The 54,979-nt window shown below is 45.9% G+C and overlaps 2 protein-coding genes and 2 long non-coding RNA genes across 5 annotated transcripts; 2 read left to right on the forward strand and 2 right to left on the reverse strand.

The window, feature by feature from the left end:
• The first annotated feature begins 16,806 nt into the window (after positions 1-16,806).
• On the forward strand, positions 16,807-19,929 carry LOC120320114. The gene is made up of 2 exons (XR_005559908.1): positions 16,807-16,947; positions 17,885-19,929. It is a non-coding gene; the product is annotated as an uncharacterized LOC120320114 (long non-coding RNA).
• On the reverse strand, positions 19,248-23,404 carry LOC120320111 (vesicle-associated membrane protein 8-like). Its single transcript, XM_039369566.1, has 3 exons — positions 23,212-23,404; positions 21,444-21,611; positions 19,248-20,117 (listed from the first exon to the last, which is right to left on the reverse strand). The coding sequence occupies exons 1-3, from the start codon at positions 23,212-23,214 to the stop codon at positions 19,974-19,976; spliced, it is 315 nt and encodes a 104-aa protein (XP_039225500.1). The 5' UTR covers positions 23,215-23,404; the 3' UTR covers positions 19,248-19,973.
• A 2,764-nt stretch (positions 23,405-26,168) lies between these two features.
• Positions 26,169-48,423, forward strand: LOC120320110 (vitamin K-dependent gamma-carboxylase-like). 2 transcript variants are annotated; one of them, XM_039369564.1, is made up of 15 exons: positions 26,169-26,313; positions 26,824-27,027; positions 29,694-29,852; positions 31,431-31,596; positions 34,680-34,758; positions 35,400-35,506; positions 35,618-35,781; positions 36,460-36,737; positions 37,153-37,284; positions 40,857-41,008; positions 41,711-41,880; positions 45,370-45,500; positions 46,225-46,372; positions 46,514-46,709; positions 47,139-48,423. In XM_039369564.1, the coding sequence occupies exons 1-15, from the start codon at positions 26,280-26,282 to the stop codon at positions 47,296-47,298; spliced, it is 2,280 nt and encodes a 759-aa protein (XP_039225498.1). In that variant the 5' UTR covers positions 26,169-26,279; the 3' UTR covers positions 47,299-48,423. The 2 variants fall into 2 exon arrangements, with proteins under 2 accessions (XP_039225498.1, XP_039225499.1); XM_039369565.1 differs by lacking the exons at positions 26,169-26,313; positions 26,824-27,027 and adding an exon at positions 28,721-28,867.
• On the reverse strand, positions 44,613-46,234 carry LOC120320112. Its single transcript, XR_005559907.1, has 2 exons — positions 46,095-46,234; positions 44,613-45,425 (listed from the first exon to the last, which is right to left on the reverse strand). It is a non-coding gene; the product is annotated as an uncharacterized LOC120320112 (long non-coding RNA).
• Positions 48,424-54,979: the final 6,556 nt, after the last annotated feature.

Genomic DNA, 54,979 nt, shown 5'->3' on the forward strand with positions numbered 1-54,979 from the left:
GACGAATCAATGGACAGACGGATAGGTGATAGACTAGATAGATAGATAAACAGATAGTAGATAGATGATAGACGAATAGATAGATGTATAGGAGATAGATAGATAGATAGATAGATAGATAGATAGATAGATAGATAGATAATAGAGAGTGACAGATAGGAGAGATATAGATGGATAGATGGATAAACAGATAGATGAATCAATGGATAGATGGATAGGCAGATAGATAATAGTGACGGATAGATAGGAGGGATAGATGGATAGACAGATAGGCGATAGATAAGAGAGATAGATAATAGGAGAGATGGATAGATAGATGGATAGATGGATAAACAGATATGATGGATCGATGGATAGGAGATAGACGGATAGATAGATAATAGGAGAGAGAGACGGATAGATATGAGAGATAGACGGATAGATGGATAAACAGATAGATGAATCAATGGACAGACGGATAGGCGATAGACAGCTAGATAGATAAAAAGATAGTAGATAGATGATAGACGAATAGATAGATGTATAGGAGATAGATAGATAGATAGATAGATAGATAGATAGATAGATAGATAGATAGATAGATAATAGTGACAGATAGGAGAGATATAGATGGATAGATGGATAAACAGATAGATGAATCAATGGATAGACGGATAGGCAGATAGATAATAGAGTGACGGATAGATAGGAGAGATAGACAGATAGATGGATAGACAGATAGGCGATAGATAAGATATAGATAAGAGATGGATAGACACGGATAGATGGATGGATAGATAGATAGATAGACGTATAGTAAATAGATAGATAATAGGAGAGAGAGATGGATAGATAGGAGAGATAGATAGACGGACCGATGGATAGACGGATAGGCAATAGATAAATAAATAAGATAGATAGATAGATAGATAGATAGATAGATAGATAGATAGATAGATAGATAGGTAGGTAGGTAGAGATAGGTACGTAGGTAGATAGGTAGATACATACGTAGATAGGTAGGTAGGTAGGTAGATGGGTAGATAGATAGATAGATAGATAGATAGATAGATAGATAGATAGATAGATAGATAGATAGGTAGGTAGAGATTGAAACATTTTATGAAAATGAAAAGTGAAAAAAGAATTTCATGGGAGGCTTATTTTGATAGGAGAGGACATTTCTGAATACACCACCAAACCTCAAATCCTCGCAAAAGAAGATCCTCAGTGACTTTGGCAAAGAGCAGGAGCGCACGGTGCCCAACAGGTCCAAGCTGCTGACTCAGGATCACAAATATAGTCAAGCAAGCCTTGGAAGTAGTAGTTTCAAATACTTTTGTGTTTTTTTAACACAATAAGTGTCACATCTTCCAAGCATAGCCCAGCTGCAGCAGTTTGTACAATTCAAATCATAATACAGTTCTAAAGACACAATACATAAAAGCATCATCCAATATTTTAAGGATGATAAAAAGTCACATAATCACAAAAATTGCAAAAAGCAACCATACAATACCATGATGGGTTAAGTGGTTCGGTAATTTAAAATGACATTTTTGATTTAAAAAAAAGGTGAGGTGTAAAAGTTGACATCGAAAGTAAATACAACTTCAGTGTTCAAATAAATGAATATCACAACAAGTTTCTCTTGGTGAAGAGATGGTGATAAGAAAGGATACATAAAAACAGGCAAAAGACAAAATACTTTGTCTACCATAAGCATCACAACTATTTAACAATAGTAAATCAGGAGTAAAACTCAGTTGTATTACAAAAAATACACGTCAAACAGAATGTTACCAAGCGGGAATCCCATTTAGAGATATTTCAGGAACAAAAAGACAAATGTGTGCGACAAAAGAAATCAAAATTCTTGAGATGATCGCCACATACTGTGTGTCATGATTAACACTGATCAGTCAAAATATAACTTACACATTTTAAACAACAGCAGAGGATAAAATTATTCCAAATAGAAATCCTTTATCAATCACTGGCCACACCAGACATTAAAAAGGGCCGTTGAGATGCTTTCTGGTTCTAAGAACCAACATCGTGCCTAAGTTAAGCCAGGCGAGAAATCTCCTCTGGGTTTCAATGGCCACATCTGGAATTTAAAAGGGTCACACAGATTTATTTTCCAGTTCCAGCACATAATGTCTCACCCTAGTAAAAAACTAGTTATTAATTGATTGAGATGGCAATACCTGGTATTAAAGTGCATCACCAGGTTTACTTTTGGCTCCAAGAGATCTGGCTGCAGCTGACATTATTTCTCAGGGTATGAAGTTGGGAGGGAGGCGATCCAAAAGGATTCCCTTCCAGGTTGAGACTCAGCTGGGGCACTGGAGGAGGCTGGTAGTTGAGCGCTGTTGACTCCTCCCGTGTGACTCGCCCCGGCTGCTCACTCAGGGACTGAAAGGGTCCCCCTCCCAGGGTGGGGCTCACAGAGTGTGCGCTCAGAGATGGAAGGAACCTGGGTGCTGACTGGCGGCCTATTCAGTCAGGGTGAGTTGCACAGAGTGGTAACTCAGGGGCCGGAAGACCCCCGTCAGGAGTGCCTCGGCATCACCTCTGTGAGTCAGGGTGGCCTCAGCAGCAGGGCAGCCTTTCGCCCAAGAAATGCACCCCACCAACTCAACCGTGCTCGCGCCACAGGGGTTCCCCTCCAGTACGAGGGTCAGGTGGGGATCCTCAGCGACTGGGAGAGGCTTCCAGAGGGGGGGGCTGCGGTCTCCCCCAGTGTGATTCGCCCTGGCTGCTCCCTTAGGGACCGAAGGGTCACCCAGGGGGATCCCGGAGAGTCTTCCAGCCCTCCCGTCCCTCCCACGACGGCGCACGCAGTCCCATCAGCCCCAGCCCTTGCCATTTGCCCTCCCTTCCCTCCCACGACGGCGCACGCAGTCCCATCAGCCCCAGCCCTTCCCATTTGACCTCCCTTCCCTCCCACGACGGCGCACGCAGTCCCATCAGCCCCAGCCCTTCCCATTTGCCCTCCCTTCCCTCCCACGACGGCGCACGCAGTCCCATCAGCCCCAGCCCTTCCCATTTGCCTTCCCATCCCTCCCACGACGGCGCACGCAGTCCCATCAGCCCCAGCCCTTCCCATTTGCCCTCCCTTCCCTCCCACGACGGCGCACGCAGCCCAATCAGCCCCAGCCCTTGCCATTTGCCCTCCCTCCCTTCCCTCCCACGACGGCGCACGCAGTCCCATCAGCCCCAGCCCTTCCCATGTGCCCTCCCTTCCCTCCCACGACGGCGCACGCAGTCCCATCAGCCCCAGCCCTTGCCATTTGCCCCCCCTTCCCTCCCACGATGGCACGCAGTCCCATCAGCCCCAGCCCTTGCCATTTGCCCGCCCTTCCCTCCCACGATGGCGCACGCAGTCCCATCAGCCCCAGCCCTTGCCATTTGCCCCCCCTTCCCTCCCACGACGGCGCACGCAGTCCCATCAGCCCCAGCCCTTGCCATTTGCCCCCCCTTCCCTCCCACGACGGCGCACGCAGTCCCATCAGCCCCAGCCCTTGCCATTTGCCCCCCCTTCCCTCCCACGACGGTGCACGCAGCCCATCATCCCCAGCCCTTCCATTTGCCCTCCCTTCCCTCCCACGACGGCGCACGCAGTCCCATCAGCCCCAGCCCTTCCCATTGCCCTTGCCCTCCCTTCCCTCCACGACGGCTCACGCAGTCCATCAGCCCCAGCCCTGCCATTTGCCCTCCCATCCCATCCCCGCCCTTGCGCACGCAGTCCCATCCGCCCCAGCCCTTGCCATTTGCCCTCCCTTCCCTCCCACGACGGCGCACGCAGTCCCATCAGCCCCAGCCCTTGCCATTTGCCCTCCCTTCCCTCCCACGACGGCGCACGCAGTCCCATCATCCCCAGCCCTTGCCAGTTGCCCTCCCTTCCCTCCCACGCACGGCGCCCTTGCCATTTGCCCTCCCTGACCTCCCACGATGGCGCACGCAGTCCCATCATCCCCAGCCCTTGCCATTTGCCCTCCCTTCCCTCCCACGACGGCGCACGCAGTCCCATCAGCCCCAGCCCTTGCCATTTGCCCTCCCTTCCCTCCCACCACGGCTCACGCAGTCCCATCATCCCCAGCCCTTGCCATTTCCCAGCGCTTCCCTTGCTGTTTGCCTGTGCGTCCCCCCCAGCCCACCCCTGGCAATGGCAGAAGCTGTTCCGGCCTTGCTCCTTCTCTTTTGTTTGAGTTGCGAGTCAAGCTGTCTTTGTGAAGCCCCCTTGTGGCGCCCCTCCCTCCCTCGTCCCCCCAACATACTCTTGCCTGACTGCCCCCCCCCCCAGTGGCACCGGGGCTGCTACTCCTGCTCCCATTCCTCCTCCTTCTGATTCTGGTGACAGAGCTGCAAGGCCCCAAAACCTGCAGGGCAGGCACAGCACTGTAAAAAAATCTTGCCTCACAGCTGCCCCCCAGCCTCTGGGATTGCCCCTCACACTGGCCGTGGAGAATGGCTGGGGGAGGGCAGCGGAGGAGGAAAGCGGGCTGTACGTGGGCTGAGCCGAGTGGCAGGGGGCGAAGGAGGCGTGACCAAGGGTCCATGCCTAAAGATGCGGATCTGCACAGATGGAATCAGGAATAGTGCATCTCTTTTGTCTCTCTGGTTTCACCGACTGCACTGATCATGATCATCATTGGCCAGTGAGGGAAGCGATCCAAAAGGATTCCCTTCCAGTTTGAGAGTCAGTTGGGGAGCCTCAGGGACCGGGACAGGCTTCCAGCCGAGGGCTGATGACGCCTCCAGTGTGATTCGCCCTCGCTGCTCACTCAGGGACCTAGTGTGAATCTCACAGAGTATCTGCTCATGGACTGAGTGAGTCTGGGAGCCGATAATTATCCACATCCATTCAGTGTGCGTGTCACACAGGAGAAGCTCAGGGACCGAAAGACCCCTAAAAATGAGTCATCACCATTATTTACAGGATGGGTTGACATGTGGAATGCTTGTGTGGCCCTTCTCAAGTTCTAAGAAGTACAGCTATGGCTAACATTACACCAGGCCAGAATACTAATTACTGTTTTAATAATCAGCGACCAAGCCTAGCAATAGAAAGGGCCGTAGACATTTTCTTTTGGGTTTTAAAAACCATTGCCAGGTCTAATAGCAAGGAGGCAAGAAAAGTATGGCATCTTATGTACATCATGGAACACACCTAGAATGGGCTAAAAATACAACAGGCAAGAAAACTAGAATCTCTATTATGTATCAACGGCCACAGATAGGATTAAAATGTGTAGTGTGGTGTGTTCATGAAAGTGACTACATTTTCAGCGATTGTTCTAAAGGTCAGTTTTGACATACTTGGTGAAGTAGCATTCTTCATGGAGATCATGTACATTCTTGCATTCCATTCCTTCTTCCTCCATTTTCACCATCAACACTGCAGGCTGACAACGGTGTCTTCTGTCTTCTAAGAGGGTGTAGAGTTACATGCCTTTGAAATTTAAAAACAAATAAACATTACTTCAGCTGCCACTGAGGTTTTACACCTAAGAGTGCAAAATACACAATGGTTACTATTACCACGGATGCAGGTGTTACCCCTACTTACCTAGGAAGAATGGACCATCAAATAGTGGAAAACCAAACCCCCCCCCCGCCGCCCATATCCTAAAGCTTTGAAGGAAACAAGACTCAACTAAACTTACCTCACAACGTAGGAGGCGCCATCACAGCCAAAGGCTAACAGGGCTTGAGCTGCAGACATTTTCTTGCTGTCTTCGTTCTTTTTTTTTCTTTCTTCGCCTTTGTTTCTTCCTCCGCCCGTGTCTCTTCTGAGGAACATTTGGCAACAGGTGTGCAAATGTTCCTCCCCTCAACCTCAGGGTCTCTAAAGCTATAAATTCTTTTATAGATCAACGGCCACACCTAGCATTAAAAAGGGCCATTGAGGCTTTCTTTCTGGTTCTAAGAACCATCGCCATGGCTAGAATTATGCCAGGAAAGAAAGGTATAATATCTATTATCCATCAATGGCCACACTTAGAATTAAAAAGGTCCACTGACAGGTTTTTTTATGGTTCTAAGAACCATTGCCATAGCTAAAATTATGCCAGGCAGAAAACTATAAAATCTATGATTACTCACCGGCCATGTTGGTCATTTAAATGGGCCACTGAGAGGTTTTCTTTCTGGTTCTAAGAACCATCGCCATGGGTAAAATTACACCAGGCAGAAAACTATAAAATCTATTATTGATCAACAGCCATGCCTAGCATTAAAAAAGGCTGTTGAGATTTCCTTTTTGGTTCTAAGAACCGTTGCCAGGACTTAATTTATGCCAGGCAAGAAAGATATAAAATCTATTATCTACAAGATCATATTCATTCTTGATTTCCATTCCTTCTTCTTGTACTTTTACCATCAAAGCTGAATCTTCTGTCTTCTAAGATGCTGTAGTACATACCTTTGAGATAAAAAAAAAATCAACGTTACTTCAGCTGCCACTGGAGTTTTACTCCTATGAATGCACAATACACTGTGGTTACTATTACCTCACATACAGGTGTTGCCCCTACTTACCTAGGAAGAATGGACCATCAAATAGTGGAAAACCAACCTCGCCGCCACCCATATCCTAAAGCTTTGAAGGAAACAAAACTCAACTAAACTTACCTCACAGTGTAGTAGGCGCCATCACAGCCAAAGGCTAATAGGGCTTGAGTTGCAGACATTTTCTTGCTGTCTTCGTTCTTCTTTTTTCTTTCTTCACTTTTGTTTCTTCCTCCGCCGTGTCTCTTCTGAGGAACATTTGGCAACAGGTGTGCAAATGTTCCTCCCCTCAATCTCAGGGTCTCTAAAGCTATAAATTCTTTTCTAAATCAACGGCCACACCTAGCATTAAAAAGGGCCATTGAGTTTTCTTTCTGGTTCTAAGAACCATCGCCATGGCTAGAATTATGCCAGGAAAGAAAGGTATAATATCTATTATCCATCAATGGCCACACTTAGAATTAAAAAGGTCCACTGACAGGTTTTTTTATGGTTCTAAGAACCATTGCCATGGCTAAAATTATGTCAGGCAGAAAACTATAAAATCTATGATTACTCACCGGCCATGTTGGTCATTTAAATGGGCCACTGAGAGGTTTTCTTTCTGGTTCTAAGAACCATCACCATGGCTAGAATTATGCCAGGCAGAAAACTATAAAATCTATTATCCATCAATAGCCACACTTAGAATTAAAAAGGTCCATTGAAACTTTCTTTCTGGTTCTAAGAACCATCGCCATGGCTAAAATTATGCCAGGCAGAAAACTATAAAATCTATGAGAGATCAACAGCCATGCCTAGCATTAAAAAAGGCTGTTGAGATTTCCTTTCTGGTTCCAAGAACCGTTGCCAGGGCTTAATTTATGCCAGGCAAGAAAGATATAAAATCTATTATCTACAAGATGATATTCATTCTTGGTTTCCATTCCTTCTTCTTGTACTTTTACCATCAACACTGAGTCTTCTGTCTTCTAAGATGCTGTAGTACACGCCTTTGAGATAAAAAAAAAATCAACATTACTTCAGCTGCCACTGGAGTTTTCCTCCTATGAATGCACAATACACTGTGGTTACTATTACCTCAGATGCAGGTGTTACCCCTACTTACCTAGGAAGAATGGACCATCAAATAGTGGAAAACCAACCCCCCCGCCGCCCATATCCTAAAGCTTTGAAGGAAACAAGACTCAAGTAAACTTACCTCACAGCGTAGGAGGAGCCATCATAGCCAAAGGCTAATAGGGCTTGAGTTGCAGACATTTTCTTGCTGTCTTCGTTCTTCTTTTTTCTTTCTTCTCCTTTGTTTCTTCCTCCGCCGTGTCTCTTCTGAGGAACATTTGGCAACAGGTGCGCAAATGTTCCTCCCCTCAATCTCAGGGACTCTAAAGCTATAAATTCTTTTCTAGATCAACCGCCACACTTAGCATTAAAAAGGGCCGTTGAGGCTTTCTTTCTGGTTCTAAGAACCATCACTCTGGCTAGAATTATGCCAGGCAAGAAAGGTATAATATCTATTATCCATCAATGGCTACACTTAGAATTAAAAAGGTCCATTGAGAGGTTTCCTTTCTGGTTCTAAAAACCATCGTCATGGCTAAAATTACGCCAGGCAGAAAACTATAAAATCTATTATCCATCAATGGCCACACTTAGAATTAAAAAGGTCCATTGAAACTTTCTTTCTGGTTCTAAGAACCATCGCCATGGGTAAAATTACGCCAGGCAGAAAACTATAAAATCTATTATTGATCAACAGCCATGCCTAGCATTTAAAAAGGCTGTTGAGATTTCCTTTCTGGTTCCAAGAACCGTTGCCAGGGCTTAATTTATGCCAGGCAAGAAAGATATAAAATCTATTATCTACAAGATCATATTCATTCTTGATTTCCATTCCTTCTTCTTGTACTTTTACCATCAACACTGAGTCTTCTGTCTTCTAAGATGCTGTAGTACACGCCTTTGAGATAAAAAAAAAATCAACATTACTTCAGCTGCCACTGGAGTTTTACTTCTATGAATGCACAATACACTGTGGTTACTATTACCTCACATACAGGTGTTGCCCCTACTTACCTAGGAAGAATGGACCATCAAATAGTGGAAAACCAACCCCGCCGCCCATATCCTAAAGCTTTGAAGGAAACAAGACTCAACTAAACTTACCTCACAGTGTAGTAGGCGCCATCACAGCCAAAGGCTAATAGGGCTTGAGCTGGAGACAATTTCTTGCTGTCTTGTTCCTTCTTTTTCCTTTCCTCGCTTTTGTTTCTTCTTCCGCCGTGTCTCTTCTGAGGAACATTTGGCAATAGGCGTGCAAATGTTCCTCCCCTCAATCTCAGGGACTCTAAAGCTATAAATTCTTTTCTAGATCAACGGCCACACCTAGCATTAAAAAGGGCCATTGAGTTTTCTTTCTGGTTCTAAGAACCATCGCCATGGCTAGAATTATGCCAGGAAAGAAAGGTATAATATCTATTATCCATCAATGGCCACACTTAGAATTAAAAAGGTCCATTGACAGGTTTTTTTTTATGGTTCTAAGAACCATTGCCATGGCTAAAATTATGCCAGGCAGAAAACTATAAAATCTATGATTACTCACCGGCCACGTTGGTCATTTAAATGGGCCACTGAGAGGTTTTCTTTCTGGTTCTAAGAACCATCACCATGGCTAGAATTATGCCAGGCAGAAAACTATAAAATCTATTATCCATCAATGGCCACACCTAGAATTAAATGGTCCATTGAAACTTTCTTTCTGGTTCTAAGAACCATCGCCATGGCTAAAATTATGCCCGGCAGAAAACTATAAAATCTATGAGAGATCAACAGTCATGCCTAGCATTAAAAAAGGCTGTTGAGATTTCCTTTCTGGTTCCAAGAACCGTTGCCAGGGCTTAATTTATGTCAGGCAAGAAAGATATAAAATCTATTATCTACAAGATCATATTCATTCTTGATTTCCATTCCTTCTTCTTGTACTTTTACCATCAACACTGAGTCTTCTGTCTTCTAAGATGCTGTAGTACACGCCTTTGAGATAAAAAAAAAATCAACATTACTTCAGCTGCCACTGGAGTTTTACTTCTATGAATGCACAATACACTGTGGTTACTATTACCTCAGATGCAGGTGTTACCCCTACTTATCTAGGAAGAATGGACCATCAAATAGTGGAAAACCAACCCCCCCCCGCCGCCCATATCCTAAAGCTTTGAAGGAAACAAGACTCAACTAAACTTACCTCACAGTGTAGGAGGCGCCATCACAGCCAAAGGCTAATAGGGCTTGAGTTGCAGACATTTTCTTGCTGTCTTCGTTCTTCTTTTTTCTTTCTTCCCCTTTGTTTCTTCCTCCGCCGTGTCTCTTCTGAGGAACATTTGGCAACAGGTGCGCAAATGTTCCTCCCCTCAATCTCAGAGTCTCTAAAGCTATAAATTCTTTTATAGATCAACGGCCACACCTAGCATTAAAAAGGGCCATTGAGGTTTTCTTTCTGGTTCTAAGAACCGTCCCTATGGCTAGAATTATGCCAGGAAAGAAAGGTATAATATCTATTATCCATCAATGGCCACACTTAGAATTAAAAAGGTCCATTGAGAAGTTTCCCTTCTGGTTCTAAAAACCATCGCCATGGCTAAAACTACGCCAGGCAGAAAACTATAAAATCTATTTTGATCAACAGCCATGCCTAGTATTAAAAAAGGCTGTTGAGGTTTTCTTTCTGGTTCTAAGAACCATCGCCATAGCTAAAATTATGCCCGGCAGAAATCTATGATAGATCAACAGCCATGCCGAGCATTAAAAAGGGCTGTTTGAAGGTTCTTTTCTGGTTCTAAGAACCATCGCCATGGCTAAATTTACAAGCAGGCAAAAATGGTATTAAATCTATTATCTACAGCTCAGTTGTGATTGACTTGGTGAAGTAGTATTCTTAATGGAGAACCATATTCATTCTTGCTTTCCATTCCTTTTTGTTCTTTTACCATCAACACTGAGTCTTCTGTCTTCTAAGATGGTGTAGTAGACGCCTTTGAGATTAAAAAAAAATACCAATGTTACATCAGCTGCCACTGGAGTTTTACTCGTAAGAATGCACAATACACAATGGTTACTATTAGCTCAGATGCAGGTGCTACCATTCCTTATCTAGGCATAATGCAGAGGTTCCCAACCTTTTGGGCACCAAGGACCAGTGCCGTGGAAAAAGGTTTTCCGTGGACCAGAGGGGGTGTGGTTTTGAATACTGCCTGCATCCTAAGGATGTAATTTTGCTTGTTTGTGTGGCCCACTTGCTGGCATGTAGCGAACTGGTGCTGGTCCACCGACCGGGGGTTGGGGACCCCTGGCATAACGGATCATCTGCCTCCCTCCATACCCTAACAGTTTGAAGAATACAACACTCAACTAAATTTACCTCACAGGGTAGGAGGCGCCATCATAGCCAAAGGCTAATAGGGCTTGAGCTGGAGACATTTTCTTGCTGTCTTGTTTCTTTCTTCTTTCTTTCTTCTTCTTTCTCTTTGGCTTCTTCCTCTGCCGTGCCCAGCATGCATCGTCTCTTTCGAGGAACATTTGGCCCTTGTTCCTCCGCTCAATCTGCAAAGCTAGGAAACTATAAAATCTTTTATAGATCAACGGCCACACCTAGCATTAGAAAGGGGCCGTTGAGGTTTCCTTTCTGGTTCTAAGAACCATTGCCATGGCTAAAATAATGCCAGGCAGAAAACTATAAAATCTATAATTAATTACCGGCCACGCTGGTCATATAAATGGGCCGTTGAGGTTTACTTTCTGGTTCTAAGAACCATTGCCATGGCTAAAATAATGCCAGGCAGAAAACTATAAAATCTATAATTAATCACTGGCTACGTTGGTCATTTAAATGGGCCGTTGAGGTTTCCTTTCTGGTTCTAAGAACCATTGCCATGGCTAAAATAATGCCACGCAGATAACTATAAAATCTATGATTAATTACCGGCCATGCTGGTCATTTAAATGGGCCGTTGAGGTTTCCTTTCTGGTTCTAAGAACCATTGCCATGGCTAAAATAATGCCAGGAGGAAACTATAAAATCTATAATTAATTACTGGCCACATTGATCATTTAAATGGGCCATTGAGGTTTCCTTTCTGGTTCTAAAAACCATTGCAATGGCTAAAATTATGCTAGGGAAGAAAGGTATGAAATCTATAATTAATCACCGGCCACCTGGTCATTTAAATGGGCCGTTGAGGTTTCCTTCCTGGTACTAAGAACCATTGCCATGGCTAAAATAATGCCAGGCAGAAAACTATAAAATCTATTATAGATCAACAGCCACACCTAGCATTAAGAAGGGCCATTGATGTTTTCTTTTTGGTTCTAAGAACCATCACCATGGCTAGAATTATGCCAGGAATAAATCTATAAAATCTATTATTAATCACCGGCCACACTGATCATTTAAATGGGCCGCTGAGGTTTCCTTTCTGGTTCTAAGAACCATCACCATGGCTAAAAGTATGCTAGGGAAGAAAGGTATGAAATCAAACATCAATCATAATACCAGGGAGCAGCCAGAATATATAATGAAAACTCTTTAATTTCACAACAAATTCAAAGACCTAACCATAGTTCCAGTTGGAAAACTGACTATCCTAGACCAGGGGTAGGCAACCTTGTCTCTTTTATGACTCGTGGACTTCAACTCCCAGAATTCTGGGAGTTAAAGTCCACAAGTCATAAAAGAGCCACTGTTGCCTACCCATCCTAGACCAAGCAATGTCCAAAAACAGTAATAAATTTCTAGGAGCCTGTCCATTCTGACAAATTAGCCATCAATAGACAGACAGAAACAATATGTACCCACTTTGCAAAAAAAAAACACCTCTTCACCAGCAATCCACACTGAGATATGCATAGATTAACACTATGATTAACATCAGACCAACAGTCAAGAAGTAAACAATGTCCTAATCAAGGAACTGCCAAAGAAGCTAACAACAAAGACCATTTTTTTAAACTGCTAAAGCAAGCCTTAGGGCAGTGATGGCAAACTTTTTATATCTTTTAGAGTGTCCAAAAAGCGCCCTGCCCCTGCTCCCGCCCGCCTGCTTCCCCATCCCGCTTTGCCATCCCGCAGGGCCACCTACCGCCTCCATGGCCCGTCGCAGATCTCCCAGGCGGCCCTGCAGTGCCATGGCAGCCACACCTTCCGCCTGCGCCCCACAGCATCATCTGCACGCGACAGGGTGCAAGGGCGGAGTCTTGTCCCCACTGCCCAGCTGCTATGTCCTTGTCTGGGCTGCTGCGCACGGGCCATGCCCAGGGGTGATTCTCCTCCGGGGGTCTGCTGGTGAAGAGGGGGCTGCGGGGGGAGGTGGGGCTGGGGCGATGGCGCGCGTGCCCATAGAGAGGGCTCAGAGTGCCACCTCTGTCTCACGTGCCATAGGTTTGTCACCACTGCCTTAGGGTAAATTTCAGCAAGGCCCAAACAGTACTGGCCAGGCTTCCTCACTTTCATGATACACCGAAGAGTGAATTAAACCATCTGTCTTACTGTTGATGTCTTCTTCTTCGTCTACAGGTCATTTTGGATTCGTGCCTTTGAAATAAAAAAAGTCAACATTACTTCAGTTGGAATTGGGGTTTTACTCCTAAGAATGCACAGTACACAGTGCTTACTATTACCCAGACACAGGTGTTACCCTTGCTTACCTAGGCATAATTAGTGGAAGACCATCCACCTCTCTCCATATCCTAAAGCCGGGGTCTCCAAACCTGACCCTTTTATGACTTGTGGACTTCAACTCCCAGCACGCTGGCTGAGGAATTCTGGGAGTTGAAGTCCACAAGTCATAAAAGGGCCACGTTTGAAAACCCCTGTCCTAAAGCTTTAAAGAATACAAGACTCAACGTACCTTTCAGCGTTGAGGGCGCCATCACAGCCGAAGACTAAGAGGGCTTGAGCTGGAGACATTTTCTTGCTCTCTTTTTCTTCTTTTTTCTTCTTTGTTTCTTCCTCAGTCGTGCCCAGCAACGTTGTCTCTTTCGAAGAATATTCGCAGAAGAATGCACTTCGTCTGCTCAGTCTGCAAAGCTAGAAAACTATAACATCTTTTACAGCTCAATGGCCGCACCTAACATTAAAAAGGGCCATTGAAGTTTTCCTTTTAGTTCTATGAACCATTGCCAGGGCTAAATTTCCAGACCAACAAACAAGAAGTAAACAATACCCTAATCAAGGAGCTGCCAAAGAAGCTAACAACACATAGCACAACAAAGAACCTCCAAGACCATTTTCACCAACACTGAGCCACTAGAACCTAAACTGAGAGTAAACTGCATTCCCTTCAAGCACTGATGTTCCCTAGTTTGGTAAAGAAATGTCTACAACAGGGGTGTCAAACTGCTGGCCCACGGGCCAGACGTGTCATGTGGAAGCCACGCCCACCCCATTGCCGGCAAGGGCAAAACCAGCCCGATACATTGCACAAATGACGTCATGTGACGTTGCGAGTTTGGACATGCCTGGTCTACAAGAAAACCGCCAAGCTCAGAGAGCAGCAAGGATGCCTCATTTCAATCTTGAGCCACAAATATTCTCCTTTATTGGTATTCCTCATATTAAATTGCATCATCAAGTTTACTTTTGGTTCTAAGAAGTCTGGCTGGTACTAACAGTAAATAATAATAAGAAACCCTTTATTATCAAAGTATAACATGTATACAGTGAAATTGGCTGAGCCAACTCAGGCACTGGAGGAGGCTGGTTAGCTGTCTGGTTCTAAGATCCACAGCCAATAGCTAAAATTTTCTTGAGTCAATTTTTTTGCTACTTTTTAGGCATGTTTGTCAAACTTGTGACTGTTCTTTTTAGCCTTGATACTTTGTAATGTTTTTTTTAAAACTGCTAAAGCAAGCCTTAAGGTAAACTTTAGCAAGGCCCAAAGATTTTTGCAGTAGTTAACATGTTGCAAACAGTACTTGCCAGGCTTCCACACTTTCATGATATACTGGGGAGTGAATTAAACCATCTGTCTTACTGTTGATGTCTTCTTCTTCGTCTACATGGATTCATGCCTTTGAAATAAAAAAAAAAAAATCAACATCACCAAATGACCAGTGGATGGATGTTCAGAGGCTAGAAAAGCTATCAGTAGTCAAAGGGGCTTTTATGTGTTTTATCCTACTGTGAAAGAAGGCAAGATACAACGAATTGTAACATTGTTCTCTCGAGCAATTAGTGGTCTTCTACATGTTTTGCTTCTTTTAGAGCAGAGGTGTCAAACTTGCCACGTCCCGTGACGTCGCAACGTGTTTTTTTTGCATTGCCGGAGCTGGGTGGGCGTGGCCTCCGTATGACGCAACCGTCTTGTGGGCCGGCAGTTTAGACACCCCCGTTTTAAGGATTTGAGCCTCGACTACCATTTCCTCAGGTCCCGAAAGTTGCGTGTATTCAAGAAAGTCAAGGCTCAAATCTTTAAAACGGGGGTGTCAAACTGCCGGCCCACAAGCCGGTGGCGTCATACGGAGGCCACGCCCACCCAGCTCCGCCAATGCAAAAAAAAAAAAGTCGCGGCTCCCGTTTTAAGGATTTGAGCCTCGACCGCCGTTTCCTCAGGTCCCGAGAGTTGCGTGTATTCAAGAAAGAAAGGGCAACTCCAGATAACTGGAGCAATTTTGCCTTTAAGCTAAATTTTGCCTTTAGCCCTTTTCACTGCACCTGGCTAAAGTTGCCTCGTCTTTATTCCCGAGAGTCAGATCAGCTCCTGGCCCCGAAGTAATTTTAATTAACTTTCACCTTTTCTTCCTTGAAGTGCTTTTAGCCTGCAAAGACGTGGCTGAGATTACCTCTGACTTTATTCTGAAGCTAATTTTAACTTATTCGCCTTTGCTGGTTTGCTCCTTTTTAAAGGGGCATGGCTGAAATTATTATTATTATTATTATTATTATTATTATTATTATTATTATTATTATTATTATTATTATTATTATTATTAATAATAATAATAATAATAATAATAAAGTTGGAAGGGACCTTGGAGGTCATCTAGTCCAACCTCAGGCTCCGCCAAAGTTTTACTCTGCGAACCCGAGTCTTGGCTAAAATTACCTCAGGCGCTTTATTCCCGAGAGCAAGGTCAGCTCCTGAGTCCATTTTACCTTTAAAACTAATTTTAATTCTTATCCACCTAGGGTAGTTTGAAGCTAATTTTAACTCTTATTCAGCTGCGCTGGCTTGCTCCTTTTTCAAGGGACATGGCTAAAATTACCTCAGGTGCCAAGAATTTGCTGTATTCCCGAGAGCAAGGTCAGCCCCGGAGTCAATTTTACCTTTAAAACGAAATTTATTTATCCACCTGTTGGTAGTTTGAAGCTAATTTTAACTCTTATTCGGCTGTGGTGGCTTGCTCTTTTTTAAAGAGACATTGTTGAAATTACCTCTGGTTCCACCAAAACTTTACTATAAGAACTCGAGTCTTGGCTAAACTTACCCCGGACGCCAAGAATTTGCTTTATTCCCGAGAGCCAGGTCAGCTCTCGAGGCAATTTTACCTTTAAAACTAATTTTAAAATTACCCCAGACGCCAAGAATTTGCTTTATTCCCGAGAGCCAGGTCAGCTCTCGAGGCAATTTTACCTTTAAAACTAATTTTAATTCTTATTCACCTGGACTAGAATTACGTTATTCCCTAAAGGAAAGACTATCTTTAGTGACCTGTGGTATCGGCGTCCTTTTAAATAACACACCGTTGATATTACCTCAGCCACCGCTGGCCGTTTTACTCCGAAGAATACACGCCGCGGTTAAAATTACCACAGGTGCTCCCCTTACTCCGCGAGAACAGGCTATTCATTAGCTAAAGAACTCCCGCTCCCCCCGTATCTTACAACGTAGAAAAGTCTCAGAATTACCTCAAAAGCTCAAAAGGCCCTGCCCGGCCTCGAGCTCGAGGACTTGGGCCGCGGGAGCGCCGGAGAGAGAGACATTTTTGCCCCCGGCGCCCCGCAGCATCGTCTCTTTTGAGGAAAAAGAGACGCGGTAGCGGCGTCTGCAGCCTCTGCAGCGCGCTCGCTTTTCTTTTTTGCACTCAGCCTGAGGGAGCCCGCCGTCATTTTAAATGCCCCCGCCTCTCGGAGAGGAGAGAGGCCTCTTAGCCAATCCGAGCGACGGGTTTTCGGAGCAGCCAATCGCGGCCGAAGTGGCCGCGCGAGAAGAAACTCGCCAGGAGGTCCTTGGGTGGCGCTGGGCGGGGGAAGGGAGCGCGCTCGCGCTCGTGCGCTCGCGCACACAGTGGGCGCGCTCGCGCTCGTGCGCACGCGCACAGTGGGCGCGCGCGGCTGTTTCCCCCCCCCCCCAACCTCGCAATCCGGTCCCGGCCGCAGCTCCCGGAGCGGTTGCCATGGAGACGGCGGGAAGCAACGCGCGGCGCTTCATCCCGGCCAGGTGGGCCGAAGCTGCGCAGGTGAGGGGAGATTGGGCAGTTGCGACATTGTGCGTCAGCGTGTAATGCCTTCTCCTGGAGGCTTCGCCCCATCTGGGGGAGCCTTCGTCTCACCGGAGAGGGGGGTGGGGGGTGGGAGCCTTTGAACTACAAATCCCATCCCTTAGGCAGTCAGCGGATCTCCCGTGGTGCGTGAGAGGCCGGAGTAAGGTTGGAGGCTGCACGGCCCCTCCCGCAAAGGCCCAGTTTAAAAAAAAAATCTGAAAATTTAATACAAGAAAATAATAAAAAAAATAAAATTATGATTATATGTAGAGAATAGGAGATGCGTTGGACTACAGTTCCCATTAGCCAGTGTGTTGCAAGATGGGCAATCCCCATCAGCCCTCACCCCAAGGCTGGCTAATGGGAACTGTAGTCCAAAGCATCTCCTATGCTCTACCTATACCCATTATTTTATTTTAATTTTTTGTATTTACTGTATTAAATTTTCTGGTTGCAGTTCCTTCCCACCTAAAATTCAAAGTCCCTTTTTCTTTTTTTGTTTGCATCTTCTCCACCATGTTACAATCTTGCCAGGTAGCCCATGGTTTTATTTTGTTGTGCAAATATTGAATTTATTTTTTCCAGGTTTTTTTTAAGAAAAAAATCTAGGATTGATTTGTTTTGCTTTGCTTAAAAGTTATAATAGAGTTTTTGATACATGGTGTCTTGCCCTGTGAAAGAAATTGACCCAAGTTTGAAACTGTTTCTCCCTTTTTCTGTTATAGGAATTTTTATTATTAGGTGGCACCGAGAGTGTTACGGAGTCGGCAGCTTATAAGTTTAATACAGCCATTTTAAGATGTCTGAACTTCAACTCCCATAATTTACCTCTATGGCTTTGATAATGTTTAGATTGTTCCTTGTTCTGTTTCTGTATCACTCACTACCTCAAAAACCTTGCTGTTGATTTCAGATGGCAGCCCAGGTATCCGGTATATAACAGAGCCTCTTATTAAGAAGCTGGCCAAGCAAGAGAATCTGGCGCGCGTAACTGCTCTGAACCTTTCTCTCGGTAAAGATGGAGGGAAAAAATTTAAGGTATATGTCTGGTGCTTTGTACTTTAACAACCATCAACTACAGACAAATAATTCTTAGATAACAATTAAGCATTTCTTCCCAGGGCAGGAAGTCTTGTCAGGTGCCTGTTTGAGATACACGTATCATTTCCTGCGCTGCTGGATTTTGTACCAGTTGCAGCTTCTGTATGCTTTTCAAAGGGCAGCCCCATACAGAGTGCATTAGAGCAGTGCAGGAGGGGAGTGACTGAGAGGTGAGTGACTCTGCGCAAGGCTTCCTAAGTGAGCAGGGTTGCAATTGGCACACAAGATAGAATTGTGCAAATGGCCTGCTGGCCACAGCTGTCACTTGCTTATCAAGAAGTTGAAGGTCCGGAAATTGTGCACCATTGCCAAATGAGGGAACACAACCTTATTCAGAGTGAAAGATGGAACTATCCTGGAATTGTTTAGGGCACAAATCCAGAGCCAACCCATCTTGGGGGAGATTCTATTTTTCCTCCTCATCCAGACACTGATGGCCTCCAGCAATTTTACTGCATCACCTGCTTGGCCTGGGGACAAGATCTAGAACAGGTTATCACCAGCATATTGATGATAGCAGGACTCGTGTTGACAAATTACGTTCCCCGGTGGTTTCATTTAGATGTAAAAAGAAGCAGGAAAAAGAGACTTGGAATCTCTGGGAAGGTCTCTCCTCCTCCACCAGCACTGACTGTAATCATGCCCGAAGGAAGGAGGTGAACCACTAAAGACTTGCGTCCCCCACCCCAGTCCCACAGAGGCAGTGAGGAGGCTGCCTTGGCTGAGAGATCAAGGACCAGGAAGGTTGCACTCCTCAAATTTGGTGTCATCCACAAATTCCTCCAATGCAGTTTCCATGCTGCACCTCCACTGGAAGACTGAGCACTATGGATCCCAGGCAGCAACATGCTCCCAAAATATACTCCTTCAATACTTTTTTAAGTTTTCATAAAGAACAAGGATACATTGTCTTAATTTTGCAGGATTGTGGCATGTGATAGTCTAAGAGAAAGGTGTTTATAATTGCTATTACGTCAGATAATTGCTAACCTACTTTGCAAGTGGATTACTAAGGTGGAAAATTCTGAGGCACCATCTAGATGCTAAGTATTCTTAGATACTTTCAACAATTGGTGGCCTGTGGCAAAATATTTACAATAGTGTGTGTGAAATGCAGCTGAACCCAATGAGTCACCAAGGCAAGTTTCTTCTAAACAGCTCTGTGTAGTAGCCAGTGATTTATAAATACTTTTATTACTGTTAATAAATCAAATGCAAAAGTGAACAAACATCTCCTAGAGATTCCTCAAAGATCAGAGGCACTGGATTGGAAAGGCCGTAGCTGAAAGAAGACTACGTGCCAGAGGAGGAGCCGCCTCTCTCCATGCCACTCAGGGGTCCCAATTGAAGGAGTCAGGACCTCAGAATTGACATCTTAAAGAGCTAACTTTCCCGAGAGAGAAATAAAAATTTAGAGAACCTGAACTGGCCACCCTTCTTCATTTAAACAGTATTTCAAAAACATCTCTCCTTTATATTGCCAGGTGAATTTCAGTAAATCACTTCTTCTCCATCCGGGATGATGTAATGGCAAGGTGGGTGAGCTCTGCTCCAAGCAGCAGCTGAGGCACTGGCAGAATCAGAATTTTAGCATGCTCTGCTGGGTGGGGATCATCTAACAGAAACAGTCTCTGCTTCCTCTTGCTACATTCACACGTACAGCTGAGGGCCCCTACGTAGACCCAAGAGAGAGTGCGACTCCTGGAGCTGGGATGCTTTTGGTCCTGACATGGGAGGGAGGTTGGGGAGACTGGCAGATCCTACAGTGAGGCAACCTGGGCCTCTTGATCTGGCAAAGGATCTTACGAATTTCAGTTGTTAAGAGAGGGGATGATGGGGGCAAAATAAAAAAAAAAACATGGGAATGAAGACCAGGAAAAGTCCAGTGGGAGGAAGGAAACTTAAGACGGAATGACGCCGGTGGCAAGCAGGATGATGAGAATAAGGATGATGACAGCAATGATGCAGATTATGGCAATCATCTTGATATTCTTCCACCAGTACTTTCGGGCCACTTTTTGTGAGGTTGTCTTGAAGTGTTCTGACTGTAGAAAAAGATGCACATCACTTACAAAGAGTGAAGAGAAGCTTCCCTCCCTGAACCTGGGGAGGTGGGGGGGGAGGGGGGGAGGGAGGCTTCATTTGCAAATATATTGGCAGATGCCTACTCTGACTGACCAAAACTTTTTCTTAATAGCAATTTTATTAAAATTACAACTATCGTAGTAAAAAAATGCAAACTAAAAAGAATATAAAACTAGAAGGTGCAGAGAAAAAAAAAGAATATCAACTCTTACCCAAGCAAAGCAAGTGCTCCTTTATACGCTTGGTGAGCATGCAGGGTGACTTCTGCATGCACACCAGGCCACTGTAAGAAGTTACCATCTTTAAAAAGAAAATTTTATTAGCCCAGAAGCAAAACAGGGTCTGTGTTCATGAAACACAGTCAACCATGTCAATTAAAGATCTACTGCCTGCATTTATGCAAGATACTAATCTTGATTACCTCTGTCTTAGTATATTGCGCAGATATGGCTTTTTCAATATAATATGTGAACCCACAAAATGGTTCGATGAAATAATGAAGCTTAAATATAGTGTGCAAACATAGTGAGTTTGTTCAAACGGGAATTCCATCCAACTTTAGCCCAACAAACAAGGTTTAGGAGTGATGTGATAACTGTTTTCCAGTACTTGAGGGGCTGTCACAGAGATGAGGCAGTCGTCTGATTCTCTGCATATTGAACAAAGATGTTTGGTTTCTCTTCAGCTCATTAACTAATTTTCATTTCTCCACAGAGGTAATCTGAGCTGCAGGGAGAACCTACCCTTCTCCCTCTAGGTTATTTCACCTACCTTGCCAAATGTCTATCACAAACCCCACATGGCTTATGCCAGAGGCACTTTAGACCTCAACTACTCATTTCAGAGAATAATAAATAGCCCCAAATAAGACAAGGGGCTCTTCTGGCTTCACGGATGCCTCTCTCCTCTCCGCATGCCTTCTCCTGGATCGCTTTCCTCCCCTCAAGCCAGATGAGCTAATACAGCCCAAATGGCACAGCAAAGCCTAGGAATGCTGGCTTGCCTTTGACTCGGTTTAAGTAACTTCCTTCCTCCCTCATCTGGCTTGTCTTAACACTGCCATTCCCTATTGATACATGATCCTTTGTGAATCAACAATTGTATAAAAAGCAAAACAGACAAGGTTATGTTGCATAATCAACATTTTGCTCTTTTCTCACCCCTGGCTGCTGGACTTATACTCGGGAAGAAGTTTAAGGGTTCCCCCTCACTCTTGTCCTGGACCTCGAAGTGAAACTTGGGTGCATGTTTATTTCTACCACACAACACAGAGTAAGAAAGCCCACCGTTGCTTCCAGGTCTTCCGTCTTGTTGCGCAGATGGTCAAGGTTCTCACCCCTTGCTAGAATCCGCTCCACATTCTGTGTCATGATGTTCTTGACACCCTCAACTTCATTCTGGAGATTCTTCACCCGGTCATTGGCCATCCCTGGGCCACTTCCATTGCCTCCCTCCTGGTGAGAAAAAGAACAAGATTTTGGCAGGCAGAAGGAAGAGAAAGATCCTACCTACTCCTTTCCTTTCTCCTTCCCGTGCTATCTCTACATTGGAATGCCATAACCGAGATGGTCTGTTATCAAAGTTTCAGGCAAAGAGGGAAAGGTACCATTGTCCAACAATAACAAAATCTTCCAATGACTAGGTGTCAGAACCCTCAATGATTAATCATGCATATTCTCTGGGCTTAGGTTATTCGGGTTTTGCCATTCTATGGGGGAGGGGGTAGCTGGGGGCTTGTAGTGCCTCCATCTGCTTTGATGTATCCTCTATGGGGTGTGAAAGGAATGCCTGGGGCCATCAGCGAGCAGGGAAGAACTTGAGAAGACCTAACAACCTTAAGAGAGGCACCCTATCAGTTGCTTTCCCACAGCTCAATGTCACCTGTGGATTGGCTTGTTTGAACCCCGGATGGACAGTTGGGGTGGGGTTATTGTTTTGCAGGTTTAACTTATTGATTTGGGTGGGAAGCCCTCAGATCCTGCCTACTTTCCTGCTTTCTGTACCTGCCAATAAAAGTTCCTTTTGAAATGATGCAAGTTTTAAGTACTGCTTTTTTGTTAGAGAAACGGAGGCAGGTCCTTACACTAGGTGCAGTTTCCAAAGACTTCTAAAAATTGCTGACATACAAATTACCTCCTGGTATGAAAAGTATGCCAGGCATCTCCCAGGACCAGCAGAATAACTCCCTGCAGCCACCAGCAGGACAAGCAATACAGGCAGAACCAGAACAAGGTGTCCGCATCATCACAAAGGAGCTGCAATGGAGCCCTTTGCTGAATGGAATGGACATAAGCTAAGCATGTGAGGAGAGAAAAATCCTCTAGAAGATAAAGCTGTTCTGCATTTCTCCGAAATTTAATGGAATGACTGCTTCTATATAAAACAGATCCTGGAATCAATTCCATTAGATCAGAGGTAGGCAACCTCGGCTCTTTTATGACTCGTGGACTTCCAGAATAGCTGACTCAGGAATTCTGGGAGTTGAAGTTCACAAGTCATAAAAGAGCCGAGGTTGCCTACCCCTGCACTAGATAAACCAGACCAAGAGGTCAATTCATACCATCGTAGAATCATAGGGCTGAAAGAGACCTGGAGGTCCTTTGGTCCAACTTGTGAACTAGGGTGCTCAAGGCAGGAGTCTTATACCAGCCCAGTCAAATGGTTGTTCAGTCTATTTTTGAAAAACTCCAGTGATGAAGCACCCACAAACCTAGGAGGCGCGGGCAGAGCGCGAAGACGGAGCTTTTTCCGGAAGCCGTTCTGAGGCGAAGCACTCAGCCCTCTGATTCCTCCACCTGGGCCGCCCCGCCCTTCTCGTCCCTGCCCCTGGCCGGCTCGAGGCGGCCTTCCGGGCGTCCCGGAGCCCCAGGCTGGAAAGGCGCCCGGCTTCCGCGCCCCCGGGCGGCGGGCAGCGACACCCCCAGCCGGCGGCGGCCGCCCCGCCCGGGTCGCGTCGGGCCCAATAGCGGCGCCCCTCCCCGTCCCGGAGGCAGGTGCGATCGCCGGCAGCCCGCCCGGACAGCGCCCTTCCCCCCCTCCGAGAACGGGGCTTACCATGGCCGTGGCGTCCCGTTCAAGCCTCGAGAGTCGAGGCCACTTCCCGATACTCGGCGGTCCCCCCGGACGTCCTACTTGCTCCTCCGGCCGCGCCGTCACCTCCTCGCAGGTAGTCTTGGGCGGATCCAACCGCGGTTCCGCCCTCCCCGGGCGAGAGAGGGCTGCCCCGGTCCCGTGGACCGAGACGAGTGCGGGCGGCAAATGGGCCGAGCAGAAGCGGACGGGAGCGGCTGCCCTCTTCCGCCCCGGCTTCAGGCAAACGCCTCCCTTCACGGGCTGGACTAGAAGACCTTTAAGGTTCCTTCCAGCTCTATTCTATTCTTATCTGACTCCCGGAAGGTTCCCGCGGGATTCGAGCCGCCTGGAGAGCGAGGGGGGACGAAAGGTGGAGCAGGCAAAGTCTCTGTGCCACAACGCTGAGGCCCTCGCCTCAGGACAATTGCAGATTTTTAAAAATTAATTTAACGTTTAATGCTGTAGTTCATCCTGATCTGACTTGGCCAGGAGTGCTGAGTGCGAGCAGTGGGGTACCTGAAGGTTCTGCCTAAGGCAGATGGTTCAAATAGCTTGCATAAGTAACTGGAAAAGCTTGCCTGGTTTAAGTATGGCTATCACACCAGCCTTCCTCCATGTGTTGGATATCTGAACAGTGTTTAAGCATCTGTTATAGAGGTTGGATTCTTTTGTTTTAGGTCCAAAATGTGTAATCTGCTGGAGCTGAATCTTGTCAATGGCAGCTGCTTTGCCATTCTTACACCTGCCTATTGGCTCCTGTTGTAAAGGAACATGTCAAATTGCTCTTCTTCCATTTCTTGTTCCTGACTATCCTCTATTTATGTTTTTGTAGACTGGAATAGTAGCTGGTGGGCAATTTGGCTAGCTGAGATTTTGGCATATAATGATAATTTGTTTGTATCATTGTTGAGATGGTTAAGTAAACTCCATTGTTTTTGGCTGCTACAACTCATATCCATCTCCATAAGCTTAATCCATCATTCCCTTTTGTGCTCTGAAATGGCTGGGTATTCAGTTCTTCTGCCAGAAATGATAGTGAGATCACCATTTTTGACCTTGGAAACAAAACAATTCCAACATGGTTAAAGCCCTGTTAACATACATTGTGTCTTTCATGACTGGAGTAGCTGGTCTTGAGGGTCCCAAAGCTTGAGATTTGCCTATTCCACAGCTATTTCTGAGCCATGAGTGGCCTAATACTGCTTAACTTTGGCAGAAACATGCCCTGGTGACCTTTTTTTGGCTTTTATCTCATGGTCAATCCATGTCAGGCAGCATTTTTATTTTCCAGGAGTGCTGGGGAATAAGCCACCCAGGGGAAGTACACAATACATCAAGGGGACCTGAGAGCTCAAATCAGCTGGTGTGGGTGCACCCTTAATGCAGCATGATGCCCGAATTGGTCCTAGATTCTGCCTTGGCTCTCTCCTACCAATAAGCAACTGAATTGAAGATCATTTCTTTGATTTATTAGGATACTCTAGGAAAAAATATTCCAAATATCCTCTCTATATGAAAAGAGGGAACCTAGAACAAAGTCTCAGATTTCCTTTTATATTCAGTACAGCAGAAAAAAGTACAAAATAGTTGATTGGGTGGAAGAAATCATATATGTGGAAAACAACTGGCTCATCTTATGAAAAGGGCTTTAAACCAAAATTGAGGGGGCCAATTTTCACGACCTTTAGAACCTGATTCCAAACAAAAACCACTAGATAACCAATCAACTAAGGAGGTAGGGAGTAAAGAGAAAAAAGAAAGAAAAGAAAGAAAAACATAATGAAGTAGAGAGTGATGGATAAAAGGAAACAAACAGGGTGAACTTGAAGTATTAGTACATGCAGGCAGATATGATGTAGTTTCCATTACTGAAACTTGGTGGGATGAAACTCATGACTGGAATGTAATAATGGAAGGATACAAACTATTGAAAAGAAACAGACCTAACAAAAGAGGAGGTGGAGATGCATTATATGTAAAAGATCACTACATCTCTACAGAAATACACAAAACCAAGGATGAAAACCTCCTAGAATCCATATGGGTCAATATAAAAAGAATGACATTGCTATAGGCATATACTAAGGCCACCCAACCAAGCAGAAGAAATAGATACACTCTTTGCTAACCAAACAGTTAGCTAACCAAAGCAGCAGCCAAAAAAGCTAATACAATCCTGGGTTGTATAAACAGAGGCATAGAATCAAGATCACACGAAGTATTAGTACTGCTTTATAGAACCTAGTAAGACCACACCTGGAATACTGCAGCCAATTTTGGTCACCCTATTACAAAAAAGATGTTGAGAGTTTGGAAAAAATTCAGAGAGCAACTGACGATTAAAAGCCTGGAGACTAAACATATGAAGAACGGCTGCAGGACTTGGATTTGGCTAGTCTAAAGAAAAGAAGAAACGGGAGACATGATAACAATATTCCAGTATTTGAGGGGCTGCCATCAAGAAGAGGGGGTCATGTTATTCACCAAAGCACCAGAGGGCAAGACAAAAGTCAAGGCTAAAAAAAAGTTTCTTTCAACATATAAATAACAAGAAAAAAGTCAAGGAAACAGTCCACTAAAGGGAGAAGTCTGTTTTGACTAGCGAAATACCTGCAACCCGCTCCTCCCTCCGTGCCGAGTGTGTCAACTAAAAATGAGAAAGGAAAATGGCCCCAGCCATGCTCATTCAAAGTTGACACGAATAATCCTTTGCTATCCATCCCGAGAAAGTCCTTTATCTTGCAGTTAAAAAGTTACGGAGATCCGGTTGCTCCGGCAGACTCTCCCTGGGCCGCTCTCAGCCCTTCAAGGGCCCGGAGAGCGCCGCGTTCACCGCCTGCTCGGGCTCGGAGCGGGGCCTCCCCCCACTCGGAGCTGAATCCGGAGCGCCTTCTCGACCGGCGCCTCCCTCGGCCGAAGTCCACGGCCCGTTGGCTGAGCCTCCGGCCGGAAGTGCGTACTGGGCGGCGGCCTCGCTGGAGCCGCTCCTCCCCGAGCTCCGCTGGGAACAGAGGACGCGCCGCCGCCGCCGCCCCGCTGCCGCCGCCGGAATGAAGCCGAGCCGCGCTGCTGCGCTCGCCGCAGGTGGAGGGGGACCCGGGGGACGCCTGGCTCGCCAACACGCGGGCGGCCCGAGGGCGCCGGGAGGGCTGCTGGGCGGGGGCGCGGCGAGGGGCTGTTCGCGCCCCCCCTTTCGCGTCGCCGCCGCCGCGTCATTCGGGGGCCGCGCAAGTCCCCACATTCCCCGGGGCGGCCGGCGATGCTTCGTGTAATTTGCTCGAGCAGCCGCATCGCGCGGACCAGGCTGGTTAGTCCGGGCTCCACACCCTGCCCGGGCTCCTCTGGGTCCGCCTTGGTTTGGGCTCCCGAACGGGGCTGCTCTCCTTTGCCTGGGAAACCCTCCGCGCCCCGGGATGCAGTTGGTAGCGCGGAGGCCCCCAACCCTCCGCCGGCTGGCAGGGAACCATCCCCTCTCCGCCCTCCGGTCCGCACAGCCGGAGAGGTTGGGGACCCCCGCCGTGGAGGCCCGGGGCCCAGGGCGGTTCTTCCCCTTCCGCAGGACTCATTTGCTCTCTTTTTCCTCTGGTTCTGCAGAAGCCGAGACGCCGGCGCCTCCCGTGCCCCCGCAGAGGCCGAGGAAGGCCAAGGGAGCCCAGGCCCCGGTCCCGGCTTCCCCCAGCTGGGCCAGGCGCCTCCTGGGCCTTGAGTGGGCAGACCTGGCCAGCTGGCCCCGGATGGTCTGCTTGCTCAACAGGCCAGCTGATCCCGCGGCGCTGGGGGTCTTCCGCTTCCTCTTTGGTGAGTTCGGCTCTGTTCAGAACCCTGCCTGGCCCAGAGAATCCAGCGGCAGAAGGGCTGCCCTGACCCTTTGGACCCTGCGGGGCCTGGTCAGGCAGCAGTAGGCCTGGGTGGCTGCAGGGCCAGTGGCCTTCAGGAGTGGCTCGGGGCCAGCGGGTTCCAGGGAGGTCAGCCACCCTCTGCTCCTGTCCTGGCACCCCTGACTTCAGTTCATTTACCTCCAGCTTCAGCCCTAAGCATGAGATGACTTTTAGCTGCTCTTTAATCCCACTGTGGTTACAATGTTTATTTGCAATGCATGCTTACAATACAACAGTTGTTACGTATAATTTATTAAAATGTTAGATAAATTCTCTAGAAGAAGGTTCAAGGTGTTGTTTACCAAGTCTTCAAGTGGGATAAACTTGGGAAGTTTAGCCAAGGCTTTGGATCAAAGTGAGCTTGAATATTGTTTGGACCCTGAGGTGTGCGCATGCACACAACAGAACTGTGCACTTGAAAGGGAATTATCTAAATTATTTTTGTACAATTCTTTTTCCTTTTAAAAACTTTTTGTCCATTTTAACATCAAATTCTCCCTCAAAACCAAATAATTTTAAATGATTTTAAAATATTGATTGCATTTACCAATTATCAGAGGCCACTGAGTTTATATTTCAATTTGTAAGCGTGTCTGTGTAGAACCAGTTGGGTGAAGGGGCTGGACTAGAACCTAGGAGACTGTGACTTCTGCTTCCGCCTTAGGCCCAGAGCCAGTCATTTCTCTTGGCCTTAGGAAGAAGAAAACGGTAAGAGGCAGTTGCCAGGAGTAAAAAATGACTATTACACTTTCTGGATTTTAAGAAATACACATTATATAGATTGGCAATTTACTTGTATTGTAGCACACAAATCTATACTTGATTTGGGGAAAACTGCCCAAAAATTTCTTTCCAAAAAAGTCATGTCAGAAATCAGAGGAAACATTGTATCTAAAAAATTGAAATTCTTAGTGACAAATGAGAGGTTTTGTGCTATTTTCTATGGAAGGGATGTTAACATAATGTTCACTCAGCCTACCAAGAGTTTGGTTTTGATTTCATAATGTGAGGATCCAGCCATTTTTGGAAAGGGCACCATCCCCATATGCTAGATCAGTGGTTCTCAACCTTTTTAATGCCGTGACCTCCAACTGGTCGTAAGTCGAGGACTACTCAACCGGTCATAAGTCGAGGACTACTCAACTGGTGCAGCACCGTTTGCGGAATGGGACTTTTGGCGGGCTCAGCAGGGCAGAGACAGCCTGGACAATTCCTATTGGCTTTTGAAAGCCAATAGAATAAAAGGGAGTAGCACAGCTAAGAAAAAGGGGGAAAAATGGCGGACTGTGTTGTTTGGTGACCCCCGTGAAATGGTCGTTCGACCCCAAATGGGGTCCCGACCCACAGGTGGAGAACCACTATGCTAGATCCTGGGAATAGCGGATGTAGCTGGATTTGTCAGGTCGTTAATGCCGGGGGGGGGGGGGAGAATGTAACCATCTGGCTTGAAGGAGGCAACAGTGCACACCCTGCACAAGAGGTCTTCTACATCCAGTTTTATTCTGTATGGCTAACTTCCTTACATCCTCCCTTTTTGAAGAAATTTCTGGAGAGATAGTGAGGCTTCAGCTCTACAGGAAATGGATTTTCTGAATTCTTTCCAATAGATTTCTGTCCTGAGCCTGGCACAGAAACAGCATTGGCCATTCTTGGTGGATGACTATCATCAGCACCTAGAGTATATCTTCCCCAGTCCTATTATACCTTCTACCAGCATCCAGTATCCTCCATCATGCTGTCCTTCTGGCCTGCTTGGGAAGGTTGGAGATGTTCTGCAATGCTTCTGCTTCTTTCTGAGCAGGTGGCTTCAGCCAAATTATGCAGTCCTGGCTGTGGTTGCTCCAGTGTGGACTACCCAAAAGTTTCAGTCCTGTGCTATTTAATATGTATGCGAATCTGCTTTGGGATGGTTTGAGCTTCACATCTACGGTCTTACCCTGGTGTTTGGAAGCTGAAAGCTAAGACTAAATCTCAGCCTTGCTGCTTGCAAATGATCAATTTAGCTTGATACTGGGCTCTAGATTAGCACTGAGTAGGGTCATGGCTCTCCCTATTAAAGCAGATCTGTGACATGGGGGGTTCTAGATCATAGCTCCTGCTCAAACATAAAGTGGCCTGGTGATTTTGAATAAGAAAATATGTAAAACCAGATGGGTGGTGTTATTTGACTTCTGGGAATTGAACAAAATGAGAGCTGGGTGGTAAGTAAATTGGTTGCCAGTTGACCTTATGATGGGAAAGATTGACATAATTACCATAAGTCCTTCAGCATTGGTGAAAATCACGTGGACAATGTGTGCGCAGTCCATCTCAAGCCTCTGTGCATGGCTGCACTGGGCAGAGGTTAGACTACAGAATTTCTAAGGTCGCTTCCATTTCTTCTATTACTTGATTCCAGTTGATTGACAGTGATCATGCAGAGTCACTTAGGAGCTCTTCTCCAGAACTCTTCCAGCCACTCAAGGATTACAGCTTGGGCCAGTATCATCCCAGTCCCTGTTTAGTGAATTCCTGGCTCAGTGCGGAAGATACAGAGAGCCTGGCCTGCTACTGTTGCTGACTCCCATTTTTCTGCTCCTGTTTCAGGTCTGCTGATGGCCTTGGACATTCCCCAAGAGCGAGGTTTGAGCTATCTGGATCACAAATACCTGGATGGGCTGCAGGTTTGTCGCTTCCCCCTCTTCAACTTCCTGGAGCCACTTCCCCTGGACTGGATGTATCTTGTCTACACAGTGATGCTGTTGGGTGAGGACCCATAACCCAATGGGGTTGTGCACAGGGATTGGGGGTAACGTGGGTGTGCTAACTGAGCCCCCTTTCTCTGGCTTCCTGACTTTTGTGTTGTTTTCCCTCCTGGGCCTTGTTGCAATATATGTTGCTGCCCAGAGTCAGAGAGCAACATTGCAACCCAGCCCTCTCAGCCATCCCGCTGTGTGATCCCCCGGAGTTGGAAGTGAAAAGCCAGGCCTGGGAAAATGGCAGGCAGTGCAACAAACATGAGACGTTGAACCCCAGAGTTTCTCACGAGGTGGAGCTGGGGAAGAGGGGAAACAAGGGGATTGCTTGGGATGAAGGGAACTGGAGTTTTATAAGGGCAGTGGTTCCCAACCTTTTCTATATCCCGCACCCCTAGAACGCTTCTGATATATTCTCGCATCTCTTACAGAAGTTCAAAATAACGGCAATGAGTTATGCATATACACTATAATTTTGAAAACCCAAGTTTTCGCACCCCTGGAATATTGTCTCGCCCCCCCCCCAGTTGGGAATCCCTGTATAAGGGAAAAAGAAGGTAATTAGAGAACCCTAGAAAATTTAGACAGCTCTGGCGGTTGAACATTTACTGGTTCCCGTGTAGTCTGAAGCCCACCAGCAATCAAGAGTAGCCCCATAGAAAGACAGCTTGTTCCAGAGTGGCCCCATGAAAGGACAGCCAAGGCCAGAAGAGCAGCAGAAATTCCAACTTGCCAGAGGGAGAAGACAACTGCAGTAAATAAAATCTTGTCTGCTGCCAGCCATAAGAGAGTAGCAGCCAAACATAAATAAAACCCTTGATTAACTCAAGGAGTGGTTTGAGCGGAGGGCTTACAGCAGCGGTTCTCAACCTATGGGTCACGACCCCATTTGGGGTCGATCGACCATTTCTCGGGGGTCGCCAAACAAGGCGATCCGCCATTTTTCCCCCTCGGGGGGCGGCGCCGTGCATGCGCACCGTGCATGGGGGCGGCGCCGTGCATGCGCACCGTGCATGGGGGCGGCGCCGTGCATGCGCACCGTGCATGGGGGGCGCCGCCGTGCACGGGGTGGTGCCGCGCATGTGCGCCGCGCATGGGGGCGCCGCCACGCACGTGCGCCGCACATGGGGCGCCTCCGCGCAGGGGGGGCGCACGCCGCACAGGGGCGCCACCGCGCAGGGGCGCCGCCTGCAGGGGGGCGCCGCCACGCATGCGGGGCACATTTGTGTGACGGGGGTCGCCGTCACACAAACGTTGAGAAGCACTGGCTTACAGGCTGGATTAGACATTGCCTCGGCTTGGAATACAAGTGCGGCAGTAAATTAACATTGTTCTTTTACTGTATACCAAACTCTTGTACAAAAGCTATAAAGAGGTGGGGAGATGAAGCTTGTTTTTCCTCTATTAGCTGAATGCTGCATAAATAATCTTGCACTACTGAAAACAAAGCCAAGATTTGTTTCCAGTTTGTGTTAAAGATAAAGCGGAAAAAAGTATTCACAAGAAAGTGCTGGAACTTGTCTGGTTGATCCTGAGCACCCGAGGGCCTTGGGATCACAGCTCTCACCTCCCTCGCCTCTTTCCTTAGGTGCTGTGGGCATCATGCTGGGCTGCTTTTACCGACTCAGTTGCCTCCTCTTCCTGCTGCCCTACTGGTATATCTTCTTCCTGGACAAAACCACTTGGAACAACCACTCCTACTTGTATGGCCTCCTGGGGTTCCAGCTGCTCTTCATGAATGCAGATCGCTATTGGTAAGCTTCGTTGCTCTTGGTGGGCTTTGGCAAAGCACATCTTGCCTTTTTTCCCCTTCAGATCAAGGCTTTGATAAGCAAACGTGTTTCCTGTCATTCCAGTTGCATAATTTAAATTTGACATTTGCCCCAGCTTGGAATCCGCCAGTTCCCAGTGGGGAGTCACATGATGCAGCAGAAAAAAACCTGCATTCCAGCCACAGAAGTTGTCATGGTAGTGAAGAAACGACTGCTACAAAATAGCACTTCAGGTGACAGAACAAACCTCAGCCCAGACCACGTATGTGCCATGCTGGACTTTCTACTTTATCACTGCCTATTTTAAATACAATGAAGGTTTCTACAAACAAAAATATGCCTGCACCATGGGTTCATCTGTGTCCCCCCCCACTGTGGCCAATCTCTAACATGGAACATAGAAGCCAAAGCCCTAAACTCCTTCACCTTTCACTGGTACAGGTATGTGGACGATACTTGGATCAAGATTAAAACACAGGAAGTGAAAGCCTTCACTAAACACATCAACTCTGTGAACAAATACATTAAGTATTTGTTCACAGAGTTGATGTGCTCCGCCCACTGGAGCACAAAATGTAAATACTGGGCTGAAGGTTTGCCTAGCAGCGAAGAAGGAAAAGAAAAAGAACTAAAACACATCAAAGAAGTCTATGGCTATCCCAAATGGGCCTTCATCAAATCCAGAAAAAGACCCAGCAGGAGCTCCTCCATAACAGACAAAGAAGAGAACAACACATGAAGCAATGTTGTTATTCCATACATTGCAGGAGTATCTGAAAAGCTCAGGAGGATTTTCAACCAACTCAACATACGTGCACACTTTAGCCCCAAGAATACATTAAGGCAGAAGCTTGTCCACCCCAAGGATAAAACACCCAGACACAAACTGAGCAATGTAATATATGCAGTACAGTGCAGTGAGACGTGCAGATCCATACATTGGAGAAATAGAACAACCACTTCACAAATGCATGGCACAACATAGAACAAACCTATCAGGACAAGATTTAGCAGTCCATCTGCATTTAAAAAAGACCACTATTTTGAAGATAGCAAAGTCCACATTCTGGACAGAGAGGGCCACCGGTTTGAAAGGGGTCAAAGAGACCATCTATGTCAACATTGAACAGCCCTCTCTCAACATAGGGGGAGGGATACACCACCACCAGAGTTCTGAAGGAGCTGGCAGATGTTATCTCAGAACCATTGCATCATATCTTTCAAAAGCACCGAGGAAGTACCTGAGGATTGGAAAAGGACTGATGTGGTTCCCATCTTCAAGAAAGGAAAAAAAAAACAGACCCAGGAAACTACAGACCAATCAGTCTAATATCAATACCTGGGAAGATCCTGGAAAAGATAATCAAATAACAGATCTACAAACAACTAGAAGCAAACAGAGTTATAACCGGTAGCCAGCATGAATTTGTTAAAAACAGATCATGCCAAACCAATCTTATTGCATTCTTTGATAAAGTGAGTAAATTCGTAGATCAGCGAAATGATGTGGACATAGTATATTTAGATTTCAGTAAGGCATTTGACAAAGTAGACCACAACCTGTTGCTTAGTAAACTAGAAAAAGGTGGGATAGACAACACCACCATCAGATGGAACTGCAGCTGGCTGACAAACCATACTCAGTGAGTAGTCCTCAATGGTACTACATCCACATGGAGAGAAGTAAGCAATGGGGTACCACAAGGCTCTGCTTAGGCCCAGTACTCTTCAATATCTTTATCAATGACTTAGATAAGGGAAAAGAAGGGGAACTCGTCAAATTTGCAGATGATACTAAACTGGCAGGAATAGCCAACACCCCAGAAGACAAGCTCAGGATCCAAAAAGATCTTGACAAACTTGAACAATGGGCCCTGTCCAACAAATTGAGTTTTAATGTGGAGAAAAGCAAAGTTTTACATTTAGACAGGAAAAATCAAAGGTTAAGTACAGATTAACCTAACCCTAACCCTGGCTCAAAAACAGCAACTGTAAGAGGGACCTTGTAGTCCTAGTGGACGATCACTTTACTGTGAGCCAGCAGTGTGCAGCAGCAGTAAAAAAGCTAATACAGTCCTTGGTTGTATAAACAGATGCATAGAATCAAGATCACTTGAAGTATTAGTACTGCTTTATAAAATCCTAGTAAGACCACACCTGGAATACTACAACCAATTTTGGTCACCATACTTCAAAAAAGAAGTTGAGACCTTGGAAAAAGTTCAGAGAAGAACAACTAAAATGATCAAAAGCCTGGAGACTAAAACATATGAAGAACGGCTGCAGGACTTGGGTTTGGCTAGTCTAAGGAAAAGAAGAGATAGGGGTGACATAATAGCAGTATTCCAGTATTTGAGAGGCGGCCACAAAGAAGAGGGGGTCAAATTATTCTCCAAAGCCCCAGAGGGCAAGACAAGAAACAATGGTTGGAAACTGATCAAAGAGAGAAGCAACCTGGAATTGAGGAGAAACTTCCTAACAATGAGGACAATTAACCAGTGGAACAACTTGTCTTCCGAAATCATGGGTGCGTTCACAGTTTTTGGTGTTTTGTTGAGCTGGAAATGAAGCTCAAGTAACTCCAAGGGCAGTCTGCATGAAATCCTAAAATTCTGTAGGTGACCATCTTCAAACCATAGAGAAAGCTAGTTTCAGATGGTTATCATCTGGAAGACGGAGGAAATTAATGCTATTGTTTCCTAATTTTGACATGAAAACCAATGCTTACTTTCAATAAAACAAAAGTGTTAGTATATGTTGTGCTTCAGTGAGATGAATGTAGAAGAGCAGGCAGAGCTAGTGTTGAACCTTATTTGACCAGATTCTTGTGTGTAGGCATATATTATTCAGATCTTCTATTCTTCAACCTTATGAATGGTTCTGATTCTTTGTGCCTGACAGTTATTCTGGGCTGTTTAGAATCAGCATTATCGAGGCAATGTTCAAGAGTCAAGATGTTCTTGAGGTAATTCACCCAAAGGTTTTTCCAGGGATCACTGAAGCTTTGGTTGGTTTTCAAGACTGCCTCCAGTCCCTACTCTTGCTAATGAGCTTCCTTTCCTCAGGTCTGTTGACGGTCTCTGGCATCCACGGAAGAGAAATGCTCATGTCCCTTTGTGGAACTATACCATTCTTCGCACGCAGGTATTCTCCGGAGTGGTGCCATCTTCAATCTTGGTTTTCTCTAGGAGCAAATGGCCTGCTTCAGGGCTAATGAATAGCTCCCAGCTAGTGTTGCTTGGTCTGCATTGCATGCTGGCACCAGAGTTTCAGGAGGCCATATGGAAATGGGGAAGCCACCAGCTCTAATGTATTGTGGGTCCCACTAGACCCAGAGAAAGCCTGGAGGATGGTAAGGAGGCAGGCCTATCTTCCTGCGATTCTGGGTTCTTAGACTTGTGAGAGGCCCTGTCAGAGTTGCCATTCAGTTGTAATATTTAAGATGACAGAATAGGTAAATTATAACATATATTGGGAGCTACTATTTAATTGTAGGTAAGTGTAGATAGATATAGCATGAAATGAAATTTACCATTTTTCTCATTTTTGCCCCATCTCTGTTCTGCTTCCCCATGCTTTTCAGTGTGACATTCCAAACTCCTGTAGTTAGTTTGAATGGTGAAATTGACCATGGAAATTTTGGCAGGAAGCTGTAACTTGGAAGCTTGTTTGGAAGTGGCAGCTTTGTCTGCTGCTTCCTGTGAGACGCCTGCTGCTGCTTGGGGAATTTTGCTGACTAGTTTGCCTTGGAGTCCCATGCTGTTGCCTCCTTTGTTCCTGAACAGATCTTCATCGTTTATTTCATTGCGGGCATCAAGAAGCTGGATGCTGACTGGGTGGAGGGCTACTCTATGGGCTCCCTGGGGAGGCATTGGCTCTTCAGCCCGTTCAGGTGAGTGTTGGAAATCAGGCTGCAGCAGGTGGGTGGGAGAATTGGGCTCCCTCCTCTTCCCCCATCCTGGGCATTGCAACTTTGGATGAAGCCATCTGCCTGCTCCCTCAGGTTGTTGCTTTCAGAGGAACTGACCAGCTTATTAGTGGTGCACGGTGGAGGGCTTGTGTTGGATCTTACTGCTGGCTTTCTGCTGTTCCTGGATGCTACCCGCCCCGCTGCCCTTTTCTTCGTCTCCTACTTCCATTGCATGAACTCCCAACTTTTCAGTATTGGTAAGTTCTGCAGTATCCAACTGTTCCTTTAAGAAGCCACAGGAGAACTTATAAAAGTAGGATGTTGAGTGATAAGCATTATGTTAAAAAGGGTTAAGACTGGATTTTAGTTCGAATCTGTTTTTGTGAGGAGTGGTTAATACCTGTAAAAACTGCTCATCTGGAATGAATAATGGTGCCTTCTACAAGATTAACAATCCTTTGTTAAAGGTGGATTATTTTATATAGTATTGTTTGTTGGTACAGATTTAGTGTATGTTTGAAGGAAAACCAATACCACTTTTTGTAGCAGTAATGCTTTGGGTTAAAACTTAGAAGACTCCGGTTCAGTTCAGCCTACAATTGTGGGTGTCTTTGAGGCAGTCACTCTCGGCCCAGCCTGTCTCACAGAGATGGTCTTTTGGGGATAAAGTGTAGGGAGATGCCCACCAAGATGCCTTCAGCTCCTGGAGAAAAGGAAGGCAATGGATTTAACAAAAGTTTTAAATAAATCTCAGCCTGGGTTGTTCACATGACCAAAAAAAGTTCCAACAGATTTCAACAAGAGTCTCTCCTGAGCACATCTGAAGATGCTGGGTGTCCAGGCAGATATTTATGTATGCAAAGCAGATGATCGGTCTTTTGAGTGAACAGCCTACATCTGTCCTTCCATCATACTCCCAACTTTTCATCCCAAAGGCATGTTTTCTTACACCATGCTGGCCACCAGCCCACTCTTCTGCTATCCAGACTGGCCACGTCGACTGATTGCCAGGTTCCCTGTCTGCTTCCAAAAGTTTCTGCCACTTACCAAGCCTCCGCAGCGGAGTCTGGAGTGTGTTTATCTGGAAATGGAGCAGCAAAGGCCAAGGGGAGCAGCTAGAAAATTGGGTCTGCAGCAGAAGCTGGGTGCCATTTTTACTATCCTGTATATCATGGAGCAGTTCTTCCTACCTTACTCACACTTTATTACCAAGGTGAGAAAGAACCTAAGTATTTTTTAAAATATAAGTTGTTTTTGAACTAAAAGGTTTAGACTGGATAGTATTTGATTAATGACATTTTCCATAGTTCAGGTCCTGACAAAGTGGAGCTCACCAAGGGACAGAAAAGATGGAGCCCCTCAAAGAGGGTCTCCTCTGTTGCCTCCTCATAGCAGCATCCCAGCCACAGAAGAGAAAGGGAGGGTCCTGAGCTTGAACGTGGGTGGGAAGCCCCTAGTTACACTTGAATCAAAGCTGCATAGTTGTGTTCCGGTTCCATGGAGTTTTAGTAGCCCAAATAGCCCCAAGGAGTGAGAGGAGTTAGGGGAACTTGGGGACTGTCCACGGGATGAGAAGTGCTCCTTATTCTGGGAATAGTCAACTCTGACCCTAATAATTCTCCCTACAGGGCTACAACAACTGGACAAATGGGCTCTACGGCTACTCATGGGACATGATGGTCCATTCACGCTCCCACCAACATGTGAAGATTACTTACCGTGACAGTCACACTGGGGAGATTGGCTATCTGAACCCTGGGGTCAGTCTCTTTTTCCTTTCAATGTGCATTAAAATGATACAACCTGGAGTAACAATGGCTTGTTCAAACAAGGGTGTGAACATTTCTTTTGTGCTGTACAGCAGTTTACCACACATCAGGTTGCCTGCTGCATGTGTGTTTGTAAAAAAGCCATGTGTCACGAGTGAGATGGAGTCTATACAACTTTCTGTGCAGAAGCAATAAATGTGCATGATTGTGTTTGGAGAGACAATTTCTTTAGTGGTCTTCAAGAGGAAAACCTTCCCATTGGTGCCTGCAGAGATTATGATTTTTTGATACAATTTTATGTAATCACAAATGTTTTTGAAGAACTACGTTCTCGGATTAGGACATCCCAAGGCTGTCCTTCCAAAACAATGTATATCATGGATCCAAGAATTTGAAAATTTTAACAACCTTGTTAAGGTTTTCTTTCCCTTGTTTCCACTGGTACTAATCCTTCTTTGTTCCCTTTGTTTAATGGGCCCCTAACTAGTCTTTTCCAGATTATTTAGCTCCTTCACATAATAATATAATCTAATGGGTATTGTTCTCCTAAAGGATTAATTGTAGGAGCAAGTATTGAAGCTCAGTGAGGAACCAGCTCCCGCTTTCTCCCTTGTGGTTGTTACCAGAAGGGCAGCTTTACAGTATTTCCAATTTGCTCTCTGGCCTGCTGCTGCTAGTGGATAAGTCTGAAATAAAACCAGTTGCCCAGAATATTTTTCATATGTGAGAAGACCAGCTTTGTTTGAATCTGTGAAAGTGGAAAAGTTTTCTCTGCAAGTTTTGTCTCTGGGCTCCAGAACGCTTTAGTGGCCATTGTCTATGGCAGTGATCCCCAACCTTTCTGGCTTTGTGGACCGGTGGGGGGAAAGACCAAATGATTCCATGTGAATGGCAGACATGTGCATGCACACAGCTCCATTTGTGCTTACACAAATAATGCTTCACATGCATGCGCGAGTGGCCTCAGAAAGAGTTCTTTGTGGCCTATAAAGCATTTTCAATGATTGCAAAACATGGCAGTCCCACCTTCCCAGTCATGGGATCGTATTCAGGGTGCTTGGCCACCTGTTTTCACTTGCCCCTGGTTGCCAAGATACTATGACTGCCATGTGTAATCTTTTCTGCCTCCCCAGAAATTCAATAGGGACGCAGAGTGGAAGAGTTGCAAGCCTACTAAGAGGACTTCCTCTCATCTTTTGGGGCTTTCCACCTCAAACACAAGGTCCAAAAATGGTTTCCAAAGAGAAACAAAATTAATTGTGTTCTTTTCTTTAATCAAAGCAGGGCAGTCAGTTTAGCCATCTCTGCTAACTCCATCAACTTTTGCAGCCATTTGTCCATTGTGGGAATCAAAGTATCCTTCCATTTTTGTGCATATGCACCCCTCTTTCTATCTTGACCCCATTGGTACCTCCATACAGTATTCTCACAATGGTTTCCTGATTTGTATACAGTGACTGCACCAACTTCCCCAGATTTTTTGGCACCCCCAGATCTTCTGGGGCTCTCCACAGCTTGACACAATTAACACAATTGAAGGCTTTCTTGCAGCCAATAAAGCAGATGTTCTTTTGATAATCTTGAGATTTTTCCATGATTCTGCATTGGTTGTAATATGGTCACTAGTGTCACAACCCTTTCTGAAGCCAGCTTGAACTTCTGGCAATTTCTTTTCGATGGTCAGTGCCAGATGTTGTATGATCTTAAGAAGAAACTTAGTAGCATGAGGGATGAGGGCAGTTGTGCATTAATTGGAGCAGTCCTTGGAGTTTCCATCCAATGGAATGGAATGAAATGAACACTGATGGTTTCCAATCCTGGGGCCATGTGTTTGTTTCCCAGTTTTTTTTGGCCCAAGGCTGTGATGGTTGTGGCTTAGCAATTTTGCAGTGATGATATCAACACCTGGGACCTTGTTCTTTGGCAGTTAGCTCATTGCCCACATGTTTCTTCCTAAAGGGTGGCTGGTTCTGTTTGTGTTCTCCTTTTCTCATCGCCCAGCCTCCTCAGGGTGTCTTTGTTGCTGCCATCCAGTTCTTCTCTACATTTCCTCTCCATCTGTTCTTGAAACTTTGTTTACCAGACAGTTCTTTCCCTTGCTAGTTTTTGATGATGCTTTTATGCTTTTGTCTTGGGCAAATGCATTCTTGGTGTGGCCCTTCAGGCAGGCCTCTTCTAGATGCTTCCAGCGCTGATCTTAGCAAACTGTTGGCAGATTCCTGAAATCTTGTGAAAATTTTTTCTAGTTGTTGCTTCTGATTTTATGGCTTTCCAAAAATAGAGATCATTCAGGCAGCTAACCGGTTACAACCAAGATTTTTTTCTTTTTGAACATCTCTTTCATGTACCCCTAAGTTAAAAGCAATGAAGTTTGGAAGGTGATGGGGAAAGAAAATCTGTTAAGAAGCCCATCCAGAGTCAAATTCAAGCTCATGTCAGTTGCACTTTGGCTATCACAGCAGCTACTCAGTATTCCCTGAACAGAACTTTCTAAATTATTGGAAGGCCCTTTAATTGTGCCAATTAAAAGATTTAGTGATGTCCACAGTAGCTGGGGATGAAGACATTTGCAAGACACTTGGAAGTTAAATTTCTGATATTTCTTGGAATTTGGATCCTTGATGACTATAACAGTATCAGTGGAGAGATCCAGAACAATATCTCTGCCAGTCAGATAGGATTATTTTAATGTATTGGGGCTGTGGAATGGAGTCTTTGGCAGAGCCTGGACTATCCCTTGTATGCTTAATCTGTACTTGCTCTTCCAGTTCTTTTAACATATTTTGAACCAACAAGAATATATTGCACTTCGGACCTGGAGCCACAAACAAGCTTCAGAGTACCAAAGTACATCTTTTCCTGGGCCTATACACTCACTGTGCAATTCCCCCTCCCCCCCAAAATACATGTTTATACTGAAGAGGATCTGAAAGCATTTAGCAAGATACAGTATGAGCCCACGAAAAGACACCACTCTTTTAAGGAAGCTCCCCAGAGTTGTAGTCTAAGCTCCCTCCCAATCTTTGAAGACCTTTTAAGTTTAGGATCTATTCTAAAGCATAGTGCACAGCTGCTTTAAGTCATATTGAAAAAAATACACTGGGTTTTTGAGACACTGCATTCTCATATTGAAGGAAGAGGAGGAGGACTTGGATATTCCAGAGAATAGCATCACTGGTTAATCTGTATATATTTATATCTAAATATAGACTGGATAAATAGATATGGCCTTATTACCCTCCCCACAATGTTCTACTGTGCAACCCATAATTGAGACTCTTGTTCCTTCTAGCTTTCTTGTGGAACAAAGCTCCATATCCTTAAAAAAGGCCATGCCTGTTTAGCAGTCAGGACAAAATATCCCAATGAAGTATGTTTATTGCCTGTGATAGCGACCTTGGGAGTTACCCTTCTGATTTGGACTTAGAAGTCTGATCCCCAGCCTCCACTGCAATGACCCGTCCAATGCTCTGCACCCCCTTTCTTTCCCCTCCCCTCTCTCGCCCTGCCTTCTGCCAACTGCACGCCTGTTTTCCAGCTGAGATCTGTATATATTGGAGCAGGTCTTCACGCAGAGCCGGCGCTGGAAGGACCATGCAGACATGCTGAAGCAGTATGCCACTTGCCTCAGTCACTTGTTGCATAATTACAATGTCTCGGAACCGGAGATCTACTTTGATGTTTGGGTTTCCATCAACGATCGTTTCCAGCAAAGGTTAGTGAGACAGCAGACGGGCATACGTATCTGCAAATTGTGCCAATTGTTAAAAAAAACCCATGTAATTTAGTTACAGAATCTTCAACAAATGATGCTTCTGAGCAAAGTGTTCTTTTGGGAATTTGTCATGCTGAAACATAAAAATTGTAAAATTGGGATTACTGAAAAAGTAGCCCTCATTTGGGGAGATTATGGGAAGAGGTTGGGATTGGCTAGAGAGGGGGACATTGCTTCCAGTCCTAGAAAGGAACAGAGGCCGAATCTTGGATAATGTTTAAAACATAAAGTTAGCACCATAGTATATAGTAGCATAATTTGTTTTTTGTATTTATCTAACGTTTTACCTGTCCCTATAGATGTTTTATTTTTTTTATATCTATATATCTATCTCTTAAAAATGTATTTTTGTTTTTTAATTTTGTGTAATTTTTGTTTTAATATTTTTTTGTTTTTTTAATAATTATCAGTTGTTTGTATCCCATCCTCTTTCTGGTGGCTTATGATCATATGAAAGTTTTGTTTGATATATTGGCATAATCCCTGGCTTCTATTCTATTCAGGAAAATGATGTATAGAAATATGATAACTTCATTGGCTTGGACAGGCAAAGAGGAGGATGGGCTGGTTCTTTCCACTGATCCATTGATCCCTGGGCCAGTTCTCCTGAATTTAATATTTTCTCATTCATGTTTTTCCCAGGCTCTTTGATCCAAACACTGATATTGTACAAGCCCACTGGTCCCCCTTCCAGAAGACTCCATGGCTGAAGCCTCTTCTAATTGATTTGTCACCCTGGAGGACCAAACTGATGGAGATTGAAAAGTCGCTGGACAACCAGACCGAGGTTGTCTTCATTGCTGATTTCCCAGGTACCAAGTTGCTCGTATGTTCTCTTAGAACCGGATCTTTGTTTTAAGCCAAGTCTATATGGTGGACGTTGCTTGAACATGAAAGTCTTCCTTCTAGGGCTAGGGTGACGACCCTGACTCTGGCTTCCTCACTGGGGAGGGTTCTCCCATACATCTGTATGTAGGTGAAGACATAAGCCAGGAAGAAACCCCCTAGGGGAACCAGCTTTGCCTCCTCCGGTGGGGCTCTCCCTCTAGGGACTAGTGGAGAGTTCCCCCCCCCCCAGCTGTTGGCCACTCTTCTGTCACTGTTTCTATAGAGCCAGTTGCCCCTGCCAGGGCTTCGCTCATCCCCAACTCGCTCCCACTGCACTTGGCTTCTTCCAGCTGTTCTCCTCCTCCTGCGCTGTCCAGACTTATTTAGGTCCTGAAAGGCTTCAACCAGGTATTGCACGACTTGCTTCAGGATCTGGTTAGTTGATTCCTGCTCTCCTTTGGATTAGTCCTCCTCATCAGAGAGCAGCTCCATCTCCTGTTTCCAGCCTTTCTTCCAGCTACCTCAGGTGAATGTTATTCACTAGGCTTTTCCCTCCCACTCTTCCCTCTTCCCTACCCCGACCGACCATCTCAGTTTCATGGAGCTTTCTGCTGTGACCATCTCTTCCATCCATCCGGTGGAGTTTTCTTCTGGATGGGTCACCATCCAGTCAGCTGCTACGTCTTCCGGTGCCAGGGTGACCACCCTGACTTTCTCCTCGTCCGTTGGAAATGTCCTCCCCTATATTTGCATGTAGGTGAAGACCTGGGCAAGGAAGAACCCCAATCTTTTGGGATTCCTGTCAAATTTCACCCCCAACGGTATCGGCTTCACCTCCACGGGCTGAGGCGGCCTCTCTCTGGGTCTTTGGGGAGGGCGCACTTACTGTAGGGCTGCTGCGGGGGGGGGGGGGAAGCCGCCGCTGCCACCTCGGGCACTACTGGTTCTTCATCATCAGCTATTTCTTTTGCTTCTTCCTCCGACCCCGGGTGCCACTTCAGCTGGGCTTTTCATCCCTCAAGGAACCCTCTCATGTATTCCACGGTTTGCTTTAGGACTGCCTCCACCAGCTCCAATTTGGGATCCACTTTCTTGGGGGGGAGGGGCTCTGGATTTTTCTTTTTAGCTTTTTTCTTTCCACCGCCTTGTGTGATGGCCACTTTCTGAGCCTTTCCTTCCCAGTCCTTTTTCTTTCCGACTCCGAGGGACCACCTGGTCCGATCTCCTTCTGCCGAGGGTCCAGCCTCTTCCAGGTCCCTGGAAGTACCTTCCTTGGGGTCTTCCAGAGCGTCAGCTTCACTCCAGGTCTCTATTTCAGCCTCTTCCATTTTGCTGGTAGGAAGGGACAGGTTGATTGCGACCCACCTCAGTAGGGCAACTGCCTCTCTGGGTTGGGCACTATGCAGACCTCGCTTTATGTAAGGACCTGCCTCAACTAGGTCTCCCAAGAAAGCAGAACTCTCGAAACAGACATTGTCTCAAAAGGAATTTTTATTAGGAGCTAGTGATAGCAAGGAATCAAAGCGAGGTCTGAGAGAAAAATCCCGCGCAAGCAGTATATCAAAAGCAATATTTGTTACTCCTCCCCCCCAGGTTTCCAGTGTCCATTTGAATCCCAGCCAATCCACAGGTGGCATATTGTTTTGGTCATTGGCTCCTTTGGCCTGCTCTTCAAGGTCTTTCTGGCTTTCAAACTGTCTTCCAGATAAGGGTGATATTATTCGGTTGCATTCCTTCCCCTGTGGGAAGGGCAAAGGGGCAAGGCAATGCAAAGCATCTCCAAAGCATCCCCCCTCCTAAGAGAATGGCAGGCTCCAAGAAATGGTTATAGAAGGATAGGAGGAAAAAGGAATACATTTCTTTGGGGATCTGATAGGAGTGCACATCTTCAAAAAGGCTGCGGCTAAAACAGAGCCTCTTTTTAGCTTAATAAAGGTAATAATCCCAGTAAATGATTAAGAAATGGAAGACATGATCTATTATCCACTTGGAAAAATAAATTCTCAATTGGCTGCTTTTTCAACAGCAAAGTGGTTGCAGCCCTGCCCCCTCCCCCAGCAGCTCCCCGGCTACTCCGAAGCTCAGCTCCTGGGGCTTCCTGCAGGCTGCTGCTGTTTGGAGTATCTTGTGGGGTGATTCTAGGACTCTCCCTAACCCAGGAGAGTCAAATAAACGAAAGGAAAGCCTGTTGCTTTGTAAGTAAATTGATGGTGTCTTATCCCTCCTCCTCTTTTGAGGATGGGCTGTTTAATTTTAACATAGATAGCCTCTTTCACGATACCACCTGTCTCCTGTTTACAACACTGTCCTTTCAGTTGTCCAAGAAGTTTCCATACCTGTTTGTACTCTGATTCAGGTGACCCCGAGGATACAGAGTGGCCTCAACAACTCTCAGAATGCAAATGACTGGATGAATGAAAAGTATATAAATTCTTCTATTCCCTACCAATCAATGAAAAGCAAAATGTTTTCAAAGAAAAAACCCAAGAAAGTCCAATTGCTTTTTGGATAAAGCACTTTTGGGTGCTCGGCCTGCCATTTCTCCCCGGTATTCCTTAAATGGGACCTCTTAACCTATTTGGCAGAAAGTCAGAAAGAACACTGACTCATAAAATTCCTGACTGTCATTGTCTACAAATAATGCTCCAAATATGGGCAGTAGGCCAGATGAGATTAGAGCAATATGATGTAATGGGTATAATGGAGACTTCCATAATTGGCATTCCCAAATGTTCAACTAAACATTTAATATTTAGAAAACAAATTTCAATACAGGTAGTCCTCTCTCGACTTACAACCTTTCATTTAATGACCGTTTGAAATAACGATAGTGACTTAGGACAGTCTTTCACCCCATGATCATGTGATCAAAATTCAGACACTTGACAATTGGCTCATGTTTATGATGGTTGAAACGTCCTGGGATCATGTGATCCCCTTTTGTGGCTTTCTGACAAGCAAAATCAATGGGGAGGCCAGATTCACTTGACAACTGTGTTATTACTTAACAACTGCAGTGATTCACTTAACAACTGTGACAAGAAAGGTCATAAAATGGGGCAAAACTCACTTTACAACTATCTCCCTTAGCAACTGAAATGTTGGGATCAGTTGTATTCATAAATTGAGGATTACCTGTATAAGAACACTGAACTACTGAAGAAGCGGTATGACCCCTCTTTCCTGGATGCCTTCAAGCCTTGTTCTCCTTCAGGATGTTTTAGTTGGATTCCTACCTAAGCTGCAGGTTGGCTCCATCTACTCTTTTGCCTCTCTGAATTGACTTTGGCTACTAAGGTGAAGCTCTTCCATCTTGAGGCCTGTATTTACCTCTTTGCTTCTTGATGCCAGTCAACCACAATGAAGATGGCTCTCTTGTCAGCTGGGGAGCTGCTGAGATGTGGGAAGAACTGTGGACCTGGGTGCTTCCGTGGACTTTGCTGTTCACGTTTGGTTGTCCATCTCCATGGCAGGGCTGCACCTGGAGAACTTTGTGAGCGAGGACCTTGGTAACACAAGTCTCCATTTGCTGAAAGGGGAAGTCACAGTGGAGATTGTCAGTTCACAGAAGAATTATACACTGCAAGAGGGAGACAAGATCCAGGTAAGGGCCAGGCTGAATGTTGTGTGGGGAGAACACTTTCCTGTGCAGTTGATGTGCTGATCCCCTCCCCAAAGAAGAGGGGAAATAGATAATATCACCTCCCCCACTCCCACAGAACAGGATCTCATAACACGATGAGAAACTACATCAGGAGAGGGCAGCCATAGGTGGGTGTGACCTACAAATCTGGCCTCAGGTTTCAGATGGAAGATTGGGATAACCAGTTAGAGGTTTCTCTTTGCCTCCTAAAGAAATATCTCGACAGTGCTGTGTTTCACTATTCACAATGACAATGCAGCGAGATTAAATGGTTTTGCTGGAAGAGAAGGAAGGGGGGGGCCTTCCCTGTCCTGCCCAGTGAAAGAGTCTGCCAAGGGTTGGAAGAAGCATGGCACCATAAGTCCGTGTGTGTGTGCATATGTGTGTGTATGGATCTACAGACACACACACATAGCTGTATGCCAATACATCTGCACAGCTAGCTATAGCCCCTGTGCAGTCCACCTGTTGCCAGTTGGAGTTGGGTTGCCCTGTGCGTCTTCAGGTGCCAGCTCCTCTCACAAGCTGGGCTATCTGGGAAGGCATATTACTTACCAACTTTAGGACCGGCCTAGATACTGAGGCTCCCCTGGCCCTTAGGAAGGGAGCCCTCTGCTGCTTAGGGGCTGTCCCCAGCTGCCTTTGGCTGCCCAGAGCCTTTGCCATTTTCTCTTCTTGGTCACAGCTGCCAGCCGGGGAGTACCACAAAGTCTTCACAGTCTCTCAGGAGCCCTCCTGCTACATGTATCTCTACGTCAACACAACCGAGGTGGCTCTTGAGCAGAACTTCACTCGACTTCAGGAGTTGCGGGAGAAAGTTCAGAACGGGACTGGTAAGCCTGCAAACAAGCCGGGTGTCCGGACAGGCCCTCTGCATATCAACCCTGGACTGTGACTTTTTTCTCTGTAGTAGCCTGGTCTTCAGAAGATGTTTCACCTTCTAAAACCTGTTTTTGTCCCTTCCCTCTTCGCAGAAACGGAGCCTCTCCCCCCAGAGTTGCAGCCTATCTTGGAAGATTCTCTGGAAAACGTGACAAAGGTAGATCCGGTGGTTCAGGCTTTCCTCCACCGCCAGCGGCGCTTGGAGGAGCTGCAAAGAAGACACAACGTCACCCTGGCCGAGCGGCTGCAGCATCTCATAAGCAAGAAGTACTTCATTTTCCGCAGGAGGTGAGAGAGGAACTTTTGGGTGGATGGGGTCCTTCTCTCTGTATTAAATAATTTTATTACAAGTTTTAGTTAAAATAGTAAAAGATAATACAAACTAAAAAAAATAAATATAAAACCAGAATAAAGGGTGCAAGAAAAGAGAAAATTAAAGAACAATAGATAATAAAATACTAAGAAAGTGACTTCCCACCCTCATCATGCCAAGTATAAACAATTTCATGATCTTTTCCTTTCCTGTAAATTAATAGATAAAAATCTCCCATAACCCCTAACTGTGGGCAAATCCAATAAATATCATCTTCTCCAGTCTGGGTATCAGCAAAAAAACCTAAAGCAGACTTTTGTGTGGGATGTGCATTTTTACAACTCTTGTGCTCTTCAAAAAAAAGCTCAGTTTGGATTGTGTTGTGTGCCTCCTTTTGCCCACAGCCTCCTGATGACCTGCATCTCCCTGCGGAACCTGGTGTGGGGCCGCCCCCCCCTCCCTCAGCTGGCCCAGGAGGTGGCCTATGCCAACATGCAAGAGGCCAGCCGGCAGGAGAGGGCTCCGCAGGGGCCAGAGCAGGGGCCAGAGCGCTTGGACCTCTGAAAGTCCTCACTGCCTCAACCACCGCCAGGAGCAGGAGGGATGTAGCCAGGCCTAAGAAGTCACCCTCTGTTGCTTAGCCAGAGCCCACTCCTCTTCCAGATGCCCCCTTTCTGCGACTAGGGGGCTGGGGTCTGAGCCAACGTGATCCTCTCCTGCCCTAGACAGAGGGTAGAACTTACCCTTGCAGAAAATGCTGCAGGCAGGAAGAGGGAGGGCAGACTTTGTGGGCTCAGCTGGCCAGCACAATTATAATCCCTCTTTGATGGAAGGAGATCAAAGATCCCACTTTTAAAACAGTTGTCTTTTCTTTGGTGGGTCTTATGATCCCACTGCGCAGCTGCGAGAAAGGATTTGGGCAGAGGGGCTGCTTTTAGGATACTGTGGCAGTTCCTTTATTAGGACTGATTTAATAAGCCAAGGGGGTTTCAGTTCTTTGCTGCCATGTGGCCAGCTAAGCAGCTTGTGGGTGGGAGAGAAAGGAATGTTTGAATCCAGCCAGGGACAAAAGAAAGCCGGTCTGGCTGGCCATTTCCTAATAGCTGCCTTGCTCCTCAGTGGATTTTAGAATTTCCTCTCTCGGCTTTCTGGCATTTCTGTTTGCCACGGATGCTGAGCCAAGGATCTCTTCTCCGGTCATGAGGCACCTCCCCCTCTCTCTTAGCCCCTATCCCGTAATACTCCGTACTTGCAACATAAACCCATAGGCATTCCCAGTTTCTTTAGAGTTTTACAAGGAAAAGGGCTGGCTACATTTCATGTGATTAAGACAAAATGAGTCTCATTTTTTAAATTAAAAATTATATTGTGCAAAAGTCTCTGTGTTTTTGATATCTAAACTGTGCAAGTCAATGTTTCTGTCATTAGCTGAGTCTTCAGGCTGTAAGAAATCATTGGCCACCAGCATCTGATGGTGCCATCTTTCCTTTGCCTTCTCTTCCTCCATTCATGTCTCCTGGCAACTTTGATTCTTCTTCATGGACAGAAATGTCTGTAGCAGGCCTTTAAGTAAGCTGCTCTTACCATATATACAGTGGATATAAGAAGTCTACGCAGCCCTGTTAAAATGCCAGTTTTTAATTGAATTGAATAGCTTATATGTTACATTAAACATGGGAAAATTCTGAAGTGATTTATCTTGGTCTGATTTTTTTTACATATCAAAAACCTGGCATTTTTATATCCACTATAGCAAATGGCAACCCTTATCCTATAAAGCTAGGAGACAGTGGTCAATTAGGAAATTATTACATTTAATAAAAGTCTAGCAGGTCTGGTAAAAAGCCTAGTATACTTACTTTAACTAAAAATTAAAATAAAACAAAAGCATCAAAATACACTCTTTTAAAAATAACATAAAACTGAAAGAGGAGGCACTTAGAAAGGCCCAGGTTACTGAGCCTTGACTCTACCCCATAGAGCTGAATGAAAATGATTTAATCTTCTGGAGAGATTGACAAAAACATTCAGGGAAGTTAAGGTGGCTAAAATGTGAGTCAGCAATGCGATGTACTTGCCACAGAGGCAAATGCTATCATCTAGGAATGCATGAATAGAGGCATAGAGTCCAGAGTATGGGCACCGTCATCCTTTGCTCTGCCCTAGTCAGCCCCCCCCCCCCCCCCCGGAGGCCATTGCCTGATTCTGGGCACCCCTGTTTAACAAGGACAGTGACGAGCGATTCTTCCCAGAAGCAGAGCCTGGCTTGACCTCCAGGTTGACCGTGGCCTAGGACCCTGAAGATGAACGGGTGTTTCCCTCTCTCCTCTCCCCCAGCACTTGTGTGTTTCACTCGCGTCTAAGGAGGAAACCTGAAATCAGCTGTGACACCTCTTGTGATTTCTTCAGTACCAGCACAAGAATTGGGAAGAAATTTGGTCCTAAAATAAAAACATCCAGTTGCCACGATTTCTGTAGCTGAATGGCCCTTCCCTTTCAATAAATCTAGTTAAAAAGATGGTGAGAAACCAACTGTTTAACTTTAACCAGCTGCTGAGGGCTTGGTGCTGGGTCTTTCTCCCCCCCCTTTTAAACCAACCTTTCAGTAAAGAATGTATTTATTTAGCATATGATGAGAACACGACAGAAGTAAGCACATACACACAATCCACATAATTATATACAAAATGTTTACCTGGGTATGGCAATGGCCGCCTAACTGGATGTCTGATACAGCTGTCCAGGCGATGCCTCTGGTGTTGCTTCGTGGAGATCTAAAGAACCAGAGAACGCAGGTCGTGAGCAATCTTGCACAATATGTTTAATTGCGTATCAGCACCACAATCACAATAATCCATCCCCACTGATACAGGGTCTTCCAGCGTCACACCTAATTCTGTTAAGTTTTGTCAGGACAGAGCAAGGCAGTCAAAACCAGAGGGCTTAGTAGCAAGATCACTAACGGTGAGGCCCCAAGAAGGTACCTTGGACCATTCCTCTCTCTGGGAATTCTGTGGGCTAAACTGGGCAGATGTTAAGACAATTGAATAGCAAAGGACTACACTCATTTAATAGCTAAACCCATTTGTAAAACCCAGTTTGGTGGTCTTTCAAAAGAATAGTTTTCAGAAAGTGCTGTCTGGCATGAGGTGGGTGGTGGAAATCAGTCTCCACTCTCTCCTGCAATGCAAGCCAAAATGGGGTATGGTGATCAGTGACCAGAAAGGGGGTGGGATGCCTCGCAGTAGCCTAAAACGACCTGCAGGAACTAATCGTATCTCCCTTCAGCTGTCAGTAAGGCAAACTTGTGTTTAGGAGCAGAAGCTCATTTCTTTCAAAGCAGAGGAGGAGATGGCTGAGAATGAGATAAAACAAGCATCATGAGGACATGCCAGGAAAAAATGAGGTTGCCAGAGCCTGCTTACATTTGTTGACAAGCAGTTAAGAGGAGTCCCTGTGTCCATCTGAAACCAAAACATTAAAGCATGTCCCAAGTCTTATTCTATAGGACTTGTCTTAGCAGTCTAGCCAGGGTGACTTGGGGAGAGATGCCATCATGTCAACAACCAGCGGCACCTTCCTGTTGCAGAGTAACCAATTATTTGACTTCTTCCTAGTATACAGGTAAAGATGTTGAGCAGCTGTGCTGTGTTGTGTATCTGACAAGCTTAAACTGGTTATAAGTCTTCAAACAAACCACCAAACCAACTGTCTATCAGAAGATCTTGCCATTAAGCCTGACACATCTGCATTTGATACTAGTAGTGTCTTTTCGCACAGAAAGAAGATGGGGAGATGGCATTATGGAATGCTACTATCAGTGTCAGATTCTTGAGACTATTTAAAAATCATTAGTTGGTCATACATGGGAAAAGTGATTTGCCCAGTATCATCCCTTTAAGCACCTCTTTAAAAAACGGGCTGCCAGATGTGCTTTATAAGGAAAAATACCAAGGATGCATGGTAGCATTGCCAAATAGAGTGCACAATATGCAACATCTTGTCATACATAAACCAAATTTAAACTCTGGACTGAATGCATTTTTCTTCCCAGTACAGGTGCAATGATTACAAATATATATACTGGTGATATCACATCTATTTTATGTGTTTTAAATGTAAGTCTGGAAGCATAGTTCTTGCTGATCATCACCCTTCTCTCCAAAGACTGGCATTTCAGCTTTCGTCTTTTTAGCTTCAGTGTTGGGAATTCAAACCTTTAACTCCATTTGAAGCTTCTAATGAACTTCTATGAGGAAGGCAAGGATGCTGATGCTGGTTTACATGTAATTTAATATTCTGGAGCACCTCTCCAGCAAGTCCTTCCATCCCAATAACAAAGAACATTTAGAGGTGAACAGGACTTATTTCAGTCAGCTCTCAGGCTATTTTAAATGCTTACTGTATTTATTTACATCCCACCTTTATTTTCAAACATCTCAAGCTGGTAAACATATCTAATAGACCAGGGGTCCCTAATCCTTGGGCTACAGCCTGTTCAGAACTGGGCTGTGCAAGCAGCAGGTGAGCACATGCGCATAGCTCCATTCCCCTCCGCCATGGGATTTAGCTGCAGAGTCCCCCCATGCCTTGATCTCCTCTTGGTTGCTTTCGTGAGCCGACATTCCTTGTACAGTTCCCCAGATCAAAATACGTCTCCAGATTGACCATTATTGCAGATCTAGCCTAATGTTAGACCTGCCCCAGGTAGATCCTTAGGAAAGAAAGACCCTCGACTCCATTTGGTTGAAGTGATAGGTTCTTTTACTAAGGATTAGTGGTTGCAGCAAAAGTGAAAGTAGATCTGAGTATTCCCACGCAGAAGTTACAAGTTTTTCTCTTTCTGTGACTCTCCCACCTTGACCAGATTTTCAGTGTCCAATAGCATCCCGGTCTGATGTTTTGGGAACCACTTTGATGTTAGGTGCATGGTGAAAATGCTTCTTTGGAGCCTGATGCTTCTCAATCTGTTTGCAGTGAGTTCAAGCTGAAGACATTCAACTTATGGTGATAGTGGAAGCACAGATGAGAGGACGAAAGAATGGGTCAATTGCAATAAAAAAGAATTACAAGCTAAAAACATCTCCTTAACAGAGAAGGAACTCAGAATGTCTGGTCTCTTTGAATTAGTAGGATTTTAGGATTTAAAAAGCAATGATGTAGATTAGTCATTGGGTTAATACACATAGGGTTAGTTTAGATGGCCTGAAGTGACACCGAGGCCAAGGGGGGCAGAACATCAACCAAATGATGAAAAAACAAAAGCTCCCTTGAGGAGAACAGCAAGAAGCAGTTTGATTGATCTGCAGACCCCCCCTACCCACCAAGGAAATGGCTTTCAAGAAAGACATGCCTTGGCTGAATGGAGATCCGATTGTTCAGACTGGAATAGGATAGGAAGGTAACAGTGGGTCCTTCCCCACTGACTTATTTTGGATGTTGAGGGAGCAGACGGCGACCACTTGTGGCCCAGTCTGGGCGAGCTTAGAGCAGGAGACAGTTCACCATTTTGTTGGTCAAATGGTTTTGTTTCAGTTTGTGATATAAAGTCTTTCTATGTCATGTAGGATTTGGCTGGTATTAAGACCTGAAAGATCCAGGAAGTGTCTTCTTAATTCTTGAGAACAATAGCGGCATTTGTGGCCAGGGGGGAAAGAGGGCTTCCTTCAAAGTGGGACCCGCCTGGCTGCAGCAGGTGTTTCTGGGCAGCTGCTTAAAGCTGAAAATGCCCCATGTTGCCCCGCTCACTTCCTTCCCACCACAGTGTGGTCAAGTGAACCATCTGTCAGCTGTGAAAGCAGATCTCAGAACAAAACCACTCTTGCAAGGGATTACAAAGACCAGGAAATTCAGGTGATTACCAACAGGTGCCTTTGATACCTACATCCGTCTCTCTTTCTGGCCCTTTGAACTGACTTTGATATGCTGTAATTAGGAATTGTTGGCGAGAGGAGGAGCTGGCCCCTGCTGGCCCGCTTCCCTCCTAGATCCCTTTGAATGTTTGTTTTGAAGTAGTGATCAAAGGGATTTTCAGAGACTGGGGGGTCCAAAGAGGAAGAAAAAGTGAAGCAGGCCACTATAAATAAGGTGGTGGAAATGGCCTTAGAGGCAGGTTAACTCCTTAGTCTCTTATAAGCAGAGCATCACTCTGACAGCCGTTGCGCAGGTGGCCCAAATGCTCAATAAATGTATCATTGAGTGATATTTTAGCCCTGGAAACTAAGGTCTACAAGGAGCTTCGGCGACATCTCCAGGGACCATCAAAGTCCTGCAGGGCAGAAGATGGAGGCTACCTTCCTTTTGGGGCTCACTTGCCTCTGCTCCCCTTTGACTGCTCTGGTTCTTGACTTCAATACCATCAGGGGCTCATCTGAAGTGTCCACTCCCAGGAAGGTGAGAGGTCATGGGGCAGCTATTTGCAAAGAATGCTTCAGACGAAGAGACTGTACTTAGCAGAAGTCTTATTTAGGCTAGATCCTGGTACCACTGAGTGTCTCACGGATGACTTCTGAGTCTGAAATGCATGTAACACATTGCGTATTGTTATGAATTTGCACTCGGGACCTGACTTTTGGGCCAGGGATTTGCTCATATACAGCTTCCTTCATTTCTTCCCCCCCTTTCTATTTGGTGGGGGTCTTGCTTAGGGAATTATCCAGCTGTTCTCCGGAAGCTAAAATAGGAGTTCCCAAGCGAACACTGTGAGTGATGGGGAGTTCAGCCTGGGGACAAACCACTTGTCTGGTTTAGGATATCTTGCTGAATATGGCAAAAGTCCCTCCCTCTTGCTTAAGGAGTCCAGGGGGGGAGGCAACCAAAACATGGTGGGGGCATGTCTGTTTGAGCTAACCTGGACACCATTTAAAACATGGGGGGGAATTTAAGAGGCTGCCCCCAGCCCTTCCTGCTCTGGGACTCTGCAGAGGATTTATTAGGATAAAGAGCTTCCGTCCCCTTCCCAGGGCCACCTCAGGCAGAAAGGGTCTGCATTACTTAGGAAGGGATTCCAGGGTGCTATTTCTAACGAGCACCCTTCCACTAGCTAACAGCTTGGATTCCCTGGTCTGTAACGCATAGCCCAATTTAGACTAACACACCCTCCCCCCCTTCCTGGCAAAGGTCTTGGACTAAGATTTTGCACCTCTGAATCTTGTTTCCTTCTGGTTCTCTCCCCCCCCCATCTTCTAACAATTCTCCCTCCCTCCCTCCTTTCTACAGAGCACACAATGCTTGACAGACAAAGATTGTCGTTTGGGGAAATATTGTTACAAGCCCCAAGAGGAACAACTTCCCTTCTGTGCTCCCTGCCAAGGTTTACGAAGAAGATGCCATGGAAAGGGGATGTGTTGCCCGGGGATGACCTGCATCAACGGTGAGTTTTAGCCCCCGCAGCCCCTCCAGGAGCCCTCCTCAAGGCTGAGAGGGGGGAGACCGGACTGGGCTAGGAGGCGGGGGCAGCACCCACTTGCTTTCTTATCTGGGCAAAGTCTGATCTCTCACGCAGGGCCCACCTGTGATCCCAACCCACCTGTTACCCTCCCTTGGTCCCCCCCCCCTGTCCAGTGCCCAGCTGGATGGGGCAGGAGGGCCAGGTAGCTGGGGACAATTGTAACCTGAGCCTCCTCTGTTGGATGCCAGATGTGTGTGCCCAGGTGGCTGAGGAGCAGAGAGACGGGCGACAGATTGACTTGAGTGCCAAGGAACGACGGGCACGTCCAGCTCAAGCCGGGCATGTCCGGAAGGAGGGAGCTCGGCCGAGGACACGGAGCCCAGGTAAGAGAGGGAGCAGGAGTCTCCCGCAAGCACCCGAGGGCTCTTCATCCCCAGCAAAGAAAGAAGCCGTAAGAATAGCATATTCTTTAAAGATCAATCATTTATGGAGAGAATTTTAGAATTTCTCAACCTAAAACAATTCAGTTACAGTAAGTCCAAGTTGGGGGAGGGGTAATGAATAATTTGGCAATGAGGAATATGTGGCCCCATTGCATTAAATCTCAGTGTGACAGGAGCCGATCCCCGTCGCTTGTGGGGCGCAGTGTGGTCTGCTCTTGTGGTGGCAATAGCAGGGCTCGAGTCAGATAACACACCAAGCCATGATTAGTTGAACTAGGGCATGTCCACAAAGCTATACACCAGCAATGCGGCTTATTGATTAAGATGAAGGATTAGATGGGAAGAGGTCAGTTTCAAGAGGCCACTGGGTGAGCTGAGGGCCAGCCACTCCCATCCCAATCTACCTCACGGG

Source organism: Crotalus tigris, unplaced genomic scaffold (assembly GCF_016545835.1).
Source record: "Crotalus tigris isolate CLP2741 ecotype Arizona unplaced genomic scaffold, ASM1654583v1 scf7180000021166.54979, whole genome shotgun sequence".
Classification (NCBI taxonomy): domain Eukaryota; kingdom Metazoa; phylum Chordata; class Lepidosauria; order Squamata; family Viperidae; genus Crotalus; species Crotalus tigris.

What these genes read in the sequence shown, in the direction of transcription:
- LOC120320111 (XM_039369566.1), bottom strand. An exon ending in CGGAAGACCTGGAAGCAACG is followed by an intron (nt 20,118 to 21,443) that starts GTGGGCTTTCTT and finishes CTTTTTCTACAG; the next exon opens with TCAGAACACTTCAAGACAAC.
- LOC120320110 (XM_039369564.1), top strand. Translation starts at nt 26,280, where the DNA reads ATGAAGCCGAGCCGCGCTGCTGCGCTCGCCGCAG. An exon ending in CTCCCAACTTTTCAGTATTG is followed by an intron (nt 35,782 to 36,459) that starts GTAAGTTCTGCA and finishes TTCATCCCAAAG; the next exon opens with GCATGTTTTCTTACACCATG. An exon ending in TACTTCATTTTCCGCAGGAG is followed by an intron (nt 46,710 to 47,138) that starts GTGAGAGAGGAA and finishes TTTTGCCCACAG; the next exon opens with CCTCCTGATGACCTGCATCT.